This window comes from Rhinolophus ferrumequinum, chromosome 14 (assembly GCF_004115265.2).
Source record: "Rhinolophus ferrumequinum isolate MPI-CBG mRhiFer1 chromosome 14, mRhiFer1_v1.p, whole genome shotgun sequence".
In the NCBI taxonomy this organism is placed as follows: domain Eukaryota; kingdom Metazoa; phylum Chordata; class Mammalia; order Chiroptera; family Rhinolophidae; genus Rhinolophus; species Rhinolophus ferrumequinum.
The window spans coordinates 24,244,805-24,316,893 of NC_046297.1; the positions used below are offsets into that span (position 1 = coordinate 24,244,805).

Sequence of the window (72,089 nt, forward strand, 5' to 3'; positions counted from 1 at the left end):
GTGTGGATGCGGGGCCGGAGCCGAACGCGTGGCAAAAGTCGGACTCGCCGCCTGCAGGCTTTTACCATTGCTTGGCGGGAAACACTGCCGCCTGGCTCGCTAATCTTCCCCTTGACCGCACCGATGCTACCCCCGCCTGGCGGGCCCCTTCCCAGCGATCCGCTTTCGGTTGGTAGCGCCTGCAGGAGCGCGCGGAGCTCGATTGGTGCTGCCTGTGGAGGTGGAGCCACCGCGCCGCTGCCGCCGCCGCTGCCGGCTTGATTTGTGTGAAAGGGCCTAGGCCCAGGCCTGCTGTGCTGCGCTTCTCGAGTGCCTGAGCTCGCGTCCTCCTATTGCCTCTGCCCCAGTTTCGCCCACATCCCGTCCCAAACGGGCTGGGCCGGGTGAAGACCTGCCGGAGCCATGGAGGACGAGGTGGTCCGCATTGCCAAGAAGATGGACAAGATGGTGCAGAAGAAGAACGCGGTGAGCGCGGCGGGCGGCGCGGACCGGCCGGCCGGGTGACGGGCGGGGGCCGCGGGGAATGGACGCGGTGGGCCCTCGGCCGGGCAGTGGGGGCTCCCGGTCCGCACACGCCATCTCTCCTTGTGCGAGAAGCCGGCGTGGAGTGCGCCGGCGTCCTGGGGGAGGCAGTGCGGTTTGGCGGCCCCAGGCGTTAGGACCGGTTCTGGGTACTTGGAAGTTTCTCGTTGTTAGTACCGCGTAATAAACCTAATAGAGGCATCCTCTCCTTTTATTTTAATTTCGTGGTAGTAAATCCTCGCTAATTTAGCTTAAGAATTGAAAAGTGTAGAAAGCCCTCACTATTTGAAAGAATTCTCTTTTCCGAAATCTTTGACTAACAACTATAAATAACGTCAAGTAGAGATTCGTGAATTACTTTAAACATCACTCTGATAAAGGGTAAAATTCCTGAATCTTATTTTTGAAGAAGGCTAAACATTCACTTGATTATCTCAACTGCGCTACATATTTGTTTACCAATTAAAAAGGCCGAATATGCCACTGTGTTTGGCAAGTTGCTAAACGTTTTTTAAAAAGTATCTTGTTAGCTGTGCAAAAGAGCTATGATTAAAGCATACACACTAGGGTATGCTGGTAGATGGATTTGGACAAATGTCATTGCTTGGTACTTTTAAGTGGTTGACAGTTAATACTGGTGGCATTATCTTCTTATTGGTAATGTGTTTATGTGAACTTGTTCTCTTGTGGTTTGTTTGAGTTGTTTTCCAGTTTCTGCATTTTTGTCTACCTGTGTGTACCGCTTTCAGTTCCTTGCTTCAGAGTCATCTGTTTTCAGCTAAACGTCCACAGTTGTCTTTACTTGAATTAGTTTCACCATGCTCAGCATACTTTTAGTATCAGTGTGCCTGAAATAACTTATTCCCAGCTATGAAATAAATTCCGTGTCAAACTAATGTGAAGGAGAAAAGGGATGCTCAGATTTGTAGAGCTCTTTTAAAGTTACAAAGCATCTGTGCAATTTTTTTTTCTCCAAGTCAAGTTGTTGTCTTTTCAGTCTTAGTCGTGGAGGGCTAGCTCAGTTCCAGGTCCAGTAGCCATTGCTAGTTGCAGGGGGCGCAGTCCGCCATCCCTAGCGAGAGTCAAGGAATCGACCTGGCTACGTTGTGGTTGAGAGGATGCGCTCCAACCAACTGAGCCATCCGGGAGCTCAGCGGCAGCTCAGCTCAAGGTGCCGTGTTCGATCTTAGTTGCAGGGGGCGCAGCCCGCCATCCCTTGCGGGAGTGGAGGAAAGGAACTGGCAACCTTGTGGTTGAGGGCCCACTGGCGCATGTGGGAATGGAACCGGCAGCCTTCAGAGTTAGGAGCATGGAGCTCTAACCACCTGAGCCAGTGGGTCGGCCCCTGTGCAATTTTTTTTTGAGACCCACAACACAGCTGTGGTCTATCCATTTTACAGAATAAGAAATTGAGTCAGAGACATTAAGTAGTTCACCTACTTAAATTAAATACTGTGCAATGTGAATTAAGCCAGGACCCAAGCATTCTACAGAGCAGGACAGAGCAGGAAGTAGTGTTTAACACTGAATTCTTGAGTTTTCATAGTCTGTTCCTCTTTTACTTTAACAGGTGCATTGCCCAGTATTTAATTTCATACACTGTTGATCTGTATTTGCAATTTTGGCCTTTTAAAGTATTTCCTGTTTGTGTTCTATTCCAGACATTGCTTATGCCATTTATTTTTCCTATTGACACAGCCCTTTCATTCCCCACTGCAAGTGGTGAATGAATTCTGGTTATTTGATAGGTTGAACATTTCTGTTATTTTGTTTAAACTGGAAAGTTTTTCTCTGCGTGAAGATCCCAGACTCCCAAAGTAAAAGCTCCCAGGGAAAAAGGCCATTTATTGGGTAATTATTTTTCTCTAAGGTTATAATGTGTATCCCTAAATCATCTAACTCATTAATTATTTGTTTTTGTTTGTTCCCTTCTCTTCCTTTGTCTTCCCTTCCTTTCTGTTCCTATAGATGTTTCCAAAAACGAGTAATTCCTTAGTGGGCAAGTATAGAGAAGACCAGTTTGTATTTACCTGCAGTTCTCAAATTATAAATACATTTTCAGATCTTTAGTAATGAGTGTGGGGGAGAATGAGGTTAAACTCTGCAGGTAATCCTCAAATCTCATTTTTATCATAGTTCAAAACTTTACTGGTATAAAAACCTGCCCCCCTCCCCAACCAACGTAAAAGCACAAAAACCTACAAATAACTTTTTAAGTGTTCAGTAATTTAATAGAAGTTCTGGAGGTTGTTGGATTATGGTAGATTTATTTCTCTCTCTCTTTTTTTCTGGTTTCCATATTTTCTCTGTGAGCCATTTTTATATTATTATACTATGAAAAATTAAACTTTGCTTGAAAAGTAATAGTTGTCCTCCGAATTGACAAATTTAAGTGCTGTTACTGGATATTTTTTAAACTGGATATTTAATAAAACTGTCACATTTAAGTAATAAGAAAAACAGCTACCATTTTTTGAGCTATTACTCTGAGCCAAGCATTCTGCTAAATATTTACCTACCTTATCTCATTTATTACTAACAGTTTTGCAAGGTAAGTGTTATCCCCATTCTAAAAATTAGGAAACTAAATTTTTAGAAAGTGAATTGTCCTAAGCCAAATAGCTAGATAGTGGCCAAACGAAGTTGTGAATTTAAATGTTTTTCTTCAAAGCTGGTATTATGTTAAGCTTCAGTGCTTCTCTAGAAGACCCTTGCATCTGTTTTTGAACCTTGCATGGTATCAACAAAAGGTTGCTGCCACCAATCCAGTCCAACAGGAGTCCCCAATTTGGGATTCCGTGAGGGGAGAAAACTTTATTTGTGTGAAACAGCTCTAGTGAAACAGCTTGCAAACCTGGAAACACAGTCTAGGATAGAAACCAAAAATGAGCTCCACCAAGACAAAGGAGAGGCTGTCTTCTATAGAGAAAAGTGCCTACCTCTGGTTCCCAGTAGTTCTAATTTTATGCAAATGAGGACTCCAAATTCGCAGTTTGATTGGTCCAAATTGCACTGTTCTGATTGGTAATTATGGAGCTGCTCTGAGTGGTCAGTAAAGATGCAAACCAATATAGCTGCACAGCTCTGATTGGACAAGGAAGGTCTCAGTCCCATTGGCTGAAATACAGTCAGGAGCTTCTTTACTAAGGGTCTGCTTAGAGAGCAGGAACACAGTATAGGAGGCTTGGCAAGTCAGTCTGCTGTTTTTTCCTGGGATGTAGTGTGTGAAAGAGGCCTCTGTAAACAATAGCTGCTAAACTCTGGTTATGACATTGGGCCCGATTAACCACAAGGAATCCTTCTTTCTTGGGGTTGTAGTGGGTATATTTAAGTGAATATAAGACCAGGAAGTAAGGGTATTTGCTGTTCTGGGGCAGATGGGTTTCCCTGAATACCAAATCAATATCCTGATCTAGTACTACCCAGAATGTTGTCCCATAGGTATACTTGATCTTAAACAGTATTAGCAGTAGCCACTCGAAGGCCATGATAATCCATATACATTAGTTTCAAATTTTCAGGTAATAGCTGTTTTTTTCTTATCATTTTGACTTGATGTCAATAAGCAAGTCTGACTCCTAATCTAGGTTCCAATTCTGGCTCTTCTGAACTTTAGCTGTGTGTTCTTCGGCAAGTTCCTTAACATCTCTAAAATGTTTTTCTTGGTGATAAATTGGAAATAATTTAGTAAAGATTAAATGAATATAAAATTCTTGCCAGTGCCTGAGATACGGTAATGGCTAAAAAAACTGAATTCTCTTTATAAAGGATTTATGACTCTAGACTGTAGATGGAGAAGTGAGGGAAGAACTGAGAATTTTCAAGTTCATGGAGAGATTATTTTGAGTCATGTTGATTTTTTTTCTTTTCTTTTCATTGAAGGCTCAGGGCTGATGGAATTAAATTGCAGGGAGAAGTTGAGATTGGATGTTAGAATTTCCTAGGAATTGGGATTCCTAAAATGTGTATATTTCTGTCTTATCATACTTGGGTTGGTTAAAAAAACACATTCGTTTCCATATTAGGGTTGGATTGATTAACATAAAGCAAAATTTAGAACAACTACACAATTTTTTTAACAGCTTTATTGAGCTATATAATAAAATCCGTTCTTTTGAAATGTACAGTTCAATGGATTTGGGTTTATTCACAGATTTGTGCAACTATCACCACTATCTGATTTCAGAACATTTTCAACACTCCAAAAAGAAACCCACAAAGTAACCCATTAAGTTGTCACCGGATCTCTCCCTTCTTCCCTCTCAACTACTAATATACTTTCTAGCTCTATGGATACCTATTCCAGACATTTTATATAAATAGAATCATACAGTATGTATTTGTATAAATGGAATTATATAATATGTGGTCTTCTGTGACTGGCTTCTTTTGCTTAGTGTTTTCGAGGTTCATTCATGTTGCAGCATATATCAGTACTTCATTCCTTTGTATTGCTAGGTAGTACGCCACTGTGCTGGTGGATACACCACATTTTGGGTGGTTTCCACTTTTATGAATAATGCTGCTGAGAACATTTTTGTGCAAGTCTGTGTGGACATAAGTTTTCATTTTTGTTGGGTATATACCTAGGAGTACAATTGTTGAGTGATATGATAGCTATGTTTAACCTTTTGAGGAACTGCCAGACTATTTTCCAAAGTTGCTGTACCATTTTACATTCTCAACAACAGTGTATAAGAGTTCCAGTTTCACCACATCTTCAACATGTTATCTATCTTTTTTATTATAACCATCAGAATACCTCCCCTTGTTTCGAACACATTTATCCCATCATTCTTGCCACTTTCTGAAGCAGTTCTGGAAGTCCTCTTTCACAAGTGTCTTTAGTTGCATTGTCCTGGCTGCTTTGATGTCCCGAATCATTTTGACTTTGGGGAAGAGCCACAAGTTGCGCAGTGCCAGATCTGGTAAATAAGGTGGATGAGGACACACCATAACGTTTTTTTGACAGAAGTGCTGTATACCAGAAGCAATGTGTGACATGGAGCGTTGTCATGATAGAGGATACTTTACGGCACACTTTAAAAGACATCTTCTCTCAAACATAGCTCACACCCGGCTGTATGAACAAGTTGAAACTTGTCACACACTGTTGCTAAGATGCAACGTGCCACTTCCTGTATTGAAGATCCCTGTCTTTCCATTGGATGGCACTTTGCAGCAGTATTCACCATATTTTGTGATCACAACAGAAAGACTCCATGTCACACATCATTTCTGGTATGGTAATTTCTGTCAAATAAAAACATTACAGGGTGTCCTCATCCACCTATTCACTGGATCTGGCACCATGCAGCTTCTGGCTCTTCCCTAAAATCAAAATGACCATGGAAGGAAAACGTTTTGAATCTGACAGTGCAACTAAAGACACTCACAAAAAAGAACTTCCAGAACTGCTTCAGAAAGTGGCAAGAACGATGGCATAAGTGAATTCAAAGTGAGAGGGAGTATTTTGAGGGGGATTAATGGCAATGTGTCTTTTACTGTAATACATTTTTTAATGTAAACATTCACTATAGTTTTCGGTCACACCTCGTATCTTTGATATATCTGTTCAGAATCTTTGCTCATTTTTTGAGTATTTATATTGAATTGTAAGAATTCTTTATATTCTAAACATTAGACTGTTATCACAGACGGGATTTGCATATATTGTCTCCCATTCTGTGGGTTGTCTTTTCACTCTTCATAGTATCTTTTGAAGTACAAAAACTTTTAATTTTGATAAAGTCAAATTTGTATATTTTTCAATTGCTTGTGCTTTTGCTGTGTGGAATAACTACAAATTTGAGATCACATAGTAAAATTATAACTCCTAGTGTCTAGTGATGTTGTTGAGCTGTAACTCAGATACTTATAATTTAGGGTTTCCTTTTTTAAAGAAATAAAGAACATCTTAATTTCTTCAGCCTTGAAATCTCAGAATAATTGTTACTAAGAATTGTTTGTGTTTGAGTTGATTGAGCTTAAATAATGCTCACTTAAAATGCTGGCTTACGGCTTTTTGAGAATTGTTATGGTAGAAATAGATAATTCTTTTAATATCTTTGTAACCCTTATAACGATCTCCCATGTGTTAGACACATTATTTTGGTACTTTATATGTGTTCTATTACCTCATTTGACCATTTTAACTATTTGAGGTCGGTGTATTGTGCATAGCTACATATAAAGCAGCTGAAGCTCGAAAAGGACAAATAACATTCCCAAGATCTTATAATTAGGAAATGACAGCACACGGATTTGAATCTAAATCTGTCATATATATAGCCCATGTTCTGAACTGTACGTATATTCTGTATTGCTCCCTCCTTCTTACATGTCCTCGAGGAGAAGGAAGTTTGTATCTTGTACAGTCTTGTATATACTGGGACTCAGCACAGGTTTGAATACCATATTTTGTAAAAGTACTTATTTCCATTGACAGGAATACCAGTGATGTAATAAAGTAGTATGAGAGTTTTTGTTTTTTTTTTCAGCCAGTACTCTAAACTAAATTTGACTCTAGAAGTTAAGGTAAAAATCTTTCTTTCTCTTGCATCATTATATCTAGGAGATGCTGCAATCTAATAGACATGACCTTTAGAGGCAGGTGATGATTGAAAAAAGCTAGACTGTATAGTTTCTTGTTTGGTAATGAATGCTGTTCATCCAAGTTCACAGAGCAGAACTGCCCCCTGTGGACCTGTGGAATGGAAAGAGCAATTGTGTAAGGATCAGAAACTGTATGTAGTTCCTGTGCTTTTATATTATCCATCGGTATGACCTTGGGCAAGTTTCTTTCTTTGTGTAATTGAGGGTTTGAAGAAGATGCCCAAAGATTTCTGTTTGTTTAAATTCCCTGAAGTCAAAAAGGGTTTTCTGTCTTGCTCGCTGCTGTACCTTCAGCACAGAGCAGAGCTGGCACAGTGCCAATGAGTATTTATTGAGAGGCAACAGAATATAATTTGACAGAACTTCATAGATCTCACCTTTTCTAGTTAGTAATCGTGTGACCTTGTGCAAGTTTCTTAACTTAGCTGGACTTCAATTTCCTCATCTGTCAAATGGGGATACGAAAGTTACCTGCTTCTGTAGGGTTTATTGTGAAGATGAAATAATATATCTAAAGTATTTAACACAATGCTTGGCAAATAGTAACACTCAAATAAGTATTTGTCACTGATTATTATATGACAGTCTGTTTTCGCCTTTTTCTCTCATTCTGATCATCATAGTTGTTTGTTTCTTTTAAAGAATCTTGATTTAAATGTTTATTTTATTTGGTTAGAACACAGTGTAAATATGATAAAGGTAATATTTTTATCCCATGAGTATTCTTTAGCTTTTTCTTCCATAGCATGTATCTCTAACCTCATTATCACCAAAGAGATCTGAGTAAAAAGGGAGAGTGATGAAGTTAATGGAAATCTATTGCTTCTACTTGGAGAACAACTTAAACTTTATATGTGACAGACAGCATTATATAAGCTTAAGGAGGACTGCTTTTTAAGGGACTCCTAAAAGTGTGATTTTTTAAAAATCTTCATTTCTAATTGACCGTAGGTCAGAAATGGATCAGATAGCCCATGGACATAGGGAGAAGAAAACTGTCCATGGTAGATACTGGATACAGATCCACAATCTCTTAAAACCTTTAGAGTCTGATATATTTGAGAATTCCAAATTTTTCAGGTTTTATACAGCTAATTTGGTACATACATCATATATTACATAATATCCTCATCAAGGACTGGGCAATATACAGTAATTAGATATTGCATTTCTGTAGTGAAATGTAATTTAAGTGGGATAAATAGAACATAAATAACTTTGCATCTGTTGCTGTCAAATGAGTTTATTGAAAACCTATGAGAAATATTTTGGTTTTTAAAGGTATTTGTTTATGGAATTTGCAGATATGCAATCGAAGACCTCATTTACTCACAAAAATGTCATTCCTGTAGAAATGCTTAATAAATGGTAAATTTAAAGTCAGTGTTAGCTTTCTTCTCTAACAACTGTTGTTTCACTTTTTAGTTGCCTCTAAATAAAAGAATTTATGGAATTTTAAGATCAGAAGTGAATCAGTAAAATCCTTTATAATAAAGTGTTTCATAGTTTCTATTGAACTTAAGTTTCTATTTATGAGATACTGGGTTAAATTAAAATGATATTATCCGTTTGTTGCTAGAAGAAAAGTTAATACTGTTTTTATTCTCCATGGCCAAGTCTAATGTCTGTCAACTTTAAATGGAAAAATTATGTGATTGGAAACCTTTACCTGATTTTATATTTAAGAAATATGACACCATGAGATTCCAGGCTTGTTTCTTCCTGTGGGGTGCATAATGAGGGACATGCTCTGGTACTTTCTGTTTTCCTGAGATATGCTGTGTTTCATTGTTCCTTAGGGTACCTAGTTTTCATATTTTAACATTTCAGAAAGCAAAATGAATTACATAAATCATTGGCCAGATGGCTGTTGGGATGTGCTTTCATAGGCAGAACATCAAACCCAGCATCAACATTTGCAGAATGGGTATCAGGGACTTGGAAGAAAATCTGAGAGACATTAGTGGATTACTCTTTGAACCTGGAGGAACCAAATATTTGAAAAGCAGTGGGGTGAAAACAGGTAGCTCTACACACTACAAAGCCAGCTAAGGGCTAATAGCTTTTAGCTCTTTAATGGATTCTTTTAGGAAATGGTGCATTACTAGTGTTTCTGATACAACTTTTTGTGGGATAAAACATATTATTAAATCTGAGTCAAAAAATGATTCATAAGCATTGGACTTTGAATGTGAAGTAGTGTTAGAAACACCCAAGCCAATTTGTTTTGCGTATGTTTTTCTCTTTATAAATGTGAAAGGTAATATATGATAAAAATTCCAAGTCTAAAAGAATTCTTTCAGTAAACAAAAGTAAAAAGTAGTAAGAAAACACAGTATCATGGTTTAATAATTTTTTATTAGTAGGATATAGAATATTGATGTTTGAGTGTTGTACATTAAGTGAGTACTGTGTTTCCCCGAAAATAAGACCTAACCGGAAAATAAGCCCTAGCATGATTTTTCAGGATGCTCATAGTATAAAATAAGCCCTACTGTATTTCCCTGAAAATAAGACTGGGTCTTACATTAATTTTTGTTCCAAAAGATGCATTAGGGCTTATTTTATATTATAAACATCCTGAAAAATCATGCTATGGCTTATTTTCTGGTTAGGTTTTATTTTCAGGGAAACATGATATTAGACTAACATGTGATTAAGGGAATGGGTTAGACTAGATGAAATACGGTAGATTAAATATATCAAATTGGAATATTTAGCCACAAGCTGTAGGTGGTGCTGTTACTTCTCAGCTAATTCCATTCGTCTTTTAACTTGAGGTGCTTTATGTACTTTTTCCATGGGTCTTATTTTGTTCCATCTTCATCATCTACATGGGAGCCTTTGCTTCTAGTGGGAACTGGCAATGAACAGGCCTGTAAGCTTAACATAGATTTCAATTCTGAATTTTCTTTCCAGAAATTGCTTTTCACTACTTTGAAAGAACCAGATAGACAGCAGTCAATGTTCTTGTGACAGACTAGTGAGATGCAGAGAGACCATGAGAATTCTCGTAAAGATACCCTCTCCCACTCCCTGTGTGAATGAATGCTAGAGGTGCTGAGCATCTTCTGACCCCATTTCCACTTTCTCAGGGTTGGCTCCTTTATCAGGCAGGTGCTCTCCGTGGAAATTTGGGGTGTGTTTTAGCGCGACAGTAAGAAATGTACTTTACATTTCTACTTGGAACACATATAAACAAATAATATTGAAAATAAACTTTCACAAAACAGTATTTAACAAGTGCTGGTTGTAACGCAGAAAATGGATTTTATGATCCTCTACTGAGTTGCAACCCCTATTTGGAAAGCTAATTCACTGTCTCTCTCTAATGTACATGTATGTATGTGTACACGTGTGCATGTGTGTGTGTCTATTTACCATTCTCATATGAACTAAGTGAACCATAGTGAGTGTTGGACAGGAATACATAAATTTAAATCTCTAGTTAGTTCTTGCTTTACTATCTGGGAAATTCAGTATGAAATTATTTTACTTACAGGCTGGAGCATTGGATTTGCTGAAGGAGCTTAAGAATATTCCCATGACTCTGGAATTATTACAGGTATGTGCTAAAATGTGTCATAATTTTTAAATAGGTAATTATAAAATTCTTGAAATATTTTCAATACCAATATAAGTGTTTTTGTATTATCGTTATATTGTAAGCCATTATTAACTTCTTTTTTAAAGATAGTAACATAAATCAATAATCAACTAAATTGCCAGTATAGAAAAATGTTGTCTTCCTCAAGAAGAATAAGACCTAAATCTCCAAGATTGCAATGGGAGTGAAATCTCACTGTGAAAGGAATATAGACTCTTGGGCCTGATTTGATCTCCCAACATTTCACTTTATTTCTCTGTCATCGATAGCTTCTGCCAGCTTGAAGCTAGCTAGCCTCGGGAGTGAGGATGGCAAGGTGTTTGTCTTCTCCCTTTTTAGCACTGGCCAGCTGTGTACACAATCAGATATCTAGTAGACATTGCATAGATTCATTACTGAAGTCTTACTTTAATGTTCTATCAAGACTAAAACATAAAAATAAAATTTTAACAAAAGTCAAAAATTTAAAAAGGAAAATAAATAGTAACACGAATCTGGCTATTTTCTACTATGCATTTCTTATTTTCTTATTATTCACCTTTGATGTTTCTGTTCCATTAAGTTAGAATTTAGGGTAGAGTGATAGGGGTGCATGAATATGGTTGGAAAAGAAATTCGTGTATTTATTTTTACTAATGTCTAACTGAAATTGAACATTTCTTTCAATTATGAAGGCAGTAAGCCATAGTTGTATTAGTAGTATTTATAGCTGTAACTGAAACAAATCAGATATTTTAACTTCATGTTATAGTTGTAGATCTGTTGACATCCAGTTTTGCTCATTATTATGGTAGCTATTTTACCTTACGCTAGATCTTATTTAATGTTTTAAATTAAGGTGCACATGTATTACTATATCATATTTAAGAAAAGATTTTGTAACTGTATATTATATAATTGGTGTAATCCTGTGTATTTACTGAAACCATTTTAAAAGCATTATGAGAAGGGGGTCCATAAGCTTTAGATTGCCAAAGAGATTGATTGTGCAAAAAAGGTTGTAGACCTTTAGACCCAAGAAAAAGAAAGGAAGTAAGTCATTAAGTCCTGTCTTTTCAGTTCAGATATCCTGTCCAAGAATCAACAGCTTCTCTGGCACATTAACTCTGGGGATAACCTTGCCTTTGAGACAGTACCGACCACTTAGGTATGGCCTTATCCTAGCCTATGTGGGGATAACCACATCGAAAACAACATAGTAACCCCAGTACGTATTTAAGAGAAATGTGTAGCTTTATAGAGGGAGTGGAGATTGGGTAGGACTATCATTTATAACACACTTGTGCTGTTTTTCATATGCTTCATTCCTTGGAATTGTGTTGGGGTGATGGATAGATACAGCTTTTCCCCCTCATTGAGCTTAAAATCTAATAGAGGAAAACTGACACGTAAGCAAACAGAAAAGTATAGTAGCCTGTATAGGATTCATTTGTCAGAGGTTGGGCAGGAAGAAGCACAAAGAAGTTCACTTTTTAATCTGATGACTTAATCTGGCAGGTTCAAAAAATTCTTCATGTAGGTGATAAAATGGAAACTGAGTCTCAAAATATGAATAGGTTATCCCTAGATAGATAGGACTGGGAAAGATATTATTCCAGCAGAGAAAACAGTATGTGGAAATAGTGTGGCATTTTAAGTTAATGTAAACGAAGGGCAGGTCAGATACAGGATTGAATTCATAGGCAAGTTGGCATATAGGGCTGCATATGCAGTCCTGAAAGCAGTCCTGCCAAAAGGCCATAGTGCAGGAGAGTGCAGGACTAGATTTGCACTGTGGAAGAAATGGGAGGCTGGGAACAGGAAGACTTGTTGAGCAACGCAGTTACTGAGGGGAGCAGTGATGAGGTCTTGAACTTAGGTAATAGCAGTAGACACGGAGATAAGGGGTACTTGTTAATGATCATTCATTCAGTAATTATTAAATGCTTGCTGTGTGCTAGGTATTATTCTACATGCTGAATGTAGTGGTAAAGACAACAAAGTCCCTGCTCTCATAGAACTTAATGAAAGGATGGTAAAAGTAAACATAGTTGTGTATATCGTCTTTCTTTAATAGCTTTATTGAGGTACAATTTGCATACCATACAATTCATTCATTTAAAGTATACAATTTACTAGTTTTTAGTATATTCAAAGAATTCTGCTACTATCACCACAATCAATTCTAGGACACTTTCGTCACCTCAAAAAGAATCCCTGTACCTTTTAGCAGTCAGGTCCCATTTCTCCCCAGATTGCCTCCCCTCCTTCTGCCCCAGGCAAGCACTAATCAGTCTAGTTTTTGTCTCCGTAGATTTGCCTGTTCTGGAGATTTCGTATAAATGAAATCATGCAATATATGACCTTTTGTGTCTGCCTTCCTTTACTTAGTATAATCTTTTTTTTTCTTTTAGTTTTTCTTTATTGGGGAGCATTGGGGAACAGTGTGCCTCTCCAGGGCCCATCAGCTCCAAGTTGTTGCCCTTCAATCTAGTTGTGGAGAGAGCAGCCCAACTCCAAGTCCAGTCGCTGTTTTCAATCTTTAGTTGCAGCGGGGCGCAGCCCACCATCCCATGTGGGAATTGAACCAGCAACCTTGATGTTGAGAGCTCACTCTCTAACCAACTGAGCCATCCGGCCGCCCCTCCAGAAGCTCAGTGGCAGCCAGTTGTCTTCAATCTAGTTTTGGAGGGTGCAGCTCGCTGACCCATGTGGGAACCGAACTGGCAACCCTGTTGTTCAGAGCTCGCACTCTAACCATCCAGCCGCCCAATATAATCTTTTTAGTGTTCATTCATGTTGTAGCATGTATCAATACTTCATTTCTTTTTATAGCTGAATAGTAAATATTCCATTGTATTGCTATATCACATTCCACATTTTATTTATCAGTTGATGGACATTTGGGTTGTTCCCACTTTTTTGGCTCTTATGACTCATGCTGCTGTGCACATTCATGTCCAAATTTGTGTGTGAACATATGTTTTTGTTTCACTTAAGGTAGATACCTAAAAGTTGAAATGCTGAGTCATATGGGAACTTTATGTCGAACTTTTTGAGGACCAGCAGACTGTTTTCCCAATGGCTGTACCATTTTACATTCCCAACAGCAAGTGAATGAGGATTCCAGTTTTTCCACATTCTTGTCAACACTTGTTATTATCTGTCTTTGATTATAACCATCATAGTGGGTATGAAGTAATATTGCGGTGTTGATTTCCATTTCCCTAATGACTAATGATGTTGAACATCTTTTCATGTATTTGTTGACCATTTGTATATCTTCTTTGGAGAAATGTTTATTCCGATTGTTTGCCTATTTTTCAGTTTGGGTAATGTGTCCTTTTATTATTCAGCTGTGGTCATTCTTTATGTATTCTAGATATGAGTCCCTTATCATATACAGGATTTGCAAGTATTATCTCCCATTTGTTAGGTTCATTTTACTTTCTTAGTGGTGTTCTTCGAAGCACAAAAGTTAAAAATTTTGTTGTCTAAATTATCTGTTTTCTTTGGCTAAATTATCTGTTTTCTTTGGTTGCTTGTGCTTTAGGTGTCATAGCTAAGAAACCATTGTCTAATTCAAGGTTATGAATTTATTCCTGTGTTTTCTTCTAAGAGTCTTATAGCTTTTACACTTAGATCTATGATTCATTTTGAGTTAATTTTTATGCGTGGTGTTAAAAAAGTGGTGCAACTTCATCCTTTTGCATACGGATATCTGGTTGTTCCACCTTTTAATATTATTTTCTCCAATGAATTTTCTTGATATCCTTGTTGAAAATCAGTAATGAAAAATGTAGGGATTGATTTCTGGATTCTTAATTCTATTACATTAATCTGCATGTCACTTCTTATGTAGGACCACATTGTCTTGATTAGTGTAGCTTTGCTGTAGGTTTTGAAATTGGCAGTTGTGAGTCCTCCAACTTTGTTCTTTTTCAAGATTGCTTTGGCTATTTTGGGTCCCTTGCATTTCCATGTGATCTTTAGGATAATCTTCCCAATTTCTGTACAAAAGGCAGCTGGTATTCTGATAGGGATTGCATTGACTGTGTGTAGTTTGATTTCATTAGTATTGCAATCTTAACATTTAAGTCTCCTGGTCTGGCCTTTCCGTTTATTTAGGTCTTCTTTAATTTCATTTTAACAATGTTTTATAGTAGCTGTATGTTTTTTTCCTTGAGATTTAATAGCTCTCTTCATATCATCTTGGCAAAAACTCATGAGTGATCACAGCATGATTTTTTTTTCCTAGAGCAGAGCAATCTGCTTTTTCCCTGTGATGTTGACAGTGTCTCTTGACCTCACTAATCCTTTCTATTTTACCACCAGTATGCAGCTGACTCTAAGTCTGCTTAATGCATTCTCCATCTTTCCAAGGTAATGTTTTTCTCACTGTATACCTGGTGTTCTATAGAAGCCAGATGGCCAATCATGGGCAAAGACACATTTTTTTCTCTCTAGAATTTCATGATGTATAGTTTGTCTCAAACTTTTATTAGTGCAGTCAAGAAGCCTGTTTAACTCTACAATTCCTAATTCCTTGAGCACAAGACAGTTTTATAGCCTACTTATTATATCCTGTATATAAATCATAGTCTACCATTTTTAGGAAAAATTCATAGTCTGGGGAATTCTCAGAGGCAATTCTAGACAAGGTTATTCAAGTAAAATAGCTTTATAGTCCTTTCCTCTGTCTACTTTCTTCTAGTCTTCCCAAGATACCCCCTAAAAGGAAAAAAATACCTACCTCAAATTTTTGTTTTTCACCTACCTCTTTCAGCAACATTTCTTATTGTTCTTACCTGGACAATCTCTTCCTTAGATAAGTATGTTTATTACAGTTGCTGCCTGTATTCTCCATATCTGCCTATATTCTTTGCATGGGTTTTCTTAGGTTCTAAGCTGGAAATCATTGACTCTTTAGTGATAAAAATATCCTGTGATAATTGAAAAGCAATCACCCTAGAGCACAGTTTGTTCATGCTCTCCTTATGCCTTTGTTCACTTCTGACCACCTCTGAAAATTCCATTTTCTTTTCCTAATTCTTGTCAATCCCAAGCTTTAGAAGTATATTAGTAAATCAGGTTATTTCTTCCACTCATTTCAAAAATAGATTTTCTTTTAGGCGGTACGTTTGTGGAGGTGGTGATAAAGAAGAGCTGTGAGTGAGTGCTGAGAAGAAGGAGGGCTGCAGTCAGTCACTGCTGTGCAGACCTGACACTCAGTACACCAGCGGCAAGTGCAAGCCCCGCTTCTGAGCAGTTAGCTGCTTCCAGTGGGACAGTTCTGGGTCCACACAATTGTGAGCTCTGCTATCCAGCCCAGGCACTTGGCTCTGCAAAGTTTTTTATATTGAAGTGCCAACTTCATCAGCTGACAAAGTAATGTTTTAGAAATGTCCTAAAGTTCTAGAAGTATTTTCTTCACTAAAAAAAGTTCTGAGTATCTTATTTTCTAAAAGCAATAAGTCACTTTCTGTGGATTGAAAAAACCAAAACACTAATTCCAAAGCATTTTGGGCCTTTAAATATGCAGAGTCCCCATTATCATTCTGTAATGGAACGTTTCCTGCCTTGCTCTGCTTTCCAAGAGACACAGGGCACTGACTAAACACCTATTCTAAATTCTTGAGCACAACTTCTGTCATGAATCTCTTTGTTGAGTAGATTGAATAATTTAAAAGGAAGCCTTAAATACCCATTTATTCCTCTGCCTTAAAGTTTACAGCAGGGTTCCCTTCTTTTCTTCACCACTAAGAATTCCTTCTGTTATTTTTTTTCTTCCATAGACCATATGTTTTGAAAGATTGTCTACTGACAACCTGAACTTACTAAATAATGTATCATTTTTTATTTATCATCCCATAATTAGCCTGTCATAGTTTTTGTGTTCTTTGAGCACAATTTGAAAACCACTGATGTGCTGGAAAGAGCATGGACTTTGGGGGTGGACAGACCTGGATTAAAAGCCCAGCTTTACTTATTAATAATGGTGTAACGTTGGGCAAGTTATTTATTGGTACTTCCAATCTCTTCATCTTAAAAGTAGGGATAATGATCTTAACTTTGAAGGGTTGTTAGGAAGATTAACAAATATGGATGCTGCCAGCATAATGGGCACGTAATATTACCGCATGTTAAATTACCTATATTCTGTGAAGTCCATTTTAGTGTCTGTGATTATATGCTGGTTTCAGGCCCCAAAAGAATGCATTTTAAGTCTTTGTAGGTAGTAGTATTTGTTTCGGTATCCACATTGTAAGTTGTATCAGGTGGTCTAGGATGCAATATATGTAGGAAAATGTATAGATACACAGGAGGGTATGTCTTAGTCCTGATTGCTTCAGCCTATTTTATGTATAAATACAAACTTTTTATGTTTTATTCTTGCTTCTTTCTTATGGAAAGACCAATTTCATTTTACTGGTTAACCAGACTTATTACTGTAGCAAGTTATATGCTTGCAGATCTCAGTGATAAGAACCTTGAGTCCAGTGTTTGATCTGAAGATATATGTACCTTAAGTCTATAGTATACTGTTGTAAGAATTCAAATAATTGAAGTTCTTTTCTCTTCTAAAGTGGAATTAGGAATCTGGGAAAGAAGAAAGTGATACACTAAATTGTCTGAAATAAAATTGTTTCTACAAATTTTTTTGTTGTTGCCTTGCAGTCTACAAGAATCGGAATGTCAGTAAATGCTATTCGCAAGCAGAGTACAGATGAAGAAGTTACATCTTTAGCAAAGTCTCTCATCAAATCCTGGAAAAAGTTATTAGGTATAATTGATCTTCCCTTGTATATATTTACGATGTTCTGGTTTATTCACACATTTGGTTGTTGCATTTTTCCTGTATGACTGTAGATATATGAAAATCAATGCCTTATAAGAAGAGTGAGGGGTGTTAGTTTGACCTCTTTGAGGGTTTTGCTTTTCTAAGCTAGTCAAATTTAACTTTCATGTCTTTCCATACTTATAACTGTATTCCCTCTTTAAGAAAAATTTTCCCCCAAAGGGAAGGTTGTCATACTTTTGGAAAAGGATTTTAGAATAATTTTCTAACAGAAAACTTGCAAGAATAATAAAAAAAACTAACATATATCATTTTTTGATACATTTTTAATGTTTGCCATATTTGTTTTTTTATATTCTCTCTTCTCTCTTTTTCTCTATTCACACACACAAACTATTTTTTCTGAACCATTTGAGAATACTTGCATCTGTCATGCTTTGATACTTATAATCAGTTTACTTTCTTACTTAATCATAATATAGGAAATTTAGCATTGGTACAGCACTTGAATCTACATGCATGTTGCACTTTTGTTAATTGTCCCAATAATATCCATTACAGCTTTTGTTTCTCTTCCAGAACAAGATGCAGTCTAGGATCACATATCTAGTTTCCTAATCTGGAATAGTTTTTTTATATCTTTTATGACATTGATGTTCTAAAGAATACAAGCACCCAAAAGCCTTTATTTTTAATAGCATATATAGCATGTTTCTTATTTGGGGCTTATCTGCTGTTTTCTCATGATTCTATCATGCTGTGCATCCACAGTTAGAATACTGCGTAAGTGTGTTGTATCCTTCTCAGGGTTTCACATCCAGAGGCATCGATGATATTAGTTTTGATAGTTCAGTCAAAGTGTGTACTGTATAGCTTATTATTTTTCCTCTTGTATCTAATAGGCATTCTGTGGGAGATACTTTAAGATCCTGAAATAATCTTGTTCCTCATCAGACCTCCCCACTCCCCCACCCCCGTTATTTAGTATCCAGAGTCTTGCCCAAACCACTCTTTTCAGTGACAATTGCAAAATAGTGATTTTCTAACTCTTTCTCTTCAATATTTATAAATCATTCAGTTACAAGAAAGAACTTTCCTTTTACCTCCTAATTATTTATTTATCTGTCATTAGTATGGATTCCTATTCTATACCATGGATTATAATCCATTATTCATATTTATTTTGATACTTACATTGTCCTAGATTTGACCAGCAGGCACCTCTGCAAACTGGCTCCTTTGTTCCTTTGACAAGCCTCCTTCAATTTTATTTTTAAATCTCTTACATTCTGGTACCATAAAGCATATTGGGCTCATCTATCTTTCCTGCCCCAGTCCTGAAATCAGCTGTTTCTTTAATCATATAGAAGAGAAAAATACAAAAAGTGAATCTTTTAAAATTTCAAAGGCAACAATAGTAATAATAATAAAGGAAACCTGTTACTTATAAGAGCTTGGAAACTAGAAACTAAAAATTATAAAGCCTATAAAATTTTAACAGTCTAGTCTTAAGGAACTAAATGTAATATGTGATCCTGTATTGGATTCTGTACCAGAAAAAAAATTACTGTAAAGATACATTATTGGAATAATTGGCAGAATTTGTATAAGGCCTCTAGGTAAGTAAACAATATTGTATCATCGTTAAATTTACTTATTAATTACTGCTGTTATATAAATGAATTTCTTTATTCTTAGGGACTATACAGTAAAGTATTTAGGGATAAAGGAGCATGACATCTGCTACTTTCTAATGGTTCGAAAGAAATATGTGTGCACACAATGGTGTGTGAGTGTACATACAGCACGCATATACTGGGGATGCCAAAAAAATGTGTACACATTTTAAGAGATGTTTTCTATGTAGTACTTTTCGAAGTACAATTGAATTACAGTAGCAATGTGTAGTATGATGTTTGCTCAAAAGATGGCATTAATCAAATGAATGTTAGGGTCACCACGTGACAGGCAGGACAGTCAAAGAAAATGGCAGAAGCACTGTTGTTCAAGGAGTGCAAGACCATTTTGAAGTGGTATTTGAAATTCGAGAATGCTGTGGAAGTAGAAGGACAATGAAGGCGTGAGTATGCAACAGAACCTCTAACACGCCTAACAATTGCACGCATTCGTGATAAGTTTGAGACACTTGGTACTGTGTGAAGAACTTAAAATGGCATGTGCAGCTATAAAAGTAGACACTTTGCTTAACGTTGCTCAAGCAGTAGTTCGCCGTAATCAGAAGTGTCTGCATGCTGAGCCCCTTTTGTAATTGCAGAAATCAAACGTGACTTGTATTCATCTTTTGTTACTGGTATGTATTGAGTATTACAATTTTAATACAGTTTGTTCTTTTCTTAAAATGTGTATACATTTTTTTGGCACCCTCTGTATGTATGTATAGGGAAGAATAAGTGACTGAATGAGGAAGGAAGTGTGCCAAAACATTAACAACTGGAGACTCTGAATAAAGTTCTTTGTACTGTTCTTACAACATTTGTGCGGGTTTCAAATTATTTCAAAATAAAAGGCTTTTTTTTTTTTTTAAAGTCTAGTCTTTAAAGACATAGTGAAACTGTTTATAGTTAATTTAAATTTTAAATCTAATTCCATATTCTAAGGTAATTAAGATTAGTTATAGAAAATTGAGTAACACATGCATGCATTTTTATTTCTGGAAAGATGGTTTACATCGTGCAGGAGAAAAGAGTAGACATTACACTTATGCTCATTTAATCTTAAATTTAAAAAAGTTTTATTCTCTTATACTTATTGGAAGTATCTAAGTCCAGTACAAGTTCTCCTTTAAAAACTTTTTTATTTACATTAAAAGATTTACATGTTTATTAAACAAAATTTGGGGAGTTGGAAAAGGAAAAAAAAAAATCATCCTTAAGTCTATCTAAATGTAACCATCAGTTAATATTTTGTTGCATTTCTTGTCATTTTTTCCCCTGGTATGTGGATTTTGCTACCACTATAATTTTACTTATGCTATTTATATGTATATGTGTGTGTCTATATATATACATACATATATATATATATATATATATATATATATATATATATATTATATACAGAGGGTGCCAAAACAATGTATACACATTTTAAGAAAGGAAAAAACTATTAAAATTGTAATACTCAATATATACTGATAACAAAAGATGAATACAAGTCACGTTTGACTTCTGCAATTGCAAGAGGTGCTCACAGTGGTTACCGTCAGCATCCAGACACTTCTGATTATGGCGAACTGCTTGAGCAACGTTGACCAAAGTTCCACTTGTATACATTTTTTTGGCACTCCAGGGGTGTTTTTTTTGTTTTTACATCATCATCACAATTCACTTTTATTGGCTTCAAAATAGTCTGTTGGGTGACTATACCATAATTTAATCACTTGCAGGTTAGATTTGTTGTTTTTATGGCTATTACAAATAATATCTTGATAAATATCTTTCTGACTAAAGCTTTTTCTTTAGATTGTTAGCTAGATTTCTAGCAGATTTACTACTACTACTGTTACTAGGTAGCACAGTTTTTAATGATTAAGATGTGCCAAATATTGACCTGTATTTTTTTTTTAATTTTTTATATTGGGGAACAGGATGTTTCTCCAGGGCCCATCAGCTCTAAGTCGTTGTCCTTCAGTCTACCGTTTCCCCAAAAATAAGACCTAGTCAGGCCATCAGCTCTAATGTGTCTTTTGGAGCAAAAATTAGTATAAGGCCCGAGTCTTATATAGTATAATATAATGTAAGACTGGGTCTCATATTAATTTTTTGCTCCAAAAGATGCATTAGAGCTGATGCGGCTAGGTCTTATTTTCGGGGAAACTCGGTAATTGAGGAGGGTGCAGCTCAGCTCCAAGTCCAGTCACCGTTTTCAATCTTTAGTTGCAGGGGGCGCAGCCCACCATCTCATGCGGGAATTGAATCAGCAACCTTGTTGCTGAGAGCTTGGGCTCTAACCAACTGAACCATCCGGCCGCCCCCAACATTGCCCTGTATTAATGCATTTAATCCTCCCAGCAATCCAGTGTGCTAGGTGCTATTATAATCCACATTTTATGACGAGGAAATTGAGACACTCAGAGATTAAACACTGTAAGCACTGTTGAATTGGGGGTAAGAAGTCAAGCGGGGATCCGGTTGTAGACATCTGAGTGCAGAGCTGGAGTACTTCCCTCTGGTTCTGCTATATTGCCCACAATGTATTCAGATAGAAAGTAAGACTGTTTTTAAGGTTGTTCATACTTATTGCTCTTACTGAGGGATTACATCAGTTTTACTGTTCTCTACAGCATTGGATCCTTATTAAATAGTATTGCTTTCTACCCTTTTACTTTTGGAATATTTCTTAGTCTTTGCTATATTCTTTAATGTCATTATTAATCTTTGTTTTCTACCTCACAGTACTGTAGCACATTTAGGTTTTGGGGCCTTCCAGGTGAATTATAGAGAATAACAAGGGGCAGTAAAATGAGTATGTGAAAACTAAAGCATACACTTAACGCTATATGGCAGTGCACTTGAATTGTATTTCAGGTTTGCTAACCCTGACCTTTATGAGATAAGTTCTAGAATTGTGATTTGGACTGAACTCTGTCAGTTATTTTCATCCAGAATAGCATATTAGAGTCATTTGAGGAACTTAAAAGTATCCGTGATACTCATTCCTCACCTGCCAAAGATTTGGGTTGAATAGCTCAGGATGGGAGCTTGAGCTGAGGGTATGTTTAAAAGTTGCCTAGGTAGTCATAATACACAGTTGAATATATGTTCTTTTGTATTCTATACAGAAGGATGTGGTGAATTGAATTACTTATGTAGCTCTTATTACTTAGGTAGGGGTCAAAATTTATGTGGTAGATCCAAACATTTTCTGAACCCAGCTTCAAGGCTGTTTTGATTTAAACATAAATACTTCTTTTCAGTGCTTAAATATTATTGCACTTGCCCCGACTATTTTACATGCTTTATTTCCCAAAATCTAATTGCACATCTCCTTAAGTCTTTTTTTTCCTTTAATTTTTATTGGGGAATATTGGGGAGCAGTGTGCCTTTCTAGAACCCATCAGCTCCATGTTAAATCATTGTGTTTTTTTTTCAATCTAGTTGTGGGGGTGCGCAGCTCAGCTCCAAGTCAACTCGCCGTTTTTTTTTTTCAGTCTACTTGTAGAGGGCGCAGCTCAGCTCCAGGTCAAGTCATTTTCAATCTAGTTATGGAGGGCACAGCTCACTGGCCCATGTGGGAATCAAACTGGTGACTTTGGTGTTACTAGCACTGCGCTCCAACCACTGAGCCAACCAGCCGCCCACCGGTGGCTCAGTACCAAGCTCAAGCCATTGCTTTCAATCTAGTTGTGGAGAGCGCAGCTCACTGGCCCAGGTGGGAACTGAACCAGCAACCTTAGTGTTATGAATACCACGCTCCAATCTCTGAGCCAACCGGCCACCCCGATCACCTCCTTAAGTCTTAAAGCTTGTGCACTGTGTATTTCTTTACATATTACTTGAGTAGCTTACATACATTTTACTTACTTGTTGAAAACTTAGGATTTTAGGGTTTTTTTGTTTGTTTAGTAAATAGCTTGATAATATGCAGTAATTCCGTTTTGTATTTTTTTTAACAAATGCTAATAACTTAGGGATTTCATAAATTTTCAGATGGACCATCAACTGATAAAGATCCTGAAGAAAAAAAAAAAGATACTGCAATTACATCACAGAATAGCCCTGAAGCAAGAGAAGAAAGGTATTTTGCTTTATGGAAATTCATTTATGTTTAAAGGCATAGTTTTACTTGACCATCACCTCCTCCACGGTCTTATGATCCCATATCTGTATTCTTCTATTTTCTAAAATCAAATGGAATTAGTAATGTATATAGCCAAATATTCTGAGGTTTCTTACAAGACTGCCTGGAAATTTAAGAGTTAGAAGACACTACATAAATAGAAGAAATTATTTACATTGTACTCATCGAGTTTAATTGAATGGAATCTGTGGGATAGCATTACATACTAGAATTGACAATGAAGGTACTGATGAGGGATTCAAATGGTTAATCTTCTATTTACCACATTTCTTTTTAAATTTTTTTTTTTTTTTTTTTGCCCTGGATCCAATTCTCCTTTTTATTTTATTTTTCTTCCCAATTTAGCTATTTGTCATAAGAACTTAAAATGTGAAGTTCAGTAATAAAGGGTTCAAATTGTTTCTCAGATCTTATGAGTAACAATTTGAATTCTTTGCATTTATTCTTTCCTATTACATGTAGTGGACTGTGCCATATCCAACACATTGATGTAAAAGGCAATATGCCCAGTACATTAAATACAGTTCCTCTGTTCTTGGGAAGCTTGTAATTTAACTCTTAACATTGATTTAGAGAAATAGTTCTCAAAGTATGATCCCTGGAAGAGCAGGGAATCTGGTAACTTGTTAGCAAAGCAAATTCGTGGCCTCTATGCTGAGACTACTGAATCAGGAATTTGGTTGTGGAGCCTAGAAACGTTTTTAACAAATCCTTCAAATGATTCTGATATGCTCAAGTTTTAGGCTACTTATTTTAACTTCATTTATTTCTCAATATTTTCCCCAAATAGATAATGTACTGTTCATTTTTTTAGTAACAAGAACAAAAACAAATCCCATACACTGTTATTTTACATATTAGTATTAACTGAACTTAACAATAAAATAGGTAAGCTAAAGGTAGGGTTAAACACCAGTTACTAATAAAATTTATTTAGTTTTTCTAACTATTTGAGATACTTTTAGACTTTCAGAAAATTGTGAGAATAATATAAAGAACTTCCCAATTGCCTCAATATGTATGAGGTTAAGTTCGTGAACTTGTTGCAAGGATGTTGCTAACCTTTTTTGATATCAGGGATTATTCATTATGAATTTGTACCAACTGGACAAACAGTTAACGAGGTTTACTATTTGGAAGTACTGAAAAGGCTCTATGAAAAAGTTAGACGACCTGAACTTCTTGCCAACAATCCATGACTCTTGCATCACGACAGTGCACCAGTTCATAGGGCACTGTCTGTGAGGGAGTTTTTAGCCAGTAAACAAATAGCTTTATTGGAACACCCTCCCTACTCACCTGATCTGGCCCCCAATGACTTCTTTCTTTAACCGAAGATACTCAGCAATGAGGTATGTAGCACTTTTTCTAGGATGAGTTCGCGAACTTAATTGTCAGACCTCCTATACACACACTGAATATCACTACGGTCACCTTCGAAGTACTCCCCTTGGGAAGCTATGCACCGATGCCAGCGCCTAGTCCACCCTCAAAGCAATTTTGGAACTCTTTACAGAATGGCCATCAGAGCTTTTGTCATATTACCCTTGATGTCCTGAATGTCATCAAAATGTCTTCCTTTCAATACTTCCTATATCAAGAAAGAAGTCACTGGGAGCCAGATCGTGTAGTGAGTAGGGAGGGTGTTCCAATACAGTTATTTGTTTACTGGCTACAAACTCCCTCACAGCCAGTGCCCTGTGAGCTTGTGCATTGTTGTGATGCAAGAGTCATGGATTGTTGGCAAAAAGTTCAGGTTGTCTAACTCTTTAACACAGCATTTTCTGCATTTCCAAATAGTAAACTTGGTTAACTGTTTGTCCAATTGGTTCAAATTCATAATGAATAATCCCTCTGTTACCAAAAAAGGTTAGCAACATCCTTTTAACAAGTTCGTGAACTTAACTGTCAGACCTCGTACACACACGTTATTCTGAATCAAATAAGAGTCATTTGCAGGTAGGCCTTTTCTGCCCCTAAATACAGCAATGTGTATTTTCTAAGAACAAGGTCATTTTCTCACATATAACCACAATACAGCTATCAATATCCAGAAATTAACATTGATATAATACCTGTTTTCTAATCCACAGACCTTATTCATATTTCAACAATTGTTCCAGTGTCTCTTACTGCAAGGGGAAAAGATTTTTCCTAAATATCATTGAAGGTCACTCTTTCCATTTAGTTAGTATATCTAGTTTCCTTTAATCTGGAGTAATTCTTCAGTGTGTGATTGTCCTTCGTGACATTGATAGCTTTGAAAAGCACAGGCCATAATTTGAATTTTGGATATAAGCTTCTAATTGTCTAATCTGGTTACATTCAGAGTCACTGATTTAATGCCTTGAATATAAAATATAAAAATATAGACAAATATTTTAAATAGACATTAAAGAAGGAGTAAGTTCTTAGTATATTTTTATCAGTTTTATGTAATCTAAGTTTAGGGATAGAGCCAGTATACAAAAACATAGAATTGTTATGTATGAAGTCTGATCAAGTGGTAAGGTAGAACACTTCCTCTCTCTCTCTGTGAAGAAAATTTTAAGAAAAAAGTCTGAGGTATCATCTAAAGGAGATACAAGTTTAGCTCTAAGTGATTTATAGCTGAAAAGTGTTTTACATGTTGTAAAATTATGTTTTTAGATGTTGGGTGTAAGAATTTAAGGAGAAACTAATGTGATTAAATGCTTAGGAAGGAGTCATTAAAATGTAAAAAGTGGGCCAGCAGTAGTGAAGTTAGTAAGGGTAAGGCTCCATAGTCCACCAGGACAGTTTCCAGTGGGTGAGCTAAGCATACTGCTACAGACACAGACGCAAAAGCATATAATTGAGGCATTTAAGAAGGGGGACTTTGAATTGTTGGTTTGTTCATTGATTTATCACTGAAAGGTAGCATGCTATGTACTAGGAATACATAGAGGAGGAAGTCCTAGTCTTTGCTCTTGAAAAGCCCAGTCTGGCAGGGCAGAATATATAAAAAGTCACCATAATACAAACCTATGTGCAGACAGTACTTTGAGAGTACAGAGGGTAAATCAGAGACGGCTTCAGGAAGGAAATGACTAAACTTAGAAGGTATGCAGAATGGCCGTTTTCCCCACAGTGACTTGTTTGTGAAGTTTGACAATGGGTTATATTTTGGAGCGAAGGCAAGGAGGTATCGCCTTGCAGCAGTACGGCAAGTTAGATCTATGGGGGATGAATGATTTAGTCTTTGGAAAGGTTTATGGCAACTATCTCTTATGTGACCAAAGTTAACTGAAACCCATCAGAAAAGTAGTTTGATGAAAATCTAATATAAAATGTTAATCAGAAGCAGTTGAAATGATTACCTTGACTGGAAAATTATTAAATGCTCCTGATTGACTTGATGTTTCTGGGGAGAAATTAAGAGACATTTTTATATTCTCACAGCCCATTTCTCACTACACATGATTTTTATCCTGAAGGCGGTGTTTTAAATGTAAAACTCATTGGTTGCCTAATTGGAATAGGGTTTTTCAGACATTTTCTCTCTCTCTCTGTTTTTGATTCAGAGCTGTCATATCTCTTGGTGCCATCTCCTCACCCCTCTCTTCATAACCAAGATCTTTGCTTTTCATTTATTGTATTGAAATGTAATGTGTATTTTCTCTATTAAAAATATTGTTTAATGTTTAAAAGGAGAATCAAGGTAAAATGTTGGTTAAAAAAAGACATGACACTTGTCTCTCTTATCTTTACTAAAATTTTAACTTCTTTTTAATCTATATGCAGGCACAAATTTTTAATGTCACTGAAATACTGTCATTTATTTAGGCCAAAAAATTATGTTTTTAGACAGTGATAGTAATGATATTACTTTGAGTTTTTCCTGATTTCATTTTGGTGTGGTGTGGTGTGTGTGTGTGTGTGTGTGTGTGTGTGTGTGTGTGTGTGTTTATTTTAGTAGCTCCAGTGGCAACGTAAGCAGCAGAAAGGATGAGACAAATGCCCGAGATACTTATGTGTCATCTTTTCCTCGGGCACCAAGCACATCTGATTCTGTACGGTTAAAGTGTAGGGAGATGCTTGCTGCTGCTCTTCGAACAGGAGGTAAGTTTAGTGTATGTTGTTTCAGTGCTGAGTCCTTTGATTGCCAGCACCCACCAATGCCATGTGCTCTACCATATTTCTGTTTTACCAGCAGCATCCTGTGGGTAACTGCCTCTACTGCTGAAATCCTGGAAGAGTTGTTGCTAATAGGGGGACTACAGGCATCTTGGAGCCTCTGCCTGTTACTTTGTCATTCCAAGAAAAGATTCCTTCTACTCTATGTGTTTCATAATCATTTAGACTTTTTTCCACAGCTTCTTTTCCCTCCACATTTAGTCTGCAAACTAATTATTCTGCCCCCACCCAACCAGGTTAATACTGTATTTGGGTCCCATTGTTAAATGTTAATATGACATATAATATGCAAGTTTTGTATTCATAATTCCATTTTCTACTTTTTGTAAGTGGAAAAGATATATATATATAAATATATATATTTATATATATATATGTTAGGTTGGTGCACAAGTAATTGCAGTTTAAAGGTTAAAAATAATTGCAAAAACTGCAATTACTTTGGACCAACCTAATTATTTATATATATATATATGAGTTTTAATTTGAAGGTATATATTCTTATGTAAAAATTTGTCTTTAAAGTATCATATAAAGAATATTTCTCATCTTAAATACAAAATTCATCTTTTTTCTATTATACTGAACCATGGTTAGTATAACCTATTTTACTCCTTATTCTGCACTTTCTACTTTGATTCCCTTACTGTCATATATATATATATATATATATATATATATATTTTTTTTTTTTTTCCTAGTTTCTTTGTATTTCCTCCTATTCTTTCAAATATTTGCATAGGAGTCTTCTGAGTGTGTCCATATATGTGATTTGCAGATGTGAGACGAATGGTTTCTTTGCGTTGAAGCCTGAGTCACAGGAGACAAGACAGTTCTATCACTTTCTCTACTCTCTGCTGGAGCAGCCAGACTTTATGGAGTTGTGGAGTGAGGAATTACTGCTAGATCACTTACCTCCCCACTCCTGAGGGATAGGGGTCATCAGTGCAGAGCACTGTGGGCATTAGGTGAATGCAGAGGAGGAGGCCAGTGGGGAGTAGAGAGACCAGATTCTAATGAAACTGAAATAGATTCCTTATAGATGGCAAATGGGGTTGAAGAAACACTAATGCAGTTTAATTTAGTCTGTGTTGAAATTTTCGTTTAGTATGTTACAATCACTTATTCTTGGCAATATTTTGTGTCTATGTTTAGATGACTACATCGCCATTGGAGCTGACGAGGAAGAATTAGGATCTCAGATTGAGGAAGATATCCTTTGTGTGTATGTGCATGATTGTTTTAAGTAATCTGCTAGATTAATTATAAATTTTTCTTCATGTATAGAATTTTTTTTAAAAAACTTTATTTTAAGTGTGTTTTTTCCAGGACTCATCAGCTCCAAGTCAAATAGTTGTTTCAATCTAGTTGTGGAGGGTGTAGCTCACAGTGGCCCATGTGGGGATCGAACCAGCAACCTTGTTGTTAAGAGTACTGCACTCTAACCAACTGAGCTAACTGTCCACCCCTCATGTACAGGATTTTTTATTTTTATTGTATTCAGTTTCCATCTTGATTCTATTGTTTTGATAGCAAAGGAGGGCACCATCCATGTCATTTTATTCTTTTTGTTCCTGTCATTCAAAAGTAAAGTACATAGTGTTGATAGTATTTTTATTTTTCTGCCTTGCAAATTGAGAATAAAGCATTTTGATTCAAGTTGTGCAAAAGGCTGTGGAAAACACAGACACTAGTAAGAGTGAAGTACGGTTTCACATTTGGGGGAAGTTAACAAGCATACATAATCCCCTGAGCTCATTATCTCGGAGGGAAATGTGTTTATGCTGGGCACCATGGAAAGGGCTCTGGGAAAGGGGCCCTACTTGTAGGTATGGGGAGCATCTAGGCGACATCTAGGTGACAGTGTGATGGGGACTCTCCTGGTTGAGGAAATAGCCTTGTTAGAGACCTCTTCATGGGCTCAGCCTCTGCTATGGCCTTTTCTTTTGAGAAGAATCTGCTAAACTAGCTTCTTGCTGAGCCAAGGGAGGAAATAAACATTTAGGGCCACCATCAATGGTCTCTTCTCATAAGGTCTCCAAGGGAACTGTGTAGTCATTGAGACTTTTAGGATCCTTGTTAGAATTCGGATTTGGGCAAGTTAAAGCTTGTATAAGTTCAAGCTCTTTTTTAAAACTTTCCTCACTAAGTACCTGAGTACCTGAGTTACTTTTTGAAACCCTGTTAATTTATATGCTTCCGGCATTAAATATTGAGAAGAAAGCATTGCTCATTCACAGCCTAGAAGTATTTGCCAGTTACAGATCAAGGAATCGGTTAGAAACAGTGCCTTGTTAACAATCTAAATTTGAAACTGTGTTTGTGAACTGCTTAGAAATGTCAGGAATTCTTTTCTTGGGAGAATAGGAAAAAAATGATCTTACCTTTAAAATTTAACCTTTTTTCCTTAGAAATGTCAAGAATGGATGACATATGTCAAACAATCTAAATTTGAAACTGTGTTTGTGAACTGCTTAGAAATGTCAGGAATTCTTTTTTTGGGAGAATAAGAAAAAATGATCTTACATTTAAAATTTAACCTTTTTTCCTTAATGGCCTATACCTATATATCAAGAAATAAGGAATACAGACATGAAATACAAAAATAGAGTACGAAGTAGAATATCAAATCTTAAGGATGCAAAGAATCCAAATTTAAGGAAAAATGTACTGTGTGGGAATATTCCTCCTGACTTATTTGCTAGAATGACAGCAGAGGTGAGTATACCTGAATATAATGTTTCCATGATGTCAAGTATAAAGCCTGTTTAAATCATAAAGTACTATATAAATACTACATATATGATAAGTCTTTATTAGCTATTTTTATGTATTTATATGTTCAATACACTAGACAGATACTTAAGGCGATTGAATCCGTTTACATCAATACTTTGTCCCTTCCTTAACTGTACCATGACCTTTGGATGTTTGCCGCTATACCATGATTTTTTGGGTGATTGCCTTAAATCTCTGTCTGAAGACAAAAGTGTTTTAACTTATTGTGGATTTGTGTAGCATCAAAGAGTTGAATTTCTAATTGCAAACAGACTTTGAAATCTCTAAGCTCTTTTCATGGTTAAACCCTACAAAACTGGTCACATCTTACTGACTATTCCTTAGATTTGTATAAGGAATGGTGGGAAAAATGAAATTCATAGCTGGCTATTTATAGACATAGCTGTTTATAGATAATAGCTGTAATGTGTCTATTTATAGACATAGCTGTTTATAGATAATAGCTGTAATGTGTCTATAATCTTACTTTTTTCTTAAGCATCCAAGAGAGTGAATTCGTCTTTCTAGATAGCTAATAAAAATTGCTATATTTTTAAAATTCATTTTAAAAAACTCATTAAAATAATTTAAAACTATCACAAGGTAGAAAACATAGTATAATGAAATCCCATATATCTGTCATCCAAGCTTCAAGTATTTTCAAGAATGTCACCCTTTTCATCTGTCCCTTTTTTCATTTTCTTTCTTTTCTCCTGAATTATTTTCAAGCAAATCTCAGACATTTTGTTCTTTTACCTCTACATACTTGAGGAGTACCTTCAAAAATATATTTTTATTACATAACGACATTGTCACCATATTCAGCAAAGGTATCAATAATTTCTTGATATTATCTAATAGCTAGTTCATACTCATTTTTTCTTGGCTGTACATTTACTTTGTATCAGGATCCAAAGTATACACATTACCTTTATTTAGTTCAGTCTTTTAAAATTGTGTGGGTGTGTCTATATAAAAATCTAAAGTAATTTCCCCTACCCCTGCTTCTGCTTTTTTTCCTTCATGACATTGACCTATTGAATAAATCAGTTTATTTCTTCTGTAAACCACAGCATGAAATGTCTGTTTCTTCCTCATGATTTTATTAAACTTTTCTGTCTCATTTTCTGTATACTGGAAGCTAGTTCTATAGGCTTGATTGCATACGAGATCAATTTTTTTTTTCTGTATAAATATTTGGTGCTTTTAACTTCACGTTGTATCACATCAGGAACACATAATGTCTTGTTGCTCTACTCTCAGCCTACTGAGGTTGATCAAATGGGTTTGGGTACTGACAGCCTGATGCCTCCATTGTAAAGTTCTCCATTGCCCTTTCATCTAATGTGTTCATTTACTGATGATCCTTATCTGAATTGGTTGTTTTATTAGGAATTGCAAAATAGTGATTTCTAAAATTCTGTCATTCCTTTCACATTTATTAGCTAGATTTCTTTGATAAAGAAGCACTTTCCCTTATAAACTCGGGCTCTTGGTTACCCTGGTTGGTTTGGATAGGAAAGAGAGGGTAAATGTATAATTCTGTCCCTTTAGTTAACAGTTATCAGAATAAGGAGTTGGTGCCTTAGGAACTGCCAGTGGGGGCTTTTGTTGCTGTTTTTGTATGTGTGTGTGCTCTCCTTTATTAAGTATCATAATTGACTTGTGACTTTTTATTTATCCAGTGGGGGATTGGTTCTTTATAGTACTTTATTTTTATGGCTGAAGAAATTACCCTATGTTTGGTCAATGGGAGCTCCTTCATTTTAGCTCTTCTGTCCATTTGACTTAAAAGTCTTTGGTAGCTTCTGTGCTTTCTGACATAGGAAGATGACTCTGGCTTGTCCTTGTTTTTTGTGGGGGCAGAGGGCAATGGTACACATCACAATCTGGACACAATCTGGACATTAGAGTTACTCATTGTTTATAAGCCTTTAAACAGTAATTAAATGCAGTTTTCACATGTAAACTTATTGAGGAAAAAATAATTTTTCACTTTTAAAACTTTAAAAGTTGGTTTTGGTTCTATTTTTATTAAGCTAATTGAGCATTAAAAGCATTCAGGAGATTCCTGTAACTGAGTATTAAACCACCTTCTTAATAGGAAATGGCTAGTGATGAGCTCAAAGAGATGCGGAAAAACTTGACCAAAGAAGCCATTAGAGAGCATCAGATGGCCAAGACGGGTGGAACCCAGACTGACTTATTCACATGTGGCAAATGTAAAAAGAAGAACTGTACTTACACACAGGTTTGTGGTTGTTTATATTCTTATTTTCATATTAATAATGCTTGCAAATCCTGTTTCAAAACAAGTAATAAAGACAATTACCAGTGTACCCTGATAGTTTTCAAGAGGAGAGGTTATTAAGTGTAAGAATGCTTTCTTAATACCAACAGATTCCAGTTAATTGAAAATAAGTTGATATATTTATATTTATACTTTCATGGAAATTGATATCAATTAAATAAAATTTATAAAATATTACAGAATTTAATAAAATGGCCACGTTCTTTCTCTAAGAGTTAATACACAGTTGATTATCGGTTAGTACTCACTCATATGTAAACAGGCTATCATTATTTTTGTTTGGCAGCTCTTATAATTTAAGAAAAGTTCTTTGCTCTTCCTTGCTTGGAGTGTGGGTACTTTTAATTGGTTTCCAGGATATTTATTCCATTTTTGCAACATATTGATGACATATTCATCTAGGGTGTGGCTAACTTTCCTTTTTATACTTAAACAGCTGAAAAGAACTGTGTTACAGTTATTTTCATTGTATGTACGTATGTGAAAATGGTGTTTTATGACTGTCATTAATTCTATTTGCCAAATAGGTTTTTGTGCTGCATCTGTAATTTGCTAAATCAAAATTTTACCCTGAAAGAATAACTTACTGTTATGTTTCAGGTTAATAGATTTAGGGAATTCAATTTTCTGCTTGATATAAAATTAAATACTTAAAAAAATAACATTACTAAACTCTGTATAAGTTATAGGGACGAATCTTTTTTTTTTTTTTTAAATAAGTAGTGCATTCTCAAGGTTAAAAATCCAAACAGTAAAAAAGATTATGAGTGGAAAGTTCTCCCCCACTTTTGTTTGCATCTACCTGGTTTCCCCTCTATGGAGGTAAACTAGGATTATTAGTTTTGTGACTTTATACATGTTTTAATGTATGTACATGCAAACGTGAATATGTTTTTTCTTTTTGCATTTTTCTAAATACATGTGGTAGCATATTATGTAAGCTTCTGCCTTTTTTATTTTTTAAAGTTGCAAAACACTCCATTTTCAAGTATACTTTTGTAACCAATCTAAATGAAATGGTTCATTTAGTTATAGTTGTATATCTGATGTTTCAGTATTTTATTTTGTAGAAATGTATTACTAATGGTTACTAAAATATATCAGCATATGTAGGTGGTCTCAGAAAATTCAAAGTTGGAATTATTTTATTTTAGTCAGTAGAAAAATCTCAGCAATAAAAATTCTATCCTAAAAATGCCACATAGTAAAAATATTAAGTGTAAATAGACAGGTATCTAAAAGGTAAAGCTTCTTTAAAACATACAAAGTAGAGGTGATAATACAGTATTTATATAATCAGATTATAAATAGCTATGATAGAAAATGTTTCTTTTAACAAAAAGAACCTAATCTAGAGAGGAGGTCGGTATGATTTTCTTAAAAGTCAAAACATTCTGTCTTTAGATAGAAAACATACAAGTTTGTTGGCAAAACAACAGATATAAAAGAGTTAAATGTGACTCTTGATTAACAAGTATCTACCAGGAGATCAGAATTTTTCCCAGAATGCAAAAGATTCCTCATATTTACTTTGTTTTAGGACCCTAGATAGCAATATTAAGTATATGTAAAACATTTCAGAAGGATTTTTTGTTTTTTGTGTTTTTTTTAAATTTTATTGGGGAATACTGGGGAACAGTGTGTTTCTCCAGGGCCCTTCAGCTCCAAGTTGTTGTCCTTCAGTCTAGTTGTGGAGAGCCCAGCTCAGCTCCTAGTCCAGTAGCTGTTTTCAGTCTTTAGTTGCAAGGGGCACGGGCCACCATCCCATGCGGGAATTGAACCGGCAACCTTGTTGTTAAGAGCTTGCACTCTAACCAACTGAGCTGTCCGGCAGCCCCTTAACCATTTTTATCTGAACTCTTTATATAGGCAGAATGCTGCTGTTTTGAAGCTTCTGATCTTTGAAATGGTGATATACTGGGCTTTTGTCATCTCATATTAAAATTAAATACACTTTATTCAAAATGCAGGATTGTTAGTATTTAGATTCTTGCCTTCACCCATCTTCCTCTTCTGCCCCATGACTTAATTAAAGAATAATATTCTTAATTAAGAATAACTTTTAACTTTAATAATGCTTTGTCAAGTTCATTCAGGAGTATATAATTTAAAGAAATAACTTTTCTGTTTTTGAGACCTTTGGTTCCAGTAATTCTCTTCAGTGGAGAACTTCAGAAGTCTATCATCTTGTGTAGATAAAAAATTTTTAAATCATATTAGCTTATTTTTGCTGTGTTCTCTTCTTGGTTTTAAATTTTTCTTTGTAAAATACACATAACCTAAAATTTACCACCTTTACTATTTTTAAGTATACAGTTCAGTAGTGCATTTATAATGCTACACCAATCTCCAGAACTCTTTTCCTCTTGCAAAACTGAACATCTATATCCATTAAACAACAATTTCCCATTCCTCCTTCTCCCGAGCTCCTGACAACCACCAGGCTCTGAATGTGACTATTCTAGGTCATCAAATGGATACATATAGTTAAATAGTGTTTGTATTTTTGTGGCTGGCTTATTTCACTTAGCATAATGTTCATAAAGGATCATCCATACTATAGCATGTGTCAGAATTCCCTTCTTTTTTAAGGCTAACTAATGACCATTGTATATATAATACCACATTTTGTTATCCATTCATCTGTTGATGGACATTGGGTTGCTCCTACCTTTTGAGCTATTGTGAATAATGCTGTTGTGAACTTGAGTGTACAAATACCTCTTTGAGACCCTGCTTTCTTTTCTTTTGGGTACATACTCACAAGTGGGATTGCTGGATCATATGGTCATAATAGCTTTTTAAAAGCAATATAAAGTAACTTCTTACAGAAAATTTGAAAAATATGAACAGGAAGTTTAAAATCACGTATTAATCTGCTATCCAGAAGGAACAGTGATCAATATTTTGCTGCTTGCAGTATTTTGTGGATTTTTTTCCTGAATCTGGTTGAAGCTAAATACTGTAAACTATTTTATATAATTCGTCTCACTCAGCTACTGCAATGTAAGCATTTTCCTCTTAATTGTTTTTTAAATAAATCTTCGTAAACATCTTTTTTTATTTTATTTTCTTATTAAAGTTTATTGGGGTGACAATTGTTGGTAAAGTTACATAGCTTTCAGATGTACAATTCTGTAACACATCATGTATAAATCCCATTGTATGTTCACCACCCAGAGTCAGTTCTCCTTCCATCACCATATATTTGATTTCTTTTACCCTCATCTACCACCCACCTGGTAACCACTAAACTATTATCTGTGTCTATGAGTTTTTGTTTCTTCATTTGTTTGTCTTGTTCCTTTGTTGTTTTCAGTTTATATACCACATATCAGTGAAATCATATGGTTCTCAACTTTTTCTGAGTTATTTTGCTAAGCGTAATAATCTCAAGATCCCTCCATGTTGTTGCAAATGGCACTATTGCATCTTTTCTTATGGCAAAATAGTATTCCATTGTGTATATATACCACATCATCTTTATCCAGTCATCTATTGAAGGACACTTTGGTTGTTTCCATGTCTTAGCCACTGTAAATAAAGCAGTGTGGGAGTAAACATCTTAACAATAGCTTCATAATATTCCGTCAGATGAATGTACTCTAACTCAATATTTCCCTGTGGGTTAAGTTGTTTCCAGTGTTTGTGCCATTATAAAATTGTAGTCTTCAAACATTCTTGTACCCAGATTTTTCAACTCCAGCTTTATTGAGGAAAAATTGACAAATATAATTGTGTATGTTTAAATTGTATATCATCACATTGATTTGATAGCATATTGTGGAATGATTACCAAGATCACGATAATTAACACATCCATCACCTCATATAGTTGACTCGTGTGTGTGTGTGTGTGTGTGTATGTGTTAAGAATGCTTAAGATCTAACTATAGTCATTATGCTGTACGTAAGATCTCCTCAGAACTTCCTATAACTGAAAATTCGTACCCTTTGATTTTCATCCCCATTTCTTCCTCCTTCCCCCAGACCTTGGCAACCACCATTCTGTTCTCTTGTTTCTATAAAATCAGCTTGTTTGCCTTTTTTTTTTTTTTTTTTTAAGATTCCACATATAGGTGATACTACACAGTATTTGTCTTTGTATTTCCTATTTCACTTTCCAAAATGCCCTCCAGGTTCATCCATGTTGTTTCAAATGGCAGGATTTCCTTCTTTTTTATGGTGGACCAATATTCCACTTTTCTTTACCCATTCATTCGTTGAAGGACATTGAGGTTGTTTCCATATCTTAGCAATTGTGAATAATACTGCAATGAACATCGATGTGCCAATATCTTTTTGAAATACTGATTTAATTTCCTTTGGCTATATACCCAGAAGTGGGAGTGCTGGGTGATATAGTAGTTCAACTTTTAATTTTTTGAAGAAGCTCTGTTTTTCATAATGGATGTACCAGTTTACATTTCCTGCCAACAGTGTACAAGCGTTCCGTTTTTTCTACATTCTCACCAATATTTGTTATCTCTTGTCTTTGATAACAGCCATTCTAACAGGTGTGAGGTGATATTATGGTTTTGATTTGCATTTCCCTGATGATTAGTCATGTGGAGCTGTGTTTCTAATTACCATTTTAGAATAGATCAGATAGCAAGTCCCTAGGTCACAGAGAATAGATATTTAAGGCGCTTGCCTTATTGATGCCTAACTTTTAGAAAGGATGTGGCAGTTGTCAGAATGAAATGTTTAATTTTTATATCTTTGGTAATTTGTAAGAGAAAATTGACATATCTTTTAAAAATTAACATTTCTGTGCTTCTTAACGATGATGAAATTTTTTCATATTTGTTAGCCATTTATAAAGTTTAATGTGTAACAGATGATTTTCCCACTTACCTGGGATAAATTAAACATGAAAAGGCAAAGAAGGAAGGACTTAGAAAAATGAAGTTTGGAAATACGTGTTCTTCTGACATTATTTAGCTTATTTGAACTTGTTTCAGACTCTTAGACATTTTGTTGCAGTACCATTGTGGTTACTATATATTTTCACGTAGAATGTTCTTATTTATGTTGGACTTTTTAGTATTATAAAAAGCAATATTTTCACTTCATTTTGCTGCAGGTTCAAACTCGTAGTGCTGATGAACCAATGACAACATTTGTTGTCTGTAATGAATGTGGAAATCGATGGAAGGTATGGTGCCTTCTTGGATTCATATTTTACTCACTTATAGTAGAACGATTTCTTCAGGTCTTTTCATAAGCCTACCTAGATACCTAAATATATACATATGTTCACACTGGTCAGTACTATGGGACTCCATGACTAACCATTTGTAATGGAATATATGTTGGAAATAAAGAATGCTAACTTTTCCTACCTTCGTATTGTTTTGGTGTAGGAATAACAGGATTGAATCTTAAATATATGATTACTGTATCACAATCCTATATATACTATTCTCATTCAATTGCTTTGTATTACTTCATAGATTTTGATTCTGGAAAAATTACTTTGTTGAAATCTAGTCCAATAGTTTTAGTATTTATTTTAGGAATTACAGATGAGCACTGTCATAATTTAGTAGGTTTTTCACTAAGCCTTTATATAATGCCTGCATATTCTTGAATTAGCCCCACACAGGCGAGTTTTTGTTACTTAAATGTTTCATTCTTGAGTGATCTTTGTGAGCCACAGAAATATGAATATAATTTAAAATTGGGAGAAGAGTTACACATCAGTCCTAAGCCCATTCATATTGATCTGGGGATCTTAGGAGTGTGGCCTTGGAGAGGCTCACATAGCAGGAATATAGTCTTTGGAGCCAAATAGGTTTAGAACTCATTTGCCACTTACCCTTACTGAACTGTAACTTCCTCATGTATTAAATGTAAATAATACCTACATTACAGGTTGTGGTGAAGAGGAGAGATAATATATTTAAAGTGCCTGGTAATTGCTGGTGTTCTAAAAGTGCTAGCTTTTTAAACTAGTTTTTGTGAAGTTTGCATAAGATTTTTTTCTTTTAGTTACACTTACATAGACTTTTTAGTCTAATGTTTACTTCGAATTATTCACATAGGTTAAAGCATTTTCTGACAGAAGTGAATTAAAAGCCAAACAGTGGGGGCATATGTTTCACTAATATGATATGGGACTTTAGCCTAGCTCCAACCCCTCTTCTGTGGTAACATACATACTGTTGGCTGTGTCTAGAAGAGAGGTTCTTATTAAAAATTTTTTTTTTACTATTTCTTTAGTTATATACCGTGTTTCCCCCAAAATAAGACCTAGCTAGACCATCAACTCTAATGCGTCTTTTGGAGCAAAAATTAATATAAGACCCAGTCTTATTTTACTATAATATAAGACCTAGTCTTATATAAAGGGTTTCCAGGTGGGAATTCCCGCACATTCTCAGGAATTTTTTTTTTTCACTTTCCCGTTCCTGAATCCCAAGAAAAGTTGGTTGGGAAATTGAGAAAATCCGCTCCTGGTACCCAGGTGGTTGGTAGTATCGGCCGTCACTTTGTGGAAACGATTCATCGTGGAGAACAGAAAACAGTTTATATCTCGGGATTCGGGAACAGGAAAGTGAAAAAAATTCCTAAGAACGGGCAGGAATTCCAGCCTGTAAACCCTACTTGTATAGTATAGTATAGTATAGTATAGTATAATATAATATAATATAATATAATGAATATAATATAATATAATGCCAGATCTTATATTAATTTTTGCTCCAAAAGATACATTAGAGCAAATGGTCTGGCTAGGTCTTATTTTCGAGAAACATGGTATTCCTATTAATTCTAAGTTGGAAAAGTCAAACACTTAAGATAGGTGATTGTTCGTATCTGAAAAATAGAGCATCTTTTTCAAAAATACCTCTTTCTCTAGCAATATAAAGTATAAGCTGTTTTAAGTGGGGGAAGGGTACACCTTATTATCTGTATTTAAAGATCTCACAAAATATTTCTTTTTTGTTTTTTTGACAGTTCTGTTGAGTTGGAAGAATTGGCAAAATATCTGGACCATTGAGAAAATGGATTTTGTAATTAGCTTTAAAACTAGGCCAAGGAACTAGTTTTTCTGCAAGTCAGATTTTTTAAAGTGACATACATCCTTGGATTAGTCTTTGTTTTTTTGACATAGCATCCTTCCTTAAATGCCTTCCGTAGTTTCAGATCTGTAGGAGACTACATAATAATTGTATCTGTTTGAAACATTTTTTTCATTTTTATAGGTAATTGATATTAAACTTTTATCAATTAAACTTTTGGCAATTTATTTTTACTTTTTTTTTCTTAAAGAAAAATGTACGTTAACTTTTTTACAGTCTGAAACATACACAGTAGAAATGTTTATTATTCTTCTCACTTAACACCTAAATGAAAATTACGTTTTTCCCATACTGGCATGTACATGCAATTAATGGAGGAGAGAGATAATATAATTAAAGTTTATCAGATGAGGTGTGTATTCAAATACTACTTGACCAGCGTATCTAAATTGTACATAATATTTGAACTAGTGTATGAAATTGGGTTTGATTATTATATTCACAAGTCTGGAATAATTAGATACTATTTTGCATTTGTAACTAACCGTGACCATCATTTATTGTGATTTCTTGTACATGTTTATTACTTGTTCTTAATAGACTTTACTTTTGGAAACATGATTTGAGTTGATTGAAATCAGTTTTGTTTTGTTTTTTATTTACCCGTTTGACTTTATAGTGTGTTTTAGTTTTGCAGAACACTGTTTAGTAGGCTTTTCATAAATCCCAGCACAGGCAAAGAATGAAAGCTGACAGTTTTTTTTCCCTTGTAGGAAAACATACTGGGAAGAAAATGTTAGCATTTTAGTATAGAGTAGTTATTATAAGCAGTTCATAACTCAGTTTTGATTTGGAAATCTATACTTACCAAGGATTACATTTAAGGGTTATATAAATCTTTACATATGGAGGTTGATAGAAAACATTTTTGTCCTGAATCCTAATTTGCTGACTTTTTCTGTTACACCATGGATGAGATTGTTGAACAAACGGAATATATGGACTATCCTGCAACCTTACAATTAAGTTTTACTTTTTATTTACGTGTGTGCCATTTGTTCTGTTAGGAATACGAAAAAATGATTTTCATATAGGTTCCTTAGCGTACACTTGCTCTTGTACATCTTAAAGGCCACTGTTACAAAGTCCACGTTTTATCAAACTAAATCTGTATTCTATCAAACACCTACAGAAAGACCTCAGTACATGCTTTACACTCCCCTTGGCTCACATTTTCCCATTTCTTCCTGGAAATAATTTGATGTAATACAGAAGACAACATTATAAGGTCCATGTTAAGACCCCACATATAAGAATTGTCCCACCAGTATCATTCACAGATGATTTATCAATTCACAGATTAACCTTTTGTTTTATCATTTAAAAAATGAAGTGCATTTTTGAAAAAATGAATTTTAAGAATAAAATTAAAATTGTCCCACTTTTAAATTAAGTGACCATTTTAATATTTGTAATTGAATAAAGTTTCTTGTTGTTATATTATATTGCATTTGGTCGTTTTATTTAAACATTAAATCTTGCTTTCCCTTTTATTTAAAAAGTTCACTCCTAACTACTAAAATACAGCTTTAGTTAAGGGATGCCTGCTGGTTTTAGGTAAAAACTCGTGTTGAGCAGTAGTACACAGCATGTCTCTTTTACTGGACCCTGCTGAGGGGCGCCGGGGTTCTGAGGAGAGCACATGAGCACTTCCCATGTGTGCACTTAATGTAATATAAGGGACCAAATAATGAGTCTTACCATTTAAAAATACTAGCCAGGAAAAATACTAGCCAGGAAGTAAATATTATCAAGCGTAAAGTTTGATAATATTTATTTCCAGGACAAAGAACTGTGTTAAATGAACATACAGAAGAATTAAGTTAGACAACTGTAGTGGCAATTACTGAAGAACCATCCTGGGAAAGCAGACAATAGCCACCTTGGTTTTCTTGCTCTCCTGAGAGGTGATGAGCATTGGTTTATAAGTTTTGTTAAACTGTGGCAAAAGTTCTGAAGTTATACATACACCCAAACATTGAAATCTGTATATACCTTGCAAATTGAAGAATATTTTAAAGTATTAACAAGACAGAAAAAGAAATAACAGGCTGTACTTTGAATTTTAAAAGTACACAATGATTGTTCTTACAGGCCAAAGTGTAATTTGGGATTTGAATTGAATTTACTTCTCAAAATACAAACTACAGTTATGATTTGTGATTTAAAGAGTTGTAATCAACAGTTACCCCCATCCATACCCCCAACACACACACATTTAGCTGTAGAAAATTAGCCATTCAAGAATATCCCACTGGGGGGACTGGCCCGGTGGCTCAGGCGGTTAGAGCTCCATGCTCCTAACTCCGAAGGCTGCCGGTTCGATTCCCACATGGGCCAATAGGCTCTCAACCACAACTCCTCGAATCCTTCCAAGGGATGGTGGGCTGCGCCCCCTGCAACTAAGATTGAACACGGCACCTTGAGCTGAGCTGCCACTAAGCTCCAAATGGCTCAGTTGGTTGGAGCGTGGGCTCTCAACCACAAGGTTGCCAGTTCAATTCCTCAACTCCCGCAAGGGATGGTGGGCTGCGCCCCCTGCAACTAGCAACGGCAACTGGACCTGGAGCTGAGCTGCGCCCTCCACAACTAAGACTGAAAGGACAACAACTTGAAGCTGAATGGCACCCTCCACAGCTAAGACTGAAAGGACAATAACTTGACTTGGAAAAAAGTCCTGGAAGTACACACTGTTCCCCAATAAAGTCCTGTTCCCCTGCCCCAATAAAATCTTAAAAAAAAAAAAAAAAAAAAATATCCCACTGGGAAATGTGAATAATTACTGACATAAAATCCACATATTTCTGTCAGTTTCAAAAAATAAGACAGTATCAATACTAAAGATGCTATTTCACAGTAAATGGAACAGAATTGCTGATGAATTTCTAGGTAGTAATGGCAAAATTATGTTGAAGGAAAGCTTAAGTAAATTGAAGTCAGTCAAAAGTAATAGAGGAGTATATTGGAAAAATCTTATCAAGTGGCTGTTAGATAACCATAGCTGTAATTTAGTAAAGATGGAGTTGGTAAGTTTTTATGGGAAATGTGTGCACTGCTGTATCTTTAGCATCTAGAAATACTTGTCACATAGTAGGTGCTCGTGAAATAATTTTTCTCAGTTATGTTTCTGTCAGTGCATTCATTACATTTCTTCTTGACTGTATAGGAGCTGAGGTATAAAGAATGTTCCACAGGTTGAGGACCTTCGGTGGTAAGATAGATAAGTACTGGGTGCCAATGTTTTAGTCTCCATCTTTAAAGGCAGAAATGTTACAAGCTAGAGTCTTGAGAGATCTCTTTCATTACTTCAATTCTGCAAAGTGATACAGCAGTTTTATTAGTAAAAAATACATATTTTTTCAAATCGACTAGTGTACTTTTGTTTATACAACTGGTGGATGGAAAATGAAAGCACGGATGACTACCTCAAATGACTTACCTTGTTTTGGTTCCTTTCCCCGGGTGCTCTACAAAAACAGCTATATTATTTTTTTCCTTAATGTCTTTGACTGCGAAGATAGAAACATTTCATATGTGATATTACATATAGTCCAGTTAAATTAGCCCAAGTGTTTCCGTAACTGAATGACTGAGCTGCTTTGAAATAAAGGGTTTTTAAAAAAATCCCTTAAATGTGGTTTACAATATGTAGTCAAGTTATTTTCATAATCCATTTGAAGTATAGCTGACAATTTTGAAAAAAGCAAAAAAGCTGTGACAGCACTGGAATGGAATGGCATAACTATATCTTTTGTCTTTTTGGCACTAGTTCCCAAACATCTTTTCTGATTCCTTTAGGACACACATTCTCACCTCCATTATGACCCTGGTGGGTTTGTCATTCAGTGTCCCACCCCACCCCACTCTCCTCCCCTGGGATTACTATGTGAAAGATGGGAGGTCCCTGTACCATTTTGCCTTCACTGTGCAGAGAGTGTTGAGACTGAGATGGAGAGAAGGTTTTGGTAACATCGAACTACTTGATCCAGCCTTGCGGAAGCTAGAACTGCCCTGGACTTCCTGTTTATGAAAGCCAATCGATTTTCTTTGTGTTTAAGCTAGTTTGAGGTAGGTTTTTGTAACAAGCAACTGAAAAAATATTTTTGAAATCTTAAATTGTTTTGGATGAATGTTTGAGTTAAATGAATGTATAATGAATTCAAATAAAAATACTGGTACTGAACATCAAAACCTGCGAGAGCACTACTAAGATTTCAGTTAATTGCAGAAGCATAAATGATCTGGAAGGAGCATTAAAGTCACAGGTCACTATCAGGCTGATTTATCTCAGGATTATTTCACTAATCTGTTCATCTTTTTTTTACCCCCTTAATTGCAGTCCTAATCCTCTTTTTAAATTCATCAAAACATGTCTTTAGACCAATTGCTTGTTAATCCTCTCCCCATTGAAAGCTTTTTAAATTGAGATATAACTGACATATAATACTGTATTAGTGTTGGGGGGGGTACAAGATACTGATGTATGTATATATTGTGAAATGATTGCTCAATTAGTTTAGTTAACACCTAGTTCCCAAGTTTTTTTTTCTTGTGATAGGAACTTTTAAGATCTACCCTCCTAATTACTTTCAAATATACATGCAATATTGTTGATTATAATCACCATATTGTACATTTTAAAAACTTAAGTAGATAATTTTTTAATTCAGACTTCCCATTCTTAGGTTAATCAAGTTTTAACTCCTAGTTTTCTTATATTTAATATTTTGATTATTCACCTTTCCAGAATATTCCTCTGGGACAATTTAAGTGGATAGATTATAATGACAAGGACACAATTTCATCCCTCATGAAATTAAGTTGGCATCACTCAGGAAAAACCCTGCTTGGTGACTTCGACTTTAGGTAATTCAAAACAGAAATTTTTGATTATGTACATGTCAGGAATGAAAGCTTTAGCTCCAAATTCAGTAACAGTTAAAAAAAAAAAACTCACTATTTGATTTCTGTGAGATAGTAGTATCTTTATATCTGAAGGCCAATTTTTTTAAAATAAACGCTCATTTGTCATAGTCAATAAGAAAAGCTGGCTTAGTGGAGCCTTCACGGGTTCTGGGAGCAGAGAGGATTGGTTGAAGGCTATTCTTTACAACCACCCTGTGAAACTGGTTTTATTAATATTGCCTTTGTCTTTTAGGTCAAAATCATGCACTAGACAAAATGATCTTCCTGGCTCTGTAATTTTCTGTTTTCCATCTGTGTTTGTGTACACAAGCTCATAGTGGGCTATCTGGCCCTTTTTAACTAGGAAATTGGCTTTACATTGTGGCTAAGAGCCTGGGCTCTTAATCTGCTCAGATTCAAATCTACTGCTTAGACAAGCTGTGGGCCTTTGACCAAGGTACTAGCCTCTGCTTCATCTGTAAAGATAAACATCGTTTTGCCCCTTAGGGCTGTGGGTAAGGACTTTTATAAAATAACTTACAAAGACCTTGGAATACTACCCAGCTCAGTCAGTGAGGGAGATTTTTTGGAATGACCATTATTAACTTTAGAAATGGCACGCTTTATACATATCCTACAACTTACTGTTTTCATTTAAATATTTACCTTAGAACACTCCCTGCCATTGCATATAGATGCACCCCATTCGTTCTCACCTATGGGGACCTATGGGGACATACCATTCTCTTTTGAAATATTCCCTGTGGGTAGTTTTTATTTCGATGTTTTGTAGGATAGATTCTTAGAAGTTTAACTGGTCAGCTAGTGAATATGCATGCACATTCAGGTATTGCTAGATTGCGTTCCAAAAAGTGATACTAGTTTACCCACCTGTTAACAGGGATTAATGCCCATTTCCTGACACCTCTGCCAATATTGGATATTATCAGTCCTTTTGAGTTTTGCAAATCTAGATGGAAATAGCAGCAACTATTATCTCTTTGTTTTAATTTTTGTTCTTATGATTACCTTTTTGTATTTGTCATGCTCATCTTGTTTTGAAGCCAGTTGTTTTTATTGTCTTTCCTTTTTTGTCTATAGGGACATTTGACTTTCTTACTAATTTGTAGGCACTCCTAATACATTCTGCATAGTCTTTTATAGCCTGATGTTTGTGTTTTTAATTCTTTTGATGGTGTTATTTATGATACAGAATTAAAAACTTTGTATGTAATCTAATCTATCAATATTTTACGGTTTCTGGATTTTATGTTTTGCTTAGAAAGTTCTTTTAATCATGTTATAAAAATATTGCTTACATTTTCTTCCAATATTCTTATAATTTTTTTTAAAAAAGGTTTTAGATCTTTAAACCATTTGGCACTTATATTTGTTTATATATACAGTTTTCCAAATGGAGAGCTATCCATCCCAACAAAATTAACTTGTCCAATTTTATTTAAAAACTTTACAAAAAACCTTGGATTGCATTGAATTTGTAGCATACTTTGGGGGTGAGTTCAGGATTCATTCATACACATAGATGGCACTACAGATTTATCCACTGAATTTGGTCCATAGTAATAATGAGTTCTGTAGTCACATGGGCTGTGATGATATCTTTCTGAGATGTGACACATTATAAAACAAATTTGGAATGGAATTTTTATTTTATAGCTATGGGAAGTTTTCATGTTTTAACTCCCCAGTTTAGTTCTACATTTATTGAATACTGCTGTAAGCTAGATAACAGTCATGCACCATATACTGACATGTCAGTCAGTGAAGGACCGTATATACGATGGTGGTTCCATAAGATTGTAATAGAGCTGAAATTTTTCTGTCATCTAGTGATGTAGCTGCCTTGGCGCAACGAATTATTCATGTGGTGATGCTGGTGTAAACAAACTTACTGTGCTCCCAGTACATACAATTATGTACAGCACATAATAATTGATAATGATAATAAATGACTGTTACTGATTTATGTGTTTACTATACTTTTTATCAGTATTTTAGAGTGTTCTCTTTCTACTTGTTAAAAAGATTGATGTAAAACAGTATGGCACGTTATGCTGGCAGCAGCCTCATACATCTCATATTTACTGCATCTCTTGATTACACCATGTTCTCTGGAGCTTGATTTAATCTCATGTTGATTTCTAAATTTAGTGCTGCCTAAGTGTACAGTATTTATAAAGTCTACAGTCTTGTACAATAATATCCTAGGCCTTCACATTCACTCACCACTCACTCACTGACTCACCCAGGGCAACTTCTAGTCCTGCAAGCTCGATTCATGGTAAGTGCCCAATACAGATGCACCATTTTATATATTTTATACCATATTTTTGCTGTACATTTCCTATGTTTAGATACACACTTATCATTGTTACAATTGCCTATAGTATTCAGTACAATAACTTGCTGTACAGGCTAATAGCCTAGGAGCAATAAGCTACACCGTATAGCCTAGGTGTGTTACTACATACTGTGTTGCTATACCATCTAGGTTTGTGTAAATTCACTTTATAATGTTAACACAACAATGAGATCACCTACCAACACATTTCTGAGAACATATCCTTGTTGTTAAGTGACACATGACTGTATTACATATAAAATGATAGATACGGTGTATTTTCAATGCCCCTGGACATTACAGGCTAATGGGAAAGTCAGATATGTAAACAGATAATTGGATTGGATAATATTAGATGATAAATATTTATACAGGATATTCCTGGAACACAAGAATGATATCCAACACAATAGAAATACGACTTAGGAGGTCAGGTGAGAAAGTAATATGTGAGGTAAATTTTAAAGGAATGATACAAGTTAGCTGAATGAAGGGTGGCATTTTAGAGAGGAAGTAAGGGATAGCAGGAAGTCTGAACTAAGTTCTTGTGAGCAATTATGAAAGTGTGAAGTCGTATATATGCCTTTTCTATAAGTATATATATTCCAGAGTCAAACGTGGGATTGGCTAGGGAGCCAATAGCCCGACTGTAGAGGCCCTTGCTTGTATACCATGCCAAGAATTTGGTATTTGTACTCCAGGCAGTTGGGAACTACTAAAGATTTTAAGGAGTGGAGGGATGGTGACAAGCAGACTTGTGTTTGAAAAAGATCAACCTATGGTATTTTGAAAGATGGTTTTGAATGGTTGAGATGCATCCAGGAAGAACAGTTAAGAGGCTCTTTTGGCACTGATGCAGGCAGGTGAGAGAGAATAGGGGTCAGAAGAAGGAAGGAGAAATATTTTGGAGGCAAAATCAGCAGGGCTTGGTGATTATGTTTGGGAGGAGAAAGAGAGGGAAAAGTCAAAGTTAACCCCCAGATAAAAGCTTAGGTGACTGCCTGGGTGATTTGGGCTATAGGCAGAGGCCAGGGTTGGAGGGGGGTGAGACAGTGGGGTGATAAGTGAAAATTAATACATGTGTATCATCTCTGGAATATACAAGTGGAGATGTCCAACCGGCAGCTGATTCTGAAGTACAGGAGAAAATCTAGGTCTGATCCTATTTGGTAGCCATGAATATATTGGTGGTGATTTAAACAATGAGAGAGGGACATGAGAACTTAAGGAGAGCATATAGATTAGTAAGGAAAGTAAGCCGAAACCCAAACCTTAGGGGCCATAACATGTAGTGGACAGGTAATAGCGTCAACTGACAGGTAGTAAATGCTATATTTTATGTGGATTATTTTTAATCCTTACAGCAATGCTAGGGATAAGGTACCATTATTATCCCTGTTTTTATAGAAGAGGAAACGGGCCTAGAAAGACTCCATACCCACCATCACACAGTAAGTGAAGGAGTTGGGAAGTCTGGCTCCATAGCCCAAACCGTTAGCTGCTGTGCCCTGTCACCTACAGATAAGATGAGAGAGAATATGGAGAACGAGGAGAGCACCTCAGAAGAATAGGAAGTAGTGTTTCAAGTAAGCCATCATCGATGAGATATCAGGAAGCTGAGCAGTCCACTGAGAAGACCAGAAAAATAGTATGTGTTAGACTTGGCTGATAGAGACCTCCGCAGAGCAGTTTGGTGCACTGTAGTGATTTGGGGAGTGAATGGGGGAGATGAGAAAATGGAGACATCAAGAGTGGACTCTTGTGAAAAGTCTGATGAAAAAGAAGAGTCAGCAATTATGTAATGTAGGTTTGTTTTTAATTGGGGAATTCAAGGATGCTTATGGTACAGGAAAAATCAAGGTGAAGCTGATGATATAGGAGAGTGGGGGGAAATCGATGGAAGTAAGAGCATTTAACTTAGCACTGTGTACCACCATCCCTTTGAAGCCCTCCCATTCATTTGCTGCCATACATCATGTCCTGGCTTTCTTCTTACCTGTACTGAGAAGGTGAATCCTTCTAAAACTCTTTTGGGAATTCTTGTCTCTCTGTCTATTCTTGCAAGGATTTACCTTCAGCTCTTTTCATGCTGTATCTCTCCAGGTAATCTCATTCATTTATGTGTTGAAAAAAATCAACACATAATCCAAATCCAAAAAAATCCAACACATATCCAAATCAATACTCTAGCCTAAAATCTCGACCGTGTAGTTTCCTCCATCTAATTAATTTCTCAACATGTGTTACATGTCTTACAGGTACCTCATACTCAGCATTTCCACAACTGGACTCATTTGGGATTGCTTCAATTACAACTACCTTCCCTAAACCTCTGCCCCAACATACACACACTCTTCTTGTTCTGTTGGGTTTAGCTTTGGTGTCACTTCTGCCAAAACCTTTCCACAGCCCTTCAAGACTTGTACAGCTCAGTTCTCACTATTACAGCACTTAACTACAGCTCACTAGCTGCCATGGACATGTGCTTACTTGATGTAAATTACCAGAGGACAGGGTTTATGCCTTAATCAAAATTATATCCTCTTTGTCTAATGAAAAAGATGGGACTGTTGGATATGGAATCAAAAGCACATATAAGGGATTGACACCTTGAAAAGGAGGAAAGGACACAGTCTCTGGGACTGGACTGAGGCGAGAATAGATGCTGATCTATACATATTTATAGGTTCCATGAGAAGTTGAAAAGGGTTAGGGACAAAATTTTCATAGTACAGTAGGAGGTTAGATGGTTTACTGAGAAAGATGGGGTGGATGCTTAGATTTGGGGCTTGAGAAGAATAATGCAGAAATCAAGCTGAGGGAGATGACCCAGAGGACATCCCATTTAGCAGATTAATTTCTAACCCACTACTCAAACCATTCCAGATTTTTCACATTCCAGATCTTTCACATTTGCCTCATTTTAGATGTTTTTCCCACTCATTGTAATGATGGGCTTCTTCACGGTGTTTAGGTCTAAAAGCCAGTATTTGTACCTGTAAGCTATGAAGTTATTCTATTTGCCTATGATATAAACAATGGGATCTAAAAACAAAATCCTTCTCTAGGAGTTAAAATATATCTTGCTTGTATCCCTATTCACTTAATCTTATATTTCCCAAATATTTCCATGTGAAAAAGTAAAGATTGAGCTAAAATTTCTGTGTTTTATTTTTTGAGTGAAAATGTCCATATTTCTTTCAATAATTAAAATGGAAATATGCTTATTTGAAAGTTTTGTTATGAACATGACTAAGTTGTGAATTTAAAAATTTGTTCTTTAGGTTGGCAGAATATGATAATAAAATAATGATAACTTTTCAGCAAAGAATTTTCTAAGCATTACTTCTCGTACCAAACATTTGAGACGGATCCACTTCAGAGCACAGTGTTCACACTAACCACGTACAGATACACATGCACATATATGTATCTACATACACATTCTAAGATAAAGTGGAACACCATGTTTACAAGTAGTGGTCACATCTTTATAAAATGGGAATCTGGGTCCTGTAATGGCACTGATAAGTGAAATATTCAAAACTGAGCTTGAAGGAAGAAAGAAGTAGCTGAGAAACACTTGAATGTCTTTTCTTTGGGAGAAGAGTAATAGGTACTGAACTCAGGCAAAACAAAAGCAGTCCTGTTGGCTCCAGTGGATGTAGGCAGTATGGAGTCTTCTAGTATATCCTTTGCCATCGAGAACATGCTGCTGTTATTATAAATGTAAACATACTAGTTTTCTAAGACAGCCATACCCCATTTTTTCAAAAGTATCACTAAAAGTAGCTGCAATTTATATTGTGAATATATAGCCTTCTGTAGAAGGAAGCATTTATTATTAAAATAGGCCAAGGATTACTCTAGCGGAAGACACTACTACCCCTAAATTCCCTCTACTAGATGTGGTCCATGAGTTCTTTCATTATTTTATTAATAATAAATATATTTGACGACATCCTATGCTTCAACTGATTTCTCAGATAAGGACTGGAGCAAATCTTTATAGACAGTAGAGTTCATGAATCGGGGATATGAGTCTCTGTGCATTAAGGTGTAAATCTGAAGTTGTGCGTCATCAAATATGTGTTGGGATGGTTCCACCATGTTTCTATTGATGACTTCTCTTACTCGGGAGTCTAAGCTGACCTGTCAATAGAAACAAGAGTTGTATTAGATACGTTTCTCTTTGGAATTCCATCCCAAACTCCCATAGCTTGTTCTGGTTATTAAAAATTCCAAACCAAACAAGTCATCCAAAAATGTAAACTGCCAAAAGAGAAACCAAATGCATAATGAGCAGGGTTTCTCAAACATCAGTGGCATCAGTAGCCCCTGAGAGGCTTGTTAAACAGATTGCTGGGCCCCACCCGCAGAGTCTCTGACTCAGCTGGTCTGTAGAGGGGTCTGATAATATTTATTACTCACAAGTTCTATGTCATTCTGGTGGGGATCACACTGCTTTAGAAAATCACAGCATTGTTTTGCTTCTTTAAAATGAGTGTACTATGTCCTTTGAAGAAAAAACGTAGTGTCATGGACTCACCCCTTGTTAATTTCCTAATAGCATTAGGGCCAAAACCTGGAGGTCCCAGGCTGTAGCCACTGGAACACAGTCGCAGGTTTCTGGGAATGAGTGCCAGGCTGGCTGGTGAAGTGGAAGCTGGCTCAGAAGTGCTGTGGGAGGGTTACAATCATGGGGCCTGTGTTTAAATCCCAGTTTTGTCACTGCTTGGTTGTGGGGCCTTGGGCAAAGTACACTGTGCCCTAATGAATTCCTCCATAAAGGAGGAATGATGATGATGGTAGTAGGTAAGGATTTAAGGAGAATTTATTTAAAGTGCTTGGGATTCATTCAGTTCTTAGGGGATGTTGGCTCTTCTTACTCTGATGTTGGCTCATCCTAGACAAGGCTGTCTCCCAGAGTAAGCTATTGGGTTCAAACTTTCCCGCAGGGCACCAGACAAATAAGAGTACAGGCCACAGTGGCAAAGCTGAACCCACACTTCTTCCCTTCCGTCTGAAGAACCTTAGCCAGGCCATCTCTGCACCAGTAGGCCACAATGGTTCTGATGCTATGCAGTGCACACTGTTTTATATAAAACTCAAAATATGATTAGCTAAATCATTAAATATTGACTTCAGTGATCTATCTTTCCAGTTGTGTATATCCACTCTCCTCCTGGAAAGGCTTTTGCCTACCCACAGGTAACTCAAACCTAATACATTCAACACAGATTCCCAGCATCTCCAGATCTTTTTCCTGTACAGTTTGTAAAGGAATGGAACTACTTATTCCCATCCCATTCAGAGTCCTACTCATCGTTCATTTTCTCTCTGGCTCTATATTCAGTCATAAAGTCCTGGTGACCTTATCTATTTAATACTTCTTGAAACTGTCCACTTCTTCCCTCCTCTCTGCCATGCCTGATGTGGAGGTTCACTCACCATTTCCTGCTGGATTTGATCATCAGCCTCATACTTAGACTCCTGCTGTCAATCTCTTGCCTGTCCAAACCACACATGGTTTGGCCAGAGGGATCTTTCTAAAGTGCAAACCCCATCCAGACACTCCAGCTTCAGCCCTTGCACTGACTTGTCATGTTCTCAGGATCAAGTCCAAAGCTTATAAGTTCCAAGTTGAAACTTCTGAACCCCTTTAAGATCTGCTTCCACTAATTCCCCAGCTCACTATTCCATGCAAGAATTTAAAGAACTTAGAATTCACTTGGAATTTAAAGAAAGAAGGAGCTAGAACTAGCTTGTTTTTGTTCCTTCTGTCTAGAATAAACCTTTCTCCCTCCTCTGCCTGGCTGACTGTACTTCTCCTTCAGGTCTTGGTTTAGATGTCACTCTCCTGACCTGGGAAGCCTTCCCAACCACCTGAGCTTATCCATAAGGAAGCACTCACCACTAGGCAATCATCTCCCATACTCTTCTTGAGTATAAGGGCCCAGTTCTTAGGAGCACAACTCCTACCAAGGGGGTACTCAGTACATATTGTTAGCTGAAGGGAGGAAAGCACCTGCTCTTGTTAGAGAATTAGACTGAGTTACTATAGAAAACATTAAAAAATATTCTAGTTCACAAACAGTTTAGGCACAAATGGAACTGTCTCACTCTTTAAACTTCCATCTGAAGAATATCCCTGTGAGGATACAAAATTAATATTTAGAAATCAGTTGCATTTGTATACACCAATAATAAACCATCAGAAGGAGAAATTAAGAAAACAGTCCCATTTATAATTGCTTCAAAAACTATAAAATACTTAGGAATAAATTTAACCAAAGAAGTAAAAGACCTGTACTCAGAAAATTATGACACTGAAGAGAAAAATTAAAGAAGTTGCAAATAAATGGAAACACATACCATGCTCACGGATAAGAAGAATTAATATAGTTAAAATGTCCATACTGCCTAAGGCAATATACAGATTCAATGCAATTCCTGTCAAACTACCAATGACATTTTTCACAGAAAAATAACACATAATCCTAAAATTTATATGGAACCATAACAGACCCCGAATAGCCATGGCAATCTTGAGAAACAAGAACAAAGTGGGAGGTATCACACTACCTGGCATCAAATCATACTACGAGGCTATAGTAATCAAAACAGCATGGTACTGGCATAAAAACAGACACATAAATCAATGGAACAGAATAGAGAGCCCAGAAATAAATCCATACCTGTATGGTCATTTAATCTATGACAATGGAAGCAATAATTTACATTGGGGTAAAAACAGTCTATTCAATAAATGGTGCTGGGAAACCTGGACAGACACATGCAAAAAATGAAGTTGCACCACCTCCTTATGCCATATACGAGAATAAATTCAAAATGGATTAAAGACTTAAATGTAAGATCTGAAACCATAAAACTCCTAGAAGAAAATATAGGAAGTAAATTTGCAGACATTACCCTGAGTAATATTTTACTGATATATCCCCTTGGGCAAGGAAGGTAAAAGAAAAAATAAACATATGGGATTACATCAAACTAAAAAGTTTTTTAACAGCAAAGGAAACCATCAAAAAATCAAAAAGGCATCCTACTGAATGGGAGAAGATATTTGTCAATAATATATCCAAAATTTATTTTAAAAAAAACTCATTTAACTCAACACCAAAAAACCCCCACAAACAACCCAATTAAAAAAATGGGCATAGGACACGAAAAGACATTTTTCTAAAGAGGACATACAGATGGCCAACAGACATATGAGAAAAGACTCAACCTTACTATTCATTAGAGAAATGCAAATGACAACCACAATAAGAAACCACCTCACTCCTGTCAGAATGGCTATCATCAATAAATCAACAAACAACAAGTCCTGGTGAGGATGTGGAGAAAAGGGAACCCTCGTGCACTGTGGTGGGATTGCAGATTGGTGTAGCCACTATGGAAATCAGTATGGAGGTATCTCAAAAACTGGAAATGGAACTACCTTATGACACAGCAATTCCACTCTCAGGTATCTATATAGAGAAATCCAAAATGCTAATTCAAAAAAATATATGCACCTCTATGTTTATTGCAGCACAATTCACAATAGTCAAGACATGGAAACAACTGAAATGCTCATCAGTAGATGACTGGATTAAGAAACTGTGGTATAGGGGTGACTGGTTAGCTCAGTTAGTTAGAGCATGCTGCTGATAATACCAAGGTTAGTGGTTCAATCCCCACATGGGCCACTGAGAGCTGTGCCCTCCTTTAAAAAAAAAAAAAAAGAAATTGTGGTACATTTATACAATGAGTATTACCCGGCCATAAAAAAGAATAAAATCTTACCATTTGCAATGATATGGGTGGACTTAGAGAACATTATGCTAAGTGAAATAAGTCAGATGGAGAAAGACAAATACCATATGATCTCACTTATATGTGGAATCTAAAGAACAGCATAAATGAGCAAACTAAACAGAAATAGTCTCAGAGATATAGAGAAAAAACTGATGGTTGCTAGATGGGAGGGGAGTGGGGATGAGGGAAAGATGAAAGGATTAGAAAGCTCAAATTGGTAACCACAAGATTGCCACGGGGATACGAAAGACAGTTTGTGGAATATAATCAATAATGTTGTAAAGATTTTGTAGGATGTCAGATGGGCACTTGTTTTATTAGGGAGACCACTTCATGGACGGTATAGATGCCTGACCACTGCGCTGTACACCTGAAGCTGAAACTGAATATTATAATATTGAATGTCAACTATAATTTAATATATATATATATATATATATATATATATATATATATAGTCACAGGATGTGGAGTACAGCTTAGGGAACAGAGTCAATGGAATTGTAACAGCTATATATGATGTCAGCGGGGTAGTAGATTGGGGGGGGTTATCACTTTGTGAGGGGTGTAACTGTCTATCACATTGTTTTATACACCTGAAACCAAAACATAAATAAATAAATAAATAAATAAATAAATAAATAAATAAATAAATAAAAACAATATCCCTGCTAGTGCTAGGTGAGGACAGTGTCTGGTTAGGACTGATAAATGAACAGAGGGTGACCAAGAGGCTGTCTGGTGTGCCTATTCTGCCAGGGGCTGGGGCTGGGATTTGCACTGTCCTCCCTCTCAATCCTTCCACATGTATGGGCAAGTGGTGATGCCCTTTTCATACAATGAGGAAACTGAAATGCAGAGAGGTTCAGAAATATACCCAAGGTTATGTCACTATTAGAGAACTGGGGTTCAAATCCAAGTGAATCTGACCCCAAAATCTATGCTTTTAAAATTTTTAAGGTTTGGGTGGTCAGTTAGCTCAGTTGGTTAGAGATGTTGCTACTAACACCAAGGTTGCCAGTTCAGTCTCTGCATGAGCCACTATGAACTGTGCCCTCTTTGAAAAACAAAAAAAAAATTAAAAAAAATTTAAGGTTTTACATTTTAAGAAATAAATGCTTATATTTGGGAGGAAAGGGTCATCTTTTTGTATCATTTTTGCTTCATCAATTTGCTAAGAAGTATTTTGTTTGTATGTATGATGCTTTAAAGGACAGTGATTAAAAAAAGAAATCTTGCTTTAAAATAATAAGGAAAATCATGACAAAATGAAAACGTGGAAGCTATAAATTAAAGGACAAAAACTCTTAGTTTGTATTAATCTAAAATGGAAATGACTTTCTGAACTCCATATTCATACAACTGTCAACTGAATATCTCCAACTTCACAGTATAAACATAAGTAGGCAAAATTGAGCCTGACTCCTTCTACCAAGCATGCTTCCCATTCCCCATTTGCCCATCTACCCCATTTCAGTGAACTGCCCCATTACCTGCTTTGCCGAAACCATACAGGTAGGAGACTCTGGGATGTCCCTCAAATCAAACCCTTCCTCTCTAGTTTCTCTTCAGTTGGCCTAGTGAGGCTCTCATTCTGTCTGGTTTAGACTACTCAGTTGGTTCTCTAACTCAGTTGGTCCTCTGCCTCTAGTGTTCTTCTCCTAAACCATTCTGTAACCATATTGGTCTTTCAAAAATCCAAACTTGATGATATTACCAGGCTAAAATCCAAGCATTTCCCAGGACAGAAATCAGAAAACCTCATCACTGCTCCTAAATCTATCCTCTCACTTTCCCAACTCTCCTCCTGCTGCCTGCCACCAGCTCTAATAGTTTGGTAAACACACAATACTTCAGCCATACCAAACTATTGACGTGTTCACTGTGATGTGACTGATTACTTTTATTCTTGGCCCATCTAGTCCTATCCTATGGGATGTCTTTATCCTGCTGTATTTCTCATAATTTTTTTATTATCCTTGGTCCATCTACAGACTCTCCTAGTATGTCTCCCTGTTGCTCACCCCAACCCACTGTTGATGGCTCTGCACCAGCCTGAGGCGTCATGCCAAGAGCTCTATGTCTCTCTGCACGCTTGTCTGTGAGTTCCCTCACAGGAGAGGTTTTGTTTCATTAACTTCATATTCTTAGCAGCACATAGTAGGAAATAATGATTTTATAATTAGAGCTACAATGTACTTAGTTTTGAGACCAACCTAACCACCTAGATTTTGGATTTAAAAGAAAAAATACTCTGAGAGATGGAAACTCGCATCATTTCACTCATAACTTCTCTGATATTAAAAAAGGACACCTTGGGGAAAACCTTTCAGTAGGTACATACCTCTTTAGGAGAAAGAATAGAAATGTATTCTTCATATATTATCCTTGCTTTCTCCTCAATAATGTCTTTATTAACTTCCTTTTTCAGTTCCTCACACGCCATCCAGAAAAGCATATTTTCTTCACTGAATTCTGTTCGGAGGAATTCACGGAAAGCATTCCTTCCTGCTGGAGTGAGCATTAACTTGTCGAATGACTGCGCCCAGGCATTGACTTCTTCTAGAGTAGGAGTTGGGCTTGGTGGAGACCGGAAGAAAGGGCAAAAGGGAGCTATGTTATTGGTAGTGAATTTGAATTTCATCACTAGAAACCTATCTTTTTCCTCTCTGAAAATGAAAATATACACTGAGGCCCTTTTAAGAAGGCAAAGAGCTGCTCTTGTTTCCTTAAGCCTTTAGCAAAAACACATGAGTTTGATACTTTCAAATTGTTTAGCTGGATCGCATGGCTACTGCTAAAATGGTTGTAAACCAAATTGACAGAATAACTGCTGAGAGCATAGTTGTCTATATCTAGGCACATCCTGGCAAAGTTTTTAAATTATAAAAGTAAAGATAAATCTTACAACCATCTAAGCAAAAACTCTCCAGTCACGTCAGCCCTGACCACACTGACTTCTAGAAGAGCGATGGGGCAGTGTCTATTCAATATTTTTTAAAACTCAAAAAAGAATTTTAAAGAGAAAGAGAAGAGAATATAAATTATACAACTGCAAGTTATGAAGGGTGACAACAAAACAAGAACTAATGAATTCACCATTTACCTTAAGATCCAGCCCGTCACCAATAGCTGCATTTACATCTATACATTGCTCTCTTGACTACCACCATTCCTGAGGGAACCACTGTTCTTGATTTTGGACTTAGCCTGTTTTAGTTTATTTTTCTACCTACATTCAATAATACTGAGGTCAGAAAGCACAGTCTGTTTAAAATGATTTGTATCATTTCTTTTCTCTTATCCTTTGTTTCATAGTTTTTATGCATGTATGAGGTATGATCAAACAATATGGTAAGTGTTTAAATAAAAATAATTTATTACAGTAAAAGATACATTGCCATTAGCCACCTTAAAAATACTCCCCCTCGCTTTGAACAAACTTCTTATTCAAAAATTTAATTTTTTAAATTTTTTTTAAAAAAATTTTTATAAGAGTTTATTTGAGCCAAAACCAACAACATCTGTCGGGGAGCAAGATCTCATATGCTCTCTCTTGCCATTTTATGAAGCAGTTCTGGAAGTTCTCTTTCGTGAGTGTCTTTAGTTGCACTGTCATGGCTGCCTCGATGTCCTGAATCATTTTGACTTTGGGGAAGAGCCAGAAGTCGCATGGTGCCAGATCCGATGAATAAGGTGGATGAGGACATACTGTAATGTTTTTATCTGACAGAAATTGCCATACCAGAAGTGATGTGTGACACAGAGCGCTGTCATGATGGAGGATGATTTAAGGCACACATAAAAACACATCTTCTCTCAACTGTAGCTCACACCCAAATGACTGCACCTGAACAAGGTGAAACTTGTCACACACTGTTACTAAGGTTTGATGCACCACTTCCCATATTGAAGGTCCCTGACTTTCCGTTGGATGGCACTCGGCAGCAGCATTCACCATATTTTGTGATCACAACAGAAAGGCTCCATTTCACACATCGCTTCTGGTACAGCAATTTCTGTCAAATAAAAACATTATAGTGTGTCTTCATCCACCTTATTCACTGGATCTGGCACCAGGCGACTTCTGTCTTTCCCCAAAGTCAAAATGACCATGAAAGGTAAATGTGTTCAATTGATTCAGGACACTGAGGCAGCCAGGACAGTGCAACTAAAGACACTCACAAAAGAAGACTGCTAGAACTGCTTCAGAAAGTGGCAAGAATGATGGGATAAGTTCGAAGGAGAGGGAGTATTTTGAGGGGGATTAATGGCAATGTGTCTTTTACTGTAATAAAGTTTTAAAAAATTTAAACATTAACCATATTTTTCATCATACCTCGTATGTATGTATCTCTGACAAACGTATTCTTTAGTTGTTTTTTAACTTTATAAAAATGGCTTACTATATGTTGTCTTCTGCAACTTGATTTTTCACCAACAGTGTCTAAGATTCGCCAACATTACTGTATGTGGCCACAGTTTCTGAGCAGGACTCATCTGTAATTTTCCATTTTTGTACTATCATCATCTGGTTTTGGTATCACTGTTATACTGGCCTCTTAGACATTTGGGTAGTTATACAAGACTTGTAAAACCTTGGAATGATCGATTCCTGAAATGTTTTGTGGAACAAATCTATAAAACCAATTGGATCCAGTATTATTTTGTAGGAAGGAGTTATGGTTGAGTTTTATCCTCAAAAAAGACATGTTGAAGTCCTAACCTCAGGATATGACCTTATTTGGAAACAGGGTCTTTGCAGATGTAATCAAGTTGAGTTCATTAGGGTGAGCCCTAATCCAATATGACTGGTGTTCTTACAAAAAGGGGGATTTGGACACAGAGACAGACACACACACACAGGAAAAAAAGATGATGTGAAGACACACAGGGAAAATAAGTCATGAGACTGGAATAAAATACCTAAAAACTGAGGAATGCTAAGGATTGCTGGCAACTACCAGAGAAACTAGAAGCAGCAAAGAAGTCTTCTCCCTTAGAGCTGTCAGAAAGCGTGGTCCTGCTGACCTTGAATTTGGACTACTGGCCTCAAGAAAAGTGTGCACTTCTGGATTAAAAAAAAAATAACAATATTCAGGGGCATTTCTGGTCAAGATGGCACAGTAGATAAATGCTTTGCTTACCTTCTCTCCTGACCACATCAAAATTACAATTAAACTACAAAACAACAACCATCATTGAAAACTGCCTAAAATCTTGCTGAACCGAAACCCTACAACTAAGACATGCAGAAGAAGCCACCTCTAGACTGGGAGGAGTGGCAGAGACATGAAACAGGCTGGCCCCATACCCACATGTCACCGTTAAAACTTGGGAGAGACATCTCAGCGGTGGAGGAGGTCCCCCAGAGAAGTGAGGGGTCCCAGTCCCTCCACAGCCCAGGGTTCCAGTGCCAAGGAGAGAAGTCCCATAATTTCTGGTTGTGAAAAACAGCAGATTGTGACTGCATGAAATGGAGGACAGCTGCACTCACAGGTGCTCCCCTTAAAGGGACCACACACACACTTACCCATCAATGGAATCACTGGCTCTGAGCTCCAGTGCTGGGGCAGCCGGTAGAGAGGCAGGAGGCACATATGTGTATGGTGGGGAACTGAGTTGTTTGGATTCAGGACAAGAGTTGGAGGGAAAGTTTTCTCTTGGAGGAGAAGCTCGTAGAAGCCATTGTTTCTCTGTTGAGCCCTCTCTCTTCCCAGCATGAAGATGGCCATCATATCTGAGTCCCCATCACTTACACTGTTCATTTGTCATGCCCTGGTGATTCAACATCCCACCCTGCCCAAATTTTGGGCACACCCAAGCTGTTTTCAGTAGCTTTTTCATACAAACTGCTTGCCTTGGCTCATGCTGCAGACTTTCGTATGGTCTTTCAAGGTTCACAGAACCCAGACAAGCAGCATCTGTCCTGAGCATGTCCTGTACCTCTGACTGAGCAGCCCTAAACCTGGCACTAGCGACAGCTGGCTTTGGTTCATGGCTTGGCCTCTCAAGGTACTTCCAAGCACAGCACAGGTAGTGGCCATCTGCAGTTTCTTTGTGGCTCCTGCCGGGTGGTCCCAGGTGGAGTACGGGCTTGACCTGCAGTGGGTCCCCTCCCAGGTGGCCTTGGGGCTGGCACCTCCAGTAGCCTGCTTTGAAATGAGCTAGAGCATCACCCAGCTGCCTCCAAGAATGACACACATATGGCACACAGCAGGCACCAGAGCCCTGCTGAGGCAGATTGTGTTCTGTACGGTCAGCTCCTGCACCACAACTCCTCCACTATAGTCACAGCCAGTCCTCACAACAAATGACCACCAGGGTCAATCCCTCCAATTGATATGCAAAAGCAACCAAGGCTCAAATACAAGATGAGGGCACACAAAATCTTAATAAGGGACACACATGGAGTGCACGGCTCAAGTGACTAAGAAGACTGTACCACCGAGCCCCACAGCACACTTACTACATAAGACCACTCTACTAAGACTGGGAGACATAGCAGCCCCACCTAATATACAGAAACAAACACAGGGCGGCAGCCAAAATGGGCAGACAAAGAAACATATCCCAAATAAAAGAACAGAAGAAAGCTCCAGAAAAAGAATTAAACAAAATGAATACAAGTAATCTACCAGATGCAGAGTTCCAAACACTGATTATAAGGATGCTCAATGATCTCAGGGAGAACTTCAACAAAAAGATAGGAAACATAAAAGTGGAGATAGAGAACATAATTAAGGACCAGTCAAAAATACAGAATAGAATAACAGAAATGAAGAATACATTACAGGGAATCAACAGTACATTAGATGAAGCAGAGGACTGAATAAGCAATTTAGAAGATAAGGTAGCAGAAAACACCCAATCAGAACAGCAAAAATAAAAAAGAATCCAAAAAATTGAAGAGAATTTAAGGGCCCTCTGGGACAACATCAAGCATGCCAACATTTGCATTATAGGAGTACCAGAAGGAGAAGAGAGAGAGCAAGGAACTAAAAACCTATTTTAAGAAATAATGAGAGAAAACTGCCCTAACCTGGTGAAGGAAATAGATATACAGGCCCAGAGTCCCAAACAAGATAAACCCAAAGAGGCCAACACCAAAACACATCATAATTAACATGCCAAAGGTTAAAGACAAAGAGAGAATCTTAAAAGCAGCAAGAGAAAAACAGTAGGTTACCTACACGGGAAGTCCCATAAGACTGTCAGCTGATTTCTCAACAGAAACTTTGCAGGCCAGAAGGGATTGGCACAAAATACTCAACATGATGAAAAGCAAGGAGCTACAACCAAGATTACTCTACCCAGCAAAGCTATGATTTAGAATCAGAGGACAGATAAAGAGCTTTCCTGAGAAGAAAAAGCTAAATGAGTTTGCTGATGAATTATCAGCAAACCACCAGTATTACAAGGAATCTTAGAGGGACTTTTTTAAGATAAAATAATAAAATTAACAACAACAATAATAATAAATGTGAATAATAAAATGTCAATAGCTACATACCTATCAGCAATTACTTTCAATGTAAATGGATTAAATGTTCCAATCATAAGATAGGGGAGCTGAATGGATAAGAAAACAAGACCCTTACATATGTTGCTTACAAGAGACTCACTTCAGATCAAAAGACACACACAGACTGAAAGAAAAGGGATGGAAAAAGACTTTTCATAGAAATGGAAACAAAAAAAACCCCAAAATGCTGGGGTTACAATACTTATACCAGATAAAGTAGACTTTGAAACAAAGACTGTAACAAAAGACCAAAAAGGACCTAGTAATCCCACTTCTGGGTGTTTATCTGAACAAACACAAAATGCTACTTCAAGGGGACGTGCTCATCCATATGTTCATTGCAGCATTATTTACATAAACCAAGATATGAAGGCAACCTGGATGTCCCTGAATGGATGAATGGATAAAGATGAGCTGGTACATATATACAATGGAATATTACTCAGCTGTAAAAAAGGATGAAATCTTGCCATCTGCAACAACATGGATGGACCTAGAGGGTATTGCGCTGAGTGTAGTAAGTCAGACAGCGAAAGACAAATGTCATATGATTTCACTTATATGTGGAACCTAAAGAAAAAAATAAACAAACAAACAAAACAGAAACAAACTCATAGGTACAGAGAACATTTTGATGGTTGCTAGATGGAAGTGGGGTTTTGAGTAGGTGAAAAGGAGAAGGGATTAAGAAGTACAAATTGGTTGTTACATTGTAGTCATGGGGATGTGGGTATAGCATAAGGAATATAGTCAATAATAATAATGTATTAACTATGTATGATGTCAGATGGGTACTAGATCTATCAGGGTAATAGATGGGAGGGGTGACGGGGGCAGGGTACAAAAGGTGAAGGGATTAAGAAATACAAGTTGGTAGTTACAAAATGGTAATGGCGATGTGAAGTATAGGGAATGTAATCAATAATATGGTAATAATTACGTGTAGTGCCAGGTGGGTACTAGTCAGAAGGACCACCACCTAAATTATATAAATATCTGCCTACTATGCTGTACACCTGAAATTAACATAAAATAATATTGAATGTCAAATCTAATTGAAAAATTAAAAAGGGGGACGATGAAGATAAAGAAGAATAAGAGATTCAAAATTTCCAGATATAAAACAAATAAGTCTTGGGGATATAATATACAGCACAGGAAATAGAGTCAATAATATCGTGATAGCATGGTACTATGTCAGATGGTTGTTGGACCTATCATGGTGATCACTTCTTTAGCATAGGGAATATAATCAATAATGTGATAATAACTCTATATCATGACAGGTGGGTACTGTTGAACAACTATGATGTACACCTGAAACTAATACGATAATGTATGTTAGCTATATTTGAATAAAAATCTTAAAAAAAGAAAAACAAAAAAAATTCCAAAAGTTAAGAAAAAAATAATACAGGGTATTATTACATGGGTATTATTAATGGGTATTATTTACAGGGTATTATTAATGGTACAGGGATCCCTGGTACCATTTGCCCAGTTTCCCCCATGGTAACATCTTGCAAAACTATAGTACAACTTCACAGTCCTCCTGGACATTTTTTTAAAATATTGTTTTTATTAAAATACAGCTAACATACAATATTATATTAGTTTCAGGTGTATATCATAATTATTCAACAGTACCCACCTCGCACTATACAGTTATTACCTCATTATTGATTTTATGCCCTATGCTAAAGAAATGATCACCATGATAAGTCCAGCAACCATCTGACACTGTACCACGCTATCACAATATTATTGATCTCCTCCTCTTTTTAAATGTGTCAATTAGAATTGACATTCAACATTATTTTATATTAATTTCAAGTGTATAGCATAGTGGTTAGACATTTATATAATTTAGGAAATGATCCTCCTGCCTAGTACCACCTGGTACTATACATAGTTATTACCATATTAGTGTTGATAATATCCCTATACTTTATATCCCTATGAACCCAACGAGGCCAACACCAAGACACATCATAATTAACATGCCAAAGGTTAAACGTAATGAGAGAATCTTATAAGCATCAAGAGAAAAGCAGATATTTACCTACAAGAGAGCCCCCATAAGACTGTCAGCTGATTTCTCAACAGAAACTTTGCAGGCCAGAGGGATTGGCAGGAAATATTGAAAGTGATGAAAAGTAAGGACCTACAACCAACATTACTCTACCCAGCAAAGCTATCATTTAGAATTGAAGGACTGATAATGAACTTTCCCGACAAGAAAAAGCTGAAGGAGTTCATCACCACCAAACCAGTGTTACAAGGAATCTTACAGGGACTTCTTTAAGATGGAAGGGCGGTTAGGGATGGATGAAAAGGGAAAGGGATTAAGAAGTACAAATTGGTTGTTACACAGTAGTCATGGGCACATAGGGTATAGCATGAGGAATATAGTCAATAATATTGTAATAACTAGGTATGGTGCCAGATAGGTACTAGATCTATCAGGGTGATAGATGGGAACAGGGTTGGGGGCAGGGGAAAAAAGGTGAAGGTATAAAAAATACAAATTGGTAATTACAAAATACTCCTGGACATTGTTGATAGTTGAATTCTGGTTACTCATTTTTGTGATTCCATATTTAATTGGTTTAAACATTTCAGAGATCATTATTTTATATTTTATTACTGATACTTATAACATCTTTAGTCCTTTGGGCTCTAAATCCAAGTGTTGTTTCTACTGACTCTCATTTGTGATGGGTTGTTTCCTTTTAGTTTCGTAGCTTTTGGTTCCTCTTAATCTTTGGAAAACTGAGAGTCGAAACTGAGGATGTTCTCTTTCCTCCAGACAGGATGTGTGTTTGCTTCTTATGAGATGTAGGTGTTATTAACTCAGGACCACTATAGTTCCTTCACAGATCAAGGCTTAATCTGGGAGTCTCAGTTTTAACACCTTACCGTCATACCACTCAGCACTTGTTCTTAGAGAAAACCCCTCTTTCCTGTGCTTAGCGGTCATTACTCAGAATTTTGCTTACTTTTTATTTGGTTTGTTTTCCAGGTAGTTTGTCATTTTTATTACTTTCATGAGCCCAGCAATGCAAAGACTTCAAGACTTATGCAAAAATCTGTTGTTCTGTGTTGGGAAGGCCCTCAAATTATCTATTCTGACCTAAAGTCAAAAGCTTTCTATTTAGTTTTCAAGGATAAAGAATATATACCCCAAAATTTGCTGTATAGGTAAGTCATCCTAATTACTTGAAGATCATAGAAAAAACTCTCACATATACAAATATTCACAATGTAAATTCTATGTCCATTTCTTGAAGATGGATTACAACTGACCCAAAAATGTACCATAAATTAAAAGGTCAAGACCAAAGAAAGTAGCTTATAGAAAAAGAGTAATTGGTAGGAAAATGTCTAAATAATACTTTCAAAATTAGATTCCGTGTATAAAATGGATTCCATTTCAGTACAATTGAATGTACAGAAAATTCCTTTGCAGATATATAAAGAAATTGCTGATGGCAGTTAGTATATCTGGAGATTGGGATGAGGTCTGGAATAAGACAAAGATTGAGTTTTTATTGTAAAACTTTTGTATTATTTGATCTTTGTTTTTATAGTGGGTATTTAAGTTTTCCTCATGAAGAAAGTATTCTGTATGAAAACGTAAAATAGAAAAGTTTTCTAGTTAACTGGAAAATTAGTTTTGAGAAAAAATGTTTTAAAATATGCTTACAAGATAATTTAAAGATAATAAAACAATTACAAAAAATTCCTAGATTCTTTTTAGAAAGATTAATTAAATTGGTGAGGCTTAGTAAACTATGCTAAATTCTGTTCCTTAAACATGAGGATTCAAAAGTCAGTTTTTCACTCCTGTCAGTTTAAGAAATATACATTAAAGAATGATTTTGAAAAACTTAAAGGTAATCAGTAGTACTTTTTTTTTAAAAAAGAGAGTATACGCATATACTTTCCATGGTAATGAAGAACAAAAACGAAGAAAGTACAGTTCATTTAGCAAAAAGAAAAATTAAGGAGATAATTAGGAGGTATTACAAGCAGACTATCAAAGAATATGCTAGAAGATTAAATGTATCAGTAATCATCAAAATAACTGACCCAATATAATTGGATTGTAATTCTCTGTTTAGAGACAGAGACTCAAACTGGGCCAAAATTCAACACTGGGAAACAGAAAATATTACCAAAAATTAAAAACAAATAGATAGGCAAAGATATATGAGGCAAATGTAAATAAGAATAATATTAATATCTAGTAGAATCAGAAGCAAAAGGAATTAAATTGGATAAAGAGTCATTTTATTTATATCATTGGATATGATTGAGAACTAATAAATGGCCAATATATATGAATGCTTGCCTCTTGCCAGGTGCTATTCTCAGTGCTTTACTGGTCTTACTTAATATTCACAATGACCCTTCTTTGGCTAGTAAAATAGGATTATTTGTAAAATAGGATTATAATCCCTATTTTACACATAAGGAAACTAAGGCATAATATGAGTACTAAGTCGTGCTTAAGATCCCAAGGTCCTACTGGCAGGATGGGTACAGCCAAGATTAGCTGTAGGCATTATGGTTTCATATATAACAACCTCAAAGTTTTGGTACAGAATACAATATACTGGAATATATAAGATAAAAGCTGTTTTTTTTATCAAACTCAGTGTTGTGAAAGATTTTAATGCGCTTCACAGACTTTGAAAAATCTGAGTAAAAATAAATCAGATAAAGAATGAAGAAAAATATTTCATTAACCTTTTAGGCTATTTGCTTTTTTCCCCTAAAAAATAAACAATACAATACAAGACCTTATTTGAACAATGCTTTTAGGATATTTGTTTAGCATCTGCAATTATATAGGCATAATACCAAGTAAAAGTATAAGAATAGGTAAGTAAAAGTAAATCAACAGATGGGAAAAAAGACCATTTTAACATTTGGCATTATGGAAAGTAATTTATGTGGGTTCCCCCCAACTTGTTAAAAATACTCAAATTTTAAAAATAATACATTAATGGAAGTACAAATTAATAGTTAGGAAGAAAATGGACTTTTAAAACTTTTCTGAAAACCAAACATGTGTTTCATTATGGTCTTTTATTTTAAAAGTGTATGTATATAAAATAATGTCACATGTTTTGTCAAGAAGCATCAATTTATACTTGTAACTATCAGGGATTAGATTAATAATGAAACTGATATTTCTCTTTTCAAACAATGAATTAAAAGTAAATGCAGAGTGAAAATGTGATGCCACATTATAATTTGATATTATTAAAATACAGTTAGAGAAACTGTGTTCACTGAAACATATAATGTAAAACAAGCAAGCAAACAAACAAAAAACAAGGTAGGCACTTCTGTCAATTTAGTGAGTTAAACAAATGAGATTTTACCTTTCTTCACAGGTTGGGAAGTCCTCTCTTCTGAGTTCGTGGGAAGCCCCCCTGGGTCTCTCTTCTTGGTTTCTAACAGTGAGACTGCACAAAATATGACATTTACATATCAGTTGAGATCATTCTGTAATGAAGAAAGCTTTTTTACAAATATTCTAAAGAGAATTCCAGATTACAAAGTAGAAGGATTTTCTTTTCCTGAAGCAAAAAACATGACAATAAGGTACTAGCAAAATAATCATCAACAAGACAAATAATAGTAAGTATTGGAGAGGCTGTGGAGAAAAAGGAACTTTCATAAACTTTTGGTGCGAATGCAGATTGGTGCAGCCATTATGGAAGGCAGTGTGGAGGTTCCTCAAAAAAATTAAGAATAGAATTACCATATGACCCAGCAATCCTTCTCCTGGGTACCCCAAAAATCTGTAAACATTTATCCGTACATATGTATGTGCTCGAGATTCATTGCAGCTTTATTTACAGTAGCCAAGACATAGAAACAACCAGTGTCCTTCAATAGATGATTGAATAAAGAAAATGTGGTGTATATACACAATGGAATATTATTCTGCTATAAGAAAAGCTGAGATAGTGCCATTTGCAACAACATGGATGGATCTTGAGATTATTATGCTAAGCAAAATGTCACACAGAAAAAGTAGAGAACTACATGATTTCACCAATATGTGTATAAACTGAAAACAACAAAAGAACAAGACAAACAAATAAAGAAATAAAAACTTATAGACACAGATAATAGTTTAGTGGTTACCAGAGGGTAAGTGGGGAGCGGTGTGGCAGATGAGGGTAAATGGGATCAAATATATGGTGATGGAAGGAAAACTGACTCTGGGTGGTGAACACACAATGTGATATATAGATGATGTATTACAGAATTGTGCACTGAAACCGATGTGACTTTACTAAGTATTGTCATCCCCAATAAACTAATTTAGAAAAAGGTACGAGTAAAATAAATTATTTTGATAATATTATGGTTTACACTAATTAGGGAGAGTATATATTTAAGAATAATAATTCTCTTCATAAAAACATGTCTATTAGAGAGGGGGCCCAATGGCTCAGTTGGTTAGAGAGCGAGCTCTGAACAACAGGGTAGCCGGTTTGATTCCCACATGGGCCAGTGAGCTGTGCCCTCCACATCTTGATTGAAGACAACGAGCTGCCACTGAGCTTCCATAGGGGCTCAGTTGGTTAGAGCACGAGCTCTTAACAAGGTTGCTGGTTCAATTCCCACATGGGATGGTGGGCTGCGCCCCCTGCAACTAAGATTGAAAATGGCAACTGGACTTGGAGCTGAGCTGCGCCCTCCACAACTAGATTGAAGGACAACGACCTGGAGCTGATTGGCCCTGGAGAAACACACTGTTCCCCAATATTCCCCAATAAAATTTATAAAAACAAAACAAAACAAAAAACATGTCTATTAGAAAGTAAAAAGGTAAGATTATCTGGAATGTTTTCGGTTTTCATTTCTTTTTGTTGTTTTCAAACACTTTAATTTATTTATTTCATTTAATTTCTTGTACCTTCAAAACAAGAATATATTCTCCAAACTTTGCAGTCAAAATGGAGGTTTTATAAATTTATAAGCATATATACGAAAGTATTAGAGAGAACCAGGAAAGTGTACAATCAAAATCTATTGTATCTTTCAAGAGAGTTTAAGTTTCCTTATACATACTTTGTATATTTCTTCATAAACTTATTCCAAATATTTAAATGGAATTTTCACTTCCATCTCTTCTTCAAACTGGTTTTTATTTGTACATATGAAGGCTATTGCTTTCTTAATAGCTTTATTGAACCATCATTTATATACCATAAAATTACTTATTTAAAGTGTACAATTAAGTGGTTTTTAGCATAATCACAAAGTTATACAACAATCACTGCTAATTTCAGAATATTTCCATCAACCCCAAAACAAGCCTATCCCTGTTAGCAGTCACTCCTCCGCTATATCCTACCTCCACTAGCCCTAGACATACACAAATTTACCTCCTGTCTATATAGTTTTGCCAATTCTGAATTACATAATCTGTGGTCTTTTGTGGCTGGCTTCTTTCACTTGGCATAATGTTTTCAAGGTTCATGCATGTTGTAGCATGGTGTCACTACTTCATTCATTTAGGTGTATGGATAGACCGACCACAATTTGTCATCCATTCATCAGTTGATGAACATTTATGTTGTTTGCATTTTTTTTTTTTTGGCTATTTATAATAACAGTCATGTACAAGTTTTTGTGTGGACGTTTGTTTTTATTTCTTTTGGGTAGATACCTAAAAGTGGAAATGCTTTCACATAGTAACTCTATTTTGAACATTTCAGGTAAGTCCCAACGTGTTTTCCAAAGCAGCTATACCATTTTACATTCCCACCAGCAATTTTTTTTTTTAATTGGGGAATGTTGGGGAACAGTGTGTTTTTCCAGGGCCCATCAGTTCCAAGTTGTTGTCCTTCAATCTAGTTGTGGAGGGCACAGCTCAGCTCCAAGTCCAGTCGACGTTTTCAATCTTGAGTTGCAGAGGGCGCAGCCCACCATCTCATGCAGGAATTGAACCAGCAGACTTGTTAAGAGCTCGCACTCCAACCAACTGAGCCATGTGGTCGCACCCCCACCAGCAATTTTTGAGGGATCCAATTTCTCCACATACTTGCCAACACTTGTTATTGTTTGTATTTTTTATTCTAGCCATTAAGTGGGTATGAAGTGGTTTTGATTTGCATTTTGCTAATGACTAACGACATTGAGCATTTTTTCATAGCTATTAGTACATCTTCTTTGGTGACATGTCTAATCAGATCTTTTGTCCATTTTTAAATTGGTTTGTCATATTTTTGAATTGTAAGAGTTTTTTTGCATTCTGAAGGCTATTATTTTTATGCTAATTTTATATCTTTCTTATTGAATTTTTTGTGTTTGCATCAGTTTAGTCATAATTCTCTTGTGGTTTCCAGGTATATTCTCATATCATCTGCAAATAGGGAGTTACTACTTCTTATCCAATTCTTAGGCCTCAAGTCTTTTTCTCTTGTCTAATTGACAGATACCTAAAGTACAATGTTAAGTGGAAGGGGAAAGATTATGGACATCCTTACCTTGTTCTTGATTTTAGCAAGAATGTTTTTCATTTCCTATTAATATCAAGATAGATTTTTATCATTGATTACTTGAGGTTGCTTTATCTTACTATTGCTATTACACTCCCTTTTCTATTCCTTTTATTACATCTTTCCTTAACACTCTTTACACCATTTTGTAAAAGTCTTTCAGCACATCTGCTGTATGAATTTTCAGTAATTGTGTGTGTATATAGCTCTACTTTTCCTTAAATTCAAAGTCATTAGAAATGCAGTAACTCTTCTGACTTGCTGCTTTCATGATGTCAGGGCTAAAAAGTTTTAGTAAATAATGGTATATTAAAATAAAAACAAATTTGAGAGGCATCTGGGTGGTGTTCTTTCTGCAGGAGCATTAATGCTGCTTGAATTCCTAGGCTTCTTTTGTAAGCAGAAAACATTACACAGTAGATATGAAAAATCAAAGAGAAAAAGAAGGATGAATTTGATACAAGATTCCTAAGAGAACTGGAAGTTATATTGTGAATTTAATAATGCAATATTTATTTAAGCTTTGACATGTTTTAAAACAAGTAGGAATATTTAAGGAAACAATGTGTTCTTGAAAAACTGAATAATATATTTTGTGTCAATTTTTTTAACATGAGTTAAATTGTTATTGTTACTGTATAATAAAAAAAAATGTTGATAGAAGCCAAAATAGTTGCTCACCACATTTAAGAACTATTCAGTAAAAGACCCATGGTCAGATATATTTTGGTAAATTTTTGAGTTATAAAGAGAAAAAAATTCTTCCGTCTTCTAGAAAGGAAGAAAAAAGTTTATTGTTAAGAGATCAAGAATCTGCATGACTTCTTCTATAAAACGAAATGCCAAAAGGCCATGAAGCAGAATTCTGAGAAAGATAATACAAGAGCTTAGAAAACATATTGCTATTTACCTTTCTTAAGAATTTATTCCACTATGTATTACCAACATGGATAAATCTCAACATGGATAAATCTCTCGCTGTGTACTTTTTCCCATTCCATTTCCTTTCAACAATTAACCACATCCTTAATTTGTTGTTTATCATTGCCATTCAGAGTTACACTACTCTCTTTATATATCTATATAAATACACAATGATATTTTCAAACTTTGTAAAAAAAGTTATTACACAATATGCATTACTTTACAATTTGCTTTCCCCCCCTCTAGCACATGAATTTAAATGTTGTGTGGTATTGCATTACGTAACTATAATATAATGTATTTATCCATTCTCTTGTTCAGGGACTTTACAGACATTTTCATTTTTT

General features: G+C 36.0%; 2 protein-coding genes across 5 annotated transcripts in view; one reads left to right on the plus strand and one right to left on the minus strand.

Annotated features, from left to right (window-relative positions):
- Positions 1-209: 209 nt before the first annotated feature.
- On the plus strand, positions 210-40,296 carry TCEA1 (transcription elongation factor A1). Of its 2 annotated transcripts, none has more exons than XM_033126135.1 (10): positions 210-465; positions 10,640-10,702; positions 17,402-17,507; positions 23,192-23,279; positions 27,280-27,422; positions 28,653-28,709; positions 30,061-30,215; positions 32,380-32,526; positions 37,673-37,744; positions 39,550-39,827. In XM_033126135.1, exons 1-10 carry the CDS (start codon positions 403-405, stop codon positions 39,556-39,558), a joined length of 903 nt encoding a protein of 300 aa, XP_032982026.1. In that variant the 5' UTR covers positions 210-402; the 3' UTR covers positions 39,559-39,827. The 2 variants fall into 2 exon arrangements, with proteins under 2 accessions (XP_032982026.1, XP_032982025.1); XM_033126134.1 differs by having other exon boundaries at positions 212-465; positions 27,277-27,422; positions 39,550-40,296.
- Positions 40,297-48,052: 7,756 nt separating this feature from the next.
- RGS20 (regulator of G protein signaling 20) overlaps positions 48,053-72,089 on the minus strand; it is a 139,799-nt gene continuing 115,762 nt past the window's right edge. For 2 of the 3 annotated variants that reach the window (XM_033126483.1, XM_033126484.1), the window contains exons 3-5: positions 67,681-67,764; positions 57,107-57,341; positions 50,905-51,093 (exon numbers count right to left, since the gene is read on the minus strand). In XM_033126483.1, coding sequence (XP_032982374.1) covers positions 50,905-51,093; positions 57,107-57,341; positions 67,681-67,764 — 508 coding nt within the window. Of the gene's footprint in view, positions 51,094-57,106; positions 57,342-67,680; positions 67,765-72,089 lie in introns of all 3 variants that reach the window. The other variant, XM_033126482.1, reaches the window with a different exon arrangement.

Coding starts and splice junctions, on each gene's coding strand:
- TCEA1 (XM_033126134.1), top strand. CDS start 403: ATGGAGGACGAGGTGGTCCGCATTGCCAAGAAGATGGACAAGATGGTG. Junction 23,280..27,276: donor CCTGAAGCAAGAGAAGAAAG/GTATTTTGCTTT, acceptor TGTTTATTTTAG/TAGCTCCAGTGGCAACGTAA. Junction 32,527..37,672: donor AGAACTGTACTTACACACAG/GTTTGTGGTTGT, acceptor ATTTTGCTGCAG/GTTCAAACTCGTAGTGCTGA.